The 70,482-nt window shown below is 42.0% G+C and overlaps 3 protein-coding genes across 3 annotated transcripts; all 3 read right to left on the bottom strand.

Annotated features, from left to right (window-relative positions):
- Nucleotides 1-11,459: 11,459 nt before the first annotated feature.
- On the bottom strand, nucleotides 11,460-12,615 carry LOC122925639 (nodal homolog 3-A-like). Its single transcript, XM_044276986.1, has 2 exons — nucleotides 12,372-12,615; nucleotides 11,460-12,121 (listed from the first exon to the last, which is right to left on the bottom strand). Exons 1-2 carry the CDS (start codon nucleotides 12,613-12,615, stop codon nucleotides 11,460-11,462), a joined length of 906 nt encoding a protein of 301 aa, XP_044132921.1.
- An 11,413-nt stretch (nucleotides 12,616-24,028) lies between these two features.
- LOC122925638 (nodal homolog) lies at nucleotides 24,029-26,118 on the bottom strand. Its single transcript, XM_044276985.1, has 3 exons — nucleotides 25,893-26,118; nucleotides 24,466-25,193; nucleotides 24,029-24,181 (listed from the first exon to the last, which is right to left on the bottom strand). The coding sequence occupies exons 1-3, from the start codon at nucleotides 26,116-26,118 to the stop codon at nucleotides 24,029-24,031; spliced, it is 1,107 nt and encodes a 368-aa protein (XP_044132920.1).
- A 1,578-nt stretch (nucleotides 26,119-27,696) lies between these two features.
- LOC122925637 (nodal homolog) lies at nucleotides 27,697-29,822 on the bottom strand. Its single transcript, XM_044276984.1, has 3 exons — nucleotides 29,597-29,822; nucleotides 28,167-28,894; nucleotides 27,697-27,849 (listed from the first exon to the last, which is right to left on the bottom strand). The coding sequence occupies exons 1-3, from the start codon at nucleotides 29,820-29,822 to the stop codon at nucleotides 27,697-27,699; spliced, it is 1,107 nt and encodes a 368-aa protein (XP_044132919.1).
- Nucleotides 29,823-70,482: the final 40,660 nt, after the last annotated feature.

Genomic DNA, 70,482 nt, shown 5'->3' with positions numbered 1-70,482 from the left:
TTCACTGGCCAGAGGCAGCTTAGCCTGCAGGGGTGTAACAGTTTACTCCCTCTTCTGTTAATCTAGGCTTGGTTTAGGCCTCCAACAACCAGCAGTATCATCTAGTACAGGCATCCTCCAGCTGTTGCAAAACTATAACTCCCAGCATGCCCGAACAGCCTACAGCAGGGTATTGTGGGAGTAGTAGTTTTACAACAGCTGGAGGGCCGCAGGTTGAGGATGCCTGATCTAGTAACTAGTTCATGAAGAGAAGGCCTAGCAGGATGCTCTTATGACGACCACTCTGGGAGGATTACCAGAGTAGATGAATCGTCGATCCTTGGCTTAATACTTTTCCTTTCTCTCTTAATAAACAGGCATCTTTTGCTTACTTTCACACTTGCGGCAGAGTGATCCGTCGCCGGAACTGCATGCAAAACGCATGCAAACTGATTGCATTTTAACACTGATCCGGATACTGATCCGTCTAAAAAATGCATTGCAGGAACGAATCCGTCTGTCTATTTGTCATACGGACAAACGGATTAGTTTCGTTTTTTTTTTTTTTTTTTACCAGTCTGCACATAAGGACGGATCCGGCATTCTGATATTTTAAATGCCGGCACTAATACATTCCTATGGAAAAAATGCCGGATCCGGCATTCACGTAAGTCTTCATTTTTTGGGGGCCGGAGATAAAACCGCAGCATTATCTCCGTCCTGATCAGTCAAAAAGACTGAACTGAAGACATTCTGATGCATCCTAAACGGATTGCTCTCCATTCAGAATGCATGGGGATAAAACGGAGCAAATCTTTTCCGGTATTAACCCCCTAGGACAGAACTCAGTACCGGAAAAGAAAAACGCTAGTGTGAAAGTACCCTTACTAGTTTAACTGTAGAAGGCTGCTTCTCATAATCATCCGTTGGAAAACCAAAATGTCAGTTATGTATTCCAGTGCCAGTTACTTGTCTCCTGCTCACTGCTCCAAGGAGAGCTGGGAAACGTAGTTCCGCTGCCTCCCCTAACAGATGTAGAGAATCGATAACCATTCACTGTAGCATTAATTGCTCTTATAAATCTCTTACAGGGGTTACATGTACAATACATTTAAAATGTAATTTGTACCAAATGGTGAATGTCATAAAGAAAAGAAAACTGGAATTCTTCACCCCACCAAAAAAATAACAAAAATGCTAATATACAGTATATGTATGCACCTACTGTATAAATGTGCCAATTAAAATTCCACTTGCCCTGGAAATAACAAGTGTCCATACAGCTAAGGTGCTTATGCACACAACCGCATGTATATTGCAGTCCGCAAAAAACTGATCCGGATGACATCTGTGTGAATTCCGTATTTTGCGGAACGGAACAGCTGGCCCCTAATAGAACAGTCCTATCCTTGTCCGTATTGCGGATGTTAATAGGGCATGTTCTATTTTTTTTTTTTTGCAGAATGGAAATACGGACATATGGAAACGGAATGCACACGGAGTAATTTCTTCTTTTTTTTTTTGCAGACCTATTGAAATGAATGGTTCCGCATACAGTCCGCAAAAAAGAAAAACGGAATGGACATGGAGAAAAAATATGTTTGTGTGCATAAGGCCTAAGACAATGGAAAAAATAAAAATGTTATGGTTGTTGCAATTTGCTAGTGCAAAAATGAAAACGTCCTTTACCCCTTCCAGGCTCAGCCATTTTCCGTATTTTTTTTTATTTTTTTTTATTCCATGCCATCCAGGAGCCATAACTTTTTTTTTGTTTTTCTGTTCACATAGGCAATTCAAAGCTTTTTTTTCTTGCAATTTAAGTTGTACTTTCTAATGACACTGCTTAGGCTACTTTCACACTAGCGTTCGGGCGGATCCGTTCTGAACGGATCCGCCCATAATAATGCAGACGGAGGCTCCGTTCAGAACGGATCCGTCTGCATTATATTAGCTAAAAAAAGCTAAGTGTGAAAATAGCCTGGGACAGATCCGTCCAGACTTTCAATGTAAAGTCAATGGGGGACGGATCCGCTTGAAGATTGAGCCACATTGTGGCATCTTCAAACGGATCCGTCCCCATTGACTTACATTGTAAGTCTGGACGGATCCGCACGCCTCCGCACGGCCAGGCGGACACCCGAACGCTGCAAGCAGCGTTCAGCTGTCCGCCTGTCCGTGCGGAGGCGAGCGGAGCGGAGGCTGAACGCCACCAGACTGATGCAGTCTGAGCGGATCCGCCTCCATTCAGACTGCATCAGGGCTGGACGGCTGCGTTCGGGTCCGCTCGTGAGCTCCTTCAAACGGAGCTCACGAACGGAAACCCGAACGCTAGTGTGAAAGCAGCCTTAAAGAGGACCTTTCACCGCTCCTGACATGCCTGTTTTAATAGCTACATACATTCCCCATGTAATAACAATTCTCTAGCATCTGTTCTTATGTCTGGAGGTTGTACCATTCCTCTATTATTTCTACTAGAAGTTATGAATGAATTACTAGCAGTCTGCAGTAAGGGTACAGAGGGGAGGTAACCAGTTGGGGGGGGTGTACTTGCACAGACTGACTCTATCCAATCAGTGCTGCCATTGTCAGACTGTGCAGGTACACACCCCTAATAGGTTACCTCCCCTCTGTACCCTTACTGAAGGCTAATAGCAATTCATTCATAACTTCTAGTAGAAATAATAAAGGAATGGCAGAACATAGAGCCATAAGAATAGATTTTCCAGAATAGTTATTACATGGGGGATGTATGTAGATATTAAAACAGGCGTGTCAGGAGCGGTGAAAGGTCCTCTTTAATATTCCATATGATTTAGTAAAATTCTAAATGGGGTGGAATTCTGCCAGTTTTTATAGGTTTTGTTTTTCCGGCATTCCCTACGCAGTAAAAAAAAAAAAACGGACATGTTAACTGCAGGTCAGCACAGTCCCATTGCAATTTTTTTTATAGTTTTTCTTGTATTGATACTTTTAATAGAATTAAAAATTTTGAAAAATAAATTCTTTGCATTGCCATGCCATGTGTACATTTTAATATTTCTGTCTGCAGAGCTATGTGACAAAACTGACTGAACTTGCTTGCAAAATGGTGTGAGTTTCACTGAAAGCACCCGGAGCCAATCCGTTACACTCGTGTGAAAGAGGCCTAAGGCTACATGCACAAGACCGTTGTGTGTTTTGCGGTCGTCAAATCTCGGATCCGCAAAACACGGATGGCGTCCGTGCGCGTTCTGCAATTTGTGGAACGGCACGGACAGCCTTTAAAATAACTGCCTATTCTTGCGGACAAGAATAGGACATGTTATATTTTTTTTGCGGAGCCACGGAACAGAGCAACGGATGCAGACAGCACACGGAAAGTAAATGGGTCCGCATCCAAGCCGCAAAAACTGCTGCTCGGATGCGGACCAAAACACCGGCCGTGTGCATGAGGCCTAATACGGACAATAATAGGACATGCTCTATTTTTTGCGGAATGGAAATACGAACATACGGAAACGGAATGCACGCGGAATAACTTCCTTTTTTGGGGGGGGGGGCGGACCCATTGAAATTAATGGTTCCGCATACGGTCCGCAAAAAAAATACGGAACGGACACGGTAAGAAAATAAGTTTGTGTGCATGAGCCGTAACATAAATGAGTGACATTTTGCATAACGCTCCAGCCCTTTGTCGAGACATGTGGTGCGGGCCAATCAGCAAAGTGAATTGGGGAATGGAAAAGTCCAAAACACAGGTTTTAGTATAAAAATGCCTGACCTCTCAACTAGACCAAGTCCTACTACAAGAGGTGGTGGCTAGTCATCTGACTATATGACAGCCCACACAGCCAGTCGGGGTACAGATGGGTGTCTCTGGTTTGGCTTATAGCCCAAGTCATGTTTAAAGACTCTTCAAAGGATCGGACATTGACTTACAGGGTTGGGGCACTAGAGAAAGAGCATTTCTTCCTCTGAAGGACTATTTACTATACTTTTCTTAGCGAGCATTAGGCCCCTTGCAGGCGAGTGTGTCCGGATAAGGTCCGGATGTGTTGCGGCAAACCCGCGCTAGTAGGTACGCAATTGCAGTTAGTTTTGAATGCGATTGCGTTCAGTTGTTCAGTTTTTATCGCGCGGGTGCAATGTGTTTGCACGCGCGTGATAAAAAACTGAATGTGGTACCCAGACCCGAACTTCTTCACAGAAGTTCAGGTTTGGGTTTAAGGTTGTGGAGATTGTATTATTTCCACTTATAACATGGTTATAAGGGAAAATAATAGCATTCTGAATACAGAAAGCATAGTACAATAGCGCTGGAGGGGTTAAAAAAAATTTAAAATAATTTAACTCGCCTTAATCCACTTGTTCGCGCAGCTGGCATCTCTTCTGTCTTCTTCTTTGCGGAATAGGACCTTTGATGACGTCACTGCGCTCATCACATGGTCCATCACATGATCTTTTTTTACCATGGTGATGGATCATGTGACGGACCATGTGATGAGTATAGTGACGTCATCAAAGGTCCTTTTCCCGTGCACAGCAAAGAAGAAGACAGAAGAGATGCCGGCTGCGCGAACAAGTGGATTAAGGTGAGTTAAATTATCTTTTATTTTTTTTAACCCCTCCAGCACTATTGTACTATGCATTCTGTATTAAGAATGCTATTATTTTCCCTTATAGCCATGTTATAAGGGAAAATAATAATGATCGGGTCCCCATCCCGATCGTCTCCTAGCAACCGTGCGTGAAAATCACACCGCATCCGCACTTGCTTGCGGATGCTTGCGATTTTCACGCAGCCCCATTCATTTCTATGTGGCCTGCGTTGCGTGAAAAACGCATAATATAGAGCATGCTGCGATTTTCACGCAACGCACAAGTGATGCGTGAAAATCACCGCTCGTGCACAGCCCCATAGAAATGAATAGGTCCGGATTCAGTTTGGGTGCAATGCGTTTACCTCACGCACTGCACCCGCGTGGAAATCTTGCCCGTGTGAAAGGGGCCTTACCCTAAATATGCCTTAATAGCAGGAGAGGACCTTTAGGCCCCTTGCAGACGAGTGTGTCCCTTATAACATGGTTATAAGGGAAAATAATAGCATTCTGAATACAGAATGCATAGTACAATAGGACTGGAGGGGTTAAAATAAATAAATAATTATTTAACTCGCCTTAATCCACTTGTTCGCGCAGCCGGCATCTCTTCTGTCTTTTTATTTGAGGAATAAAACCTTTGATGACGTCACTGCGTTCATCACATGGTCCATCACATGATCTTTTACCATGGTGATGGATCATGTGACGGACCATGTGATGAGCGCAGTGACGTCACCACAGGTTATTTTCCAGTGCACAGCAAAGATGAAGACAGAAGAGAAGCCGGGCTGCGCGTGCAAGTGGATTGAGGTGAGTTAAAGTTTTTATTTAATTTTTTTAACCCCTCCAGCACTATTGTACTATGCATTCTCTATTAGGAATGCTATTATTTTCCCTTATAACCATGTTATAACGAAAATAATAATGATCGGGTCCCCATCCCGATCGTTTCCTAGCAACCGTGCGTGAAAATTGCACCGCATCCGCACTTGCTTGCGGATGCTTGCGATTTTCATGCAGCCCCATTAACTTCTATGGGGCCTGCGTTGCGTAAAAAACGCACAATATAGAACATGCTGCGATTTTCACGCAACGCACAAGTGATGCGTGAAAATTACCGCTCATGTGCACAGCCCCATAGAAATGAATGGGTCCGGATTCAGTGCGGGTGCAATGCGTTCACCTCACGCATTGCACCGCTGCGGAAAACTCGCCCGTGTGAAAGGGGCCTTAGGGTATGTTCACATGGTTAAAAAATACCTTTCTAAGGGCTCATGCACACAACCGTATGTATCCTGCGGTCCGCAATACATGGATCCGCCAAAAATACGGATGATGTCCCTGTGCATTGAGGAATGAAACAGCTGGACCCTAATAGAACAGTCCTATCCTTGTCCATAATGCGACATGTTCTATTTTTTTGCGGAACGGACATACAGAAACGGAATGCACACGGAGTAACTTCCATTTTTGGGGACCCATTGAAATTAATGGTTCCACATACAGTCTGCAAAAAAAATGGGACGGACATAGAAAGAAAATATGTTCCTGTTCATGAGCCCTAACAAAGCTAGAACCAGCCCTGTACCTCCCATGGATCTAGAGATCTCCCCATTCATTGCTCTAATTGTTCTGCTGTATTCTTTATCCTGGTAGCTCAAGGAGCGCGTTCTTTCTGCTGCCGCTCTCTCCCTGTAACGGTCACAGGTTCTAGCAGAATAGAACATAAGGCTGGTGACAGTTGAAGATTTATGCTGAGCGTGTTCGACCAGCTCAGTGAGACGGACAAAAAAATAAGGAAAAGAACAAACAGCAGGTGGCGCTATACATATGCAGTACATTTTATTAAATAGCTCACTGGCTAGACTACATTACTAGTTACATGCAATTACAAAATTATTTAGATCCAGGGGCTGGTTTGAAAAATGTACAAATGGTACAAGAGTAAGTCTTCCTTCACATCTGCGTTTGACGTTCCATATTTCTGTCCTATGATAGGAACAAAATCATTGAATGCAAGCCAGATACAGATCTGTCACATGAAGGACACCAACAGTGCCCAACGGACCCCATTATAGTTTCTTTTACTGGTATCCATCATTTTACCGAACAAAATAGCACTTTCACCAACGTGGACATTTTTCTCCACTAAAAAAAGCTCTCCCAAACGGAAACCTAACCGGATTCCTATAAGGCCTCATGCACACGACCGTTGTGTGTATCCGTGGCCGCTGTGCCGTTTTCCGTTTTTTTTTGCGGACCCATTGACTTTCAATGGGTCCGTGGAAAAATCGGAAATTGCACCGTTTGGCAGCCGCATCCGTGATCCGTGTTTCCTGGCCGTGAAAAAAATAGGACCTGTCCTATTTTTTTCATGGCCAACTGTTCACGGACCCATTCAAGTCAATGGGTCCGTGAAAAATCACGGATGCACACAAGATTGTCATCCGCGTCCGTGATCCGTGTCCGTGATCCGTGTCTGTTTTTTCCTATCATTTCAATGGCAAACTTGACTTAGATTTTTTTTTTCATTTTTCATGTCCGTGGATCCTCCAAAAAAACGGTCACGGATCACGGACCTACGGACCCCGTTTTTGCGGACCTTAAAAAAAAACCGGTCGTGTGCATGAGGCCTAACAGAACAGAAGAATGGAAGAACATAGCGCTGATGTGGTAGTGCCCTAACGGATAACCTTTTTTTTTTTTTTAGCGATGTAGCAACGTTTGATAAATTCAGTGCAAATTAAGACACAGACACAACCAAAAGGACTTAAAAAATTCCCCTGATGCCAAATCTTTTCAAGGCCCTTGTAGAGCTGTAGTGACACCTGGTGGCAATCTTATGTAACAGTTTTAGATTCTTTGGAATTGGTCTGTACTAAAGAGTGTAAAGATGATCATTCAACGATAAGTAAAGCATTAGGCTAGATGCACACGACCGTTGTCTTGGTCCGTATCAGAGCAGCAGTTTTTGCGGCTCGGATGTGGACCCATTCACTGCAGTGGGGCCGCAAAAGATGCAGACAGCACTCCGTGTGCTGTCCCTATCCGTTGCTCCGTTCTGTGGTCCGCATAAAAAAATATAACCTGTCCTATTCTTGTCTGGACAAGAATAGGCAGTTATATTAATGGCTGTCCGTGCCGTTCCGCAAATTGCGGAATGCGCACGGACGCCATCCGTCTTTTGCGAATCCGTAATTTGCTGACTGCAAAACACACAACGGTCGTGTGGTTGTAGCCTTAGATGGAGAACATAGCTAGACCTGCAACCTGGATTCAGAGAAATGAAGAGCAAGCTATATTAAAGAGGTTCTCTGGGCATTCAGTAGTTGGTCCTCATCTGTGGAAGGAAGACCTTTTAGATAGGACTTAGCAGTTCCTCCCTCTACAGATGCCGCCGTCTCCACTGAACCGACACAGGCTGCAGCTGTGGTAAAAATACAACTCCTAAGATGCACACTTGCTTGGCTGTTTTATGAACTCCATACAAATGAATGGAGCATGCTGGGAGTCATAGTTTCACCACAGCTGGAGTGACGGAGATGAGCCATCACTGCCCTAGGAGGACTTGGATCTGTGATCCTGGCTCTTGGCTGCTTTAGCAAATGATTGGCACCCTTTGATTGTATCTTGGTGTTGTTGAATGGAGGACAGGGGGGCCTCTTCCATCGGTCTAACCCCTCAGATGCTGCAGTTGTGTATGGAGGGAGCACAACCCATCAACCTGCTCCATTCACTGCTTGCGCACCTCCAGCAGACAGTTATGCTCAGGTGTGCAAAGACGTATATGTTGATGATCATTTGGGAAAAGGAGCAAAGATTAAAACAGAAATTCCTTCTGTTGCTGGTTGACACCAACATACCTTTAACCAAATGAGACTGGGGGACTTAAAGAGGTTGTCTGGGTTCAGAGCAGAACCCAGACATATCCCCATTTTCACCCAGGCAGCCCCGATATAAGCATCAGAGCAAGGGCTTTTTTGTTTATATTTTTACACTGCTAGGCAGAGGCTTCCGCCTAGCAGTGTTTCTGGTGATGTCACCGACTCTAATGGGCGGGCTTTAGTGCTTCCCAAGCCCTTTTACAGGCTATGGCAGCGCTAAAGCCTGCCCATTAGTGCTGGGATCACTGCTAGATAGAAGCCTCCGCCAAGCTTTACCCATGGAGAGCCCCCGTAGGTCACTAGATCTAAAAAATAAAAAGCCTTTGCCCTGCGCGATTCAGCACAGGGCAAAGGAGAGCATCAGGGGGGCCGTCTGGATGAAAATGAAGATATGTCCGGACAACCCCTCAAATACTTGTTTTTCCTCCATCTCCTTTCTGTGATCCTTGAGTTGATCCTCCACACCCTAATGTTCCTCTTTTTTTTTTTTTTTTTATAGGAGAACCTTCTATACTGGTGGTCAGGCTACATTCTTGGCAGAATAAATCCAACCAGTGCTTTGTAAAAAAAAAACCCAGGCAACTTTGCAGGGAAAAAAAAGTCCTAATATTTTGTGCATACAGCTCCTATGCAGAGTTATGTGGTCCCATGCTTACAGTTTACAAACACACCCTATGTGTAGCTTTATCCCGCAGTCCTGTCCTTCTCCTTTGCATCTGCCCATAAATTGTGGATTTTTTTTTAACAATATAGACCAGTTACCACTTAGATGTACTGGAACGATAAACTTGGTTCTAGAACTGTGCTAGCTTTTAAATGGTCATCTGTATTTTATAAAAATTGACTGTAGCGGTCGTGTTATTGAAGTGATGTCCTTACTGCAGCCTAGTATACAGAGACTGGTGGGGGACTTAACAGGTGAGTAATGATTCTTTTTTTTACCCAAGTTTTTGTAGAGCTTGGACAACTACTTTAAAGGGGACAGGCAGGGGTTTTATATTGACCTATCCTTAGACACCCCCCGGCGATCAGCTATTTGAAGAGGAGGTGGTGCTGGAGTCACCACTGGTTTCTGCTCAGAATTACACTTTGCGTCGTCTCAGCGATTTAATTATAAGGCTTGTCCCATTCACTGCACTGGGACGAGCATTACAATTACACTGCACCACCGCCACAAGCGACCACACCGCCACAAGCGAGGTGACCCACAGTGTAATCTTGGAGAGGAAACAGGTCCCCTATGAGGGCCATCTCCTCTTCATACAGCCGATCCACAGGGGTGGTGGGACTTGGACCACCCCCGATCGGATATTGATGACCCATGCTGAGGATAGGTCATCAATATAAACCCCTGCACAACCCCTTTAAGGGAAAGTTGGATCTAAAATCAGGCATTGTTTTACTACCTGGTATGTCACTGTCCACACCAAGAGGGTTATTAAAACGTTACCACAACCCCATTACAGGTGGATGATAGACTCAACCTCTACCGCCTCTCAACAACCCAATCACACAAAAAGAAGCACAAAAGTATATCGTTTAGCCATGTGTTTATTGCATGTTTAGAATGTTTTATAAATCTATACATTGCATTAAGAGAATGCACCCAAATCTATCAAATCTCAACATGAGAAACTATCCACTGGCATTTTTATATTTGTGGTCAAGCTATAAATTAAAAATCTACCCATGTCATCTGCTATAAATAAGAAACTACACAAAATACAATGAAATAATTCAAGCATGAAAACACTTTTTTCCTGCCTTTGTAGTGGCTTACAGCACAGGCTTGATTGTCTACCCAAAAATCTACGCATGTCATCTGCTATAAATAAGAAACTAAACGAAATAAAATAATTCAAGCAAGAAAACACTTTTTCCTGTCTTCGTGGTGGCTTACAGTATGGTCTTGATTGTCTACCCAAAAATCTACGCATTTCATCTGCTATAAATAAGAAACTAAACAAAATAAAATAATTTAAGCATAAAAAAACTTTTTTTATGTCTTCGTGCTTACAGCACAGTCTTGATTTTCGATGAATGTATCATTTTATCTGATCACTTCAATCCTGAAACAAAACAGTGATACATGTGAGTACAAGTATTTTCACAGCATAATACGCAAAAATTTAAAATATCAAAATACGTAACAATTCTTTTAAAAATGTTTAACAAAGCTTGAAAATACGTAATGATAAAATGTGACAGCAAAAATATTTAATGATATATAGATATAAGTAGATAGGATGTAGATAGATATACAGATATGAGATAGATAGATAGATAGATAGATAGATAGATAGATAGATAGATAGATAGGAGATAGATAGATAGATAGATAGATAGATAGAAGATGAATAGATAGATGATAGATAGATAGATAGATAGATAGATAGATAGATAGATAGATAGATAAGAGATAGATAGATAGAATATAGATAGATAGACATTAGATAGATAGATAGATAGATAGATAGATAGATAGAAGAGATAGATAAATAAATATATAGATATGAGAGATAGATTGATAGATAGAAGAAAGATGAACAGATATATATATATTAGATAGGTAGATAGATAGATAGATAGATAGATAGATATGAGATATAGATAGAAAGATGAACAGATAGATATTAGATAGATAGATAGATAGATAGATAGATAGATAGATATGAGAGATAGGTTGATAGATAGATAGAAGAAAGATGAACAGATAGATACTAGATAGATATGAGATATAGATAGAAAGATGAACAGATATATATTAGATAGATAGATAGATATGAGAGATAGATAGATAGATAGATAGATAGATAGATAGATAGATATGAGATATAGATAGATAGGAGAAAGATGAACAGATAGATATGAGATAGATAGATATGAGATTTAGATAGATATCTTGAGATATAGATAAATGAGGTAGGACGTTTAAGAAAGTGTATATCAATAAAAATAGATTTTAAGTGTATGTGGTTGAGTACAACCATGTTTACCTTTTAGCTTGAGGTTTCCTTTAGTAGAGCAGAACAGGTCCCCTCAGACTAGAATGCCTTTTATACTTTGGGAAAATCTCCTTGTAGTCTTCCTCTCTGTCCATGGTTTTGTGTGAAGGTCTGTGCTCTTCCGCTGCATTGGGATAGCTGTTGCTTGGAGTGCTTTGTTGAGTTTCACTTCTGGTTCTTTTGTTTCTACGAAATGCAACCAACTTCATAGTGTTGACCGCCAGTTTGTGGATGAGGCTGGGAGCTTCAGATTCAGAAGATGGCTTATGCTTAGTATAGAACACGATGATCGCTAGGTCTTTGTCGACTTCATGGAGAGGAACATCTCGCTTGTTTATCTTTCTTGAGTGCTCGAGCTCAGACATGTCTACAGACTGCATATCACCTTCCTCATGGTTGGTCAGTTTATGTACCCACAGACTCTGCTCTATCATCTTAGTGACATTGAAGGTCGTCCAGGAAGAATTCGGTTCATTGGTAATATTTTTCATAACTGTTCCTAAGAAAAGTTTGTTTTCACCTCTGTTGGTGTGGTAGATGTCCGCTGTAACATTGCTGGATTTTGTAAAAGGTGGAAGATGAACCTGGAGTTCAACCATTCTTAGCTCATCATTTTTGGAGATTGAAGAAAGGTCAAAAGTTAAGGACAACCGATTATTTTCCACAGTGAACTCTGAAAAGGAAAGAAGTTAAAATAAGTTGAAAAGTTAATTTACTGTATCTACAATGTTATATTTTCCCCAAAAATAATTAGAGCACAATCTCTACCCAGTTACTATGACAACCTAAACCGCAAATCTATAGTTAAGTATAATAAATCACTTATATCATTAATTATGAAATGAAGCAAAGGTAGAAAGAATAACAAAGTATACCAACAAACAGTCAGAAGATACAGGGCAAAGTTACACTATGGTACTCACTCTTTGCTGCAAGACTCTGGACGGTATCTGATCCATCCAAGATCTGATTCTCTGGCCTGTGATTGTCCTTCTTATTTCTAATGAGGTTTTGATAAAGATTAATCATGAATAAAGGTATCTTAACTCGCTGGAGACGGTTGCCGGGTCTTGGAAGAGTTTTTGGTGGATTAAAATGTCTCCCTGATATCAAGGAGATGAGCATCCAGTATAAGATGATCTGCAGAGCCTTCTTAGAAGAAGACATCTTGGTCAGTTTAGCTCAGGTTAGCTTCTGATTGCTGAACTGGTCTAGGAAGACAAATACAATCTTCAGCAATCCTTGACTTTATATACAGAGCTAGAACGTTTGCATGGCCCCTTCATAAATATGAGTCCTTGAAGCTTTTGGACCCACACATCAAAAGCTTAATGAATTGAGATCAATCATTTTAACGATTATCATGCTAATTAGACTGGAAGTGCAATGATTGGTGTCTAGCTACACAACTGGTTTCTGTTACAGGAAGATTGGGAAGCTTTGATTATTTTTGGTTTCTGGGTGTAATGAATGAACATCTGTACAAAATGTATCTATCCATCTGTCTATTTATATATCTTTATATATCTCATATCCATCTATCAAATATCTATATTTATCTATCTATCTCATATCTATCTATCTATCTATCTATCTATCTATCTGTCTATCTATCTATTATCTATTATATATCTATCTATTCAAATATCTATATTTATCTATCTATCTATCTATCTATCCATCTCATATCTATCTATCTATCTATCTATCTATCTATCTCATATCTATCTATCTATCTATTATATATCTATCTATCTGTCTATCTATCTATTCAAATATCTATATTTATCCATCTATCTATCTATCTATCTATCTATCTATCTATCCATCCATCTCATATCTATCTATCTAATATCTATCTATCTTATATCTATCTATCTATCTATCTATCTATCTATCTATCTATCTATCTATCTCATATCTAGCTATCTCATATCTATCTATCTATCTCATATCTATCTATCTATCTATCTCATATCTAGCTATCTCATATCTATCTATTATCTATCTATCTATCTATCTATCTATCTATCGATCTGTCTATCTATCTATCTATCTCATATCTATCTATCTGTCTATCTATCTATCTATCTATCTCATATCTATCTATCTATCTATCTCATATCTATCTATCTATCTATCTATCTATCTATCTATCTATCTGTCCATCTATCTATCTAAATAACTCATATCTATGTATGTATCTGTCTACAGTATCTATATACCCATCATCATCTGTCATTTATCTATCATCTATATATCTATTTCATATCTATCTATTCATTTCATATCCGTCCATCTATCTATCTACCTACCTATCTATCTATTATCTCATATTTATCTGTCTGTCTTCTATCTATCTATCTATCTATCTATTGCTCTTATATCTATCTACCTACCGATTATCTATCTATCTATCTATCATCTCATATTTATCTGTCTATCTATCTATCTCATATCTATCCATCTATATCAATTTCATATCTCTCTATCTATTCAGTTCATATCTGTCTGTCCGTCTATCTATCTATAATCTTATATTTATCTGTCTGTCAATCTACCTATCTCATATTTATCTATCTGCCTATCTATCTACAGTATCTATATATCTACCATCATCTGTCATTTATCTATCTATATATCTATTTCATATCTATCTATTTATTTCATATCTGTCCATCTATCTATCTACCTACCTATCTATTATCTATCTATCATCTCATATTTATCTGTCTGTCTGTCATCTATCTATATATCTATCTTTCTATTATCTATCTCATATCTAGCTATCTATCTATCTATCTATCTATCGATCTGTCTATCTATCTATCTCATATCTATCTATCTGTCTATCTATCTATCTATCTATCTATCTATCTATCTATCTCATATCTATCTATCTATCTATCTATCTATCGATCTGTCTATCTATCTATCTATCTCATATCTATCTATCTATCTATCTGTCCATCTATCTCATATCTATCTATCTAAATAACTCATATCTATGTATGTATCTGTCTACAGTATCTATATACCCATCATCATCTGTCATTTATCTATCATCTATATATCTATTTCATATCTATCTATTCATTTCATATCCGTCCATCTATCTATCTACCTACCTATCTATCTATTATCTCATATTTATCTGTCTGTCTTCTATCTATCTATTGCTCTTATATCTATCTACCTACCGATTATCTATCTATCTATCTATCTATCTATCTATCTATCTATCATCTCATATTTATCTGTCTATCTATCTATCTCATATCTATCCATCTATATCAATTTCATATCTCTCTATCTATTCAGTTCATATCTGTCTGTCCGTCTATCTATCTATAATCTTATATTTATCTGTCTGTCAATCTACCTATCTCATATTTATCTATCTGCCTATCTATCTACAGTATCTATATATCTACCATCATCTGTCATTTATCTATCTATATATCTATTTCATATCTATCTATTTATTTCATATCTGTCCATCTATCTATCTACCTACCTATCTATTATCTATCTATCATCTCATATTTATCTGTCTGTCTGTCATCTATCTATATATCTATCTATCTATTATCTATCTCATATCTATCCATCTATCTATCTATCTATCTATCTATCTATCTATCTATCTATCTATCTCATATCTGTCTATCTATCTATATATCTATTGATCTCATATCTGTCTTGTATTCCTTATTATTGTTATTGTGACGTTTTGTATTTAATAAATCAGTTCAAGTTGCTATAAGTAGGGATTTATAGACTGTAAGCCCTCGCGGGCCGGGCCCTCTCTCCTTCTGTACCAGTCTGTAACTTGCCTTGTCCTTGCTTATTGTCTGTATTATGTATGTGCACCCCTTCTCATATGTACAGCGCTATGGAATGAATAGCACTTTAATAATAATAATAATAATGCAAAAAGTCTGCAGTGTTTGACTGGGATTCCTTAGGCCTTCCAGATGGAATGGTTCTGACTTCTACCCTCCATCTATACAGAACATGTCCACATCCACCTTTGATGATAATCTTCATTGTAGACACATCTCACCGGTAAGGTCTGCTAGGTTACTTGGTAATCATCCCACAAGAAACAGACCTTAGTAACTAACAATTGATACCAAATTGAACTTCAAGTGGTGTTGCATTCTGTTGGACCTTTGGAGCCCTTTATTGTAACAGAGCCTCTGCCTATTGGGTCTCACCAACCCTTGGTCATAAGTGTGACATTACTTATTTTGTAATATGTTCTTTTTGGTCTTAAAACCACAAGTTGTCCTCTTTTCTTTTAACCTTCTCTTTCATATACTAATGTGTTTTAGGTCTTCTAAGTCTGTGAAGTATATAAATATGAGGACTTTTGATATGCTTCTGGTTAGAGGAGTCAGAAATGGCTGTAGGTTTCTGGTTAGATAGCTTAGTGCTTTGAAATTGGACTGATTAGAAGTATGGTTGGGAGGTGAGGTCCAAATTTTGGATCTAGATCTGTAGACTTCTAGCTATGAAACGAGTTTTCCTTCTAGTTTTTGTAAGCAGTAGATTCTTTTGACATCCCATATATCTAATTAAACCTGTTCTCCTGCTGTGGAACCAGAGGGAGGCAAAAACAATCTTCTGGATCAACGTCGGACTCGAAACATGGCAGACTCAATCAATAACTATCTACCATAATCTACAAAGGCAAATATTTCCTTTTAAACACAAATTACAACCTCCTCTGGCAGAAAGTCCCACAGTCTTACAGTAATGAATCTCCTATGATGATCAGTCTCTGTACTGACCTTTCATATGTTTGTAGCTACTAATTACATCATGTCTAATCTATTCAGGAGTATTTTGCACACAGTACTCCATATGTGGTTTGGACTAGTGATTAATATGCATGAACTGTTCTTTTCATGTGCAAGGTTGGGTTTGATGCACCCAATTATATTACTTGCCTTGGTAGCAACTGTCTGGCATTGACTGCTAAAAGAAATTTAGCCATCCATCAAAATCCTTGTCTTTTTCCTGTCTGTTTTACCATTTGTAGAAAAGAAAATTAAAGGGGTTGTTCTATCTCGGACCTTAATGGCTGAGATGGGAATAAACCCAGTAAGCACTGGCGCTTCTTAGTTGAAGTTATGGAAATGGCCACATGGCCGACGCTCCGCTGTTCCCATCACTCAACAGACATATCATGTGTCTCCATTTCTCTTGAGTAGTCTGTTGAAATATCTATTGATTTTATTTCCAGGGCCGTTTCTTCAGGATTTAGCTAAAGGTGCATTCAAAAAGCTCATTCACCTTGAATATTAGCTTTTTTTTTTAATGGATGTCGTCCGTGTGCATTCCGTATTTTGGATGGATCAGCCGGCCCCTAATAGAACAGTCTTGTCCTTGTCCGTATTGCGGACATTAATAGGACATGTTCTATTTTTTTGCGGAAACAGAATGCACACGGAGTAACTTCCTTTTTTTTTGAGGACCCATTGAAATTAATTGTTCCGCATATGGTAACAAGAAAAAAAAAAAAAGGAACGGACACAGAAAGAAAATATGTTCATGTGCATGAGCCCTCACAGTGACTAAATAAGGCTGGTTTCACACCAAATGTGAATGATCTGCTTTTCTGTTATTTTTTTAAAATCAAAAGTAGGACTGGACCCCAGCATAAGGGTGTACTGACACGACTGTATCCATTTTGCGGTCTGCAAATCGCAGATCCATAAAATACGGATGTGATCCGTCTGCACTTTTTTCCGTGGGCCCCATTCTAAAAATGCCTATTCTTTTCTGCAAAACGGACAAGATAGGACATGTGCTATAATTCGTAGAGTGGCTGCACGGATGCGGACAGCACATGGATGACCTCGTACATAATACAACCGGATACGTTCATGACGGATGCATGCAGTTGTATTATTGTAACGGAAGCGTTTTTGCAGATCCATGACGGATCCGCAAAAAACGCTAGTGTGAAAGTAGCCTTAGGCCTCATGCACACAACCGTTTTTCGGGGACCCATTAACTTCAATGGGGCCGCAAAAGATGCGGACAGCACTCTGTGTGCTGTCCGCATCCGTGGCTCCGTTCCGTGGCCCCACAAAAAAAATATAGCCTGTCCTATTCTTGTCCGTTTTGAAGACAAGAATAGCCATTTCTACAATGGGCCCCCCGTTCCGTTCGGCAAATTGCGGAAGGCACACGGGCGGCTTCCATTTTTTGCGGATCTGCGGTTTGCGGACCGCAAAAAATGGAACGGTCGTGTGCATGTAGCCTTAGACAGAAGAAAAACACTGACCTAGATTCACTGTGCCTAGAATCTGTATGAAAGTGGTGCTTATTAATGCAATTTGGTGCATCACTAAAAAGGGGTGGCGTGCAGTGGGAGGGTTGTGGCCTAAAGATGTAACATTTTGCACCAAAATTCTGGCATAAAATTATATTTCAAAGTAAGCCAACCAATAGCCGGTACAGAGTCAGAGTGAAGTGCCTGTCCCTGCTCCACATGTATCATCCAGCCTGAGCCCCTGTGATAAATCTGCTGCAGGTCAAGACCGCCGCTCCAAGGTTACGCCATCTACAGGATTAGTGAATCTGCCCCATTGTGCTGGGATCTGTTCCTGTTTGTGATTTTAAAATTGATACAGGAGAACAGATCTTCTAAACATGGTATGACCTTGCACTGCCATACAAATGATGTCCACCACTAGGTGACTCACTGCATCTGACGCATTTCGCAAAAACTTTGTTTGAGGGGTGATCTGTGAATGTAGGTGCCAGATATCTATGTCCAATACTGTCCAACAGAGTAACTTATTTGGAGCTTGACAATTACCTTTGTCCTCACAGACCCTGTTCATGGTGAATGTAGCGTCATTATTAGTTTTTTCTGTGATATTTAGTTTATTATGTAGTATATGCTTGAGGGAGTGGCACCTTCAAGTGTGAATGCGCTCCTATTTTATCTTGGGTAGCATTCCTCTGCACTTTTGCCCTTCCCATCTCATAGAGCGCCTTGATTAGGTGGTACATATGGCTGTGCTTTCTCCTCCTCCCATTGGTTGCTTGATGCACATGGAGGTGACTAGGAGCAGCACACCATATGTGCGGCGTCTGCGCTCCTGAACATAGAAGCCCAATGGCTTAGGTAGGTTTAGTGTAGGACCCGCCTGACCTGAGATTACCTTGGCGGAGATAGGTGGGCACAGATGTGTTTTGATCAAAATATAAGGGCTTGGTCCATATAGAATGCTTGCATCTATTTTGTGCATTATTACCTTTTTTTCTGTGATTTTTTTGTGATGTAGCGTCATTGCCTAACTATGCTACTCAGGGGCGGACTGGGAACTTAAAGTGGCCCTGGAAAAAACCTTAAAGTGGCCCAATGTTGTTGGCAGGACTAAATTGATTGAAGACGGGGCAACATAAGTAAACAGGGCCAACATAAGTAAACATGGCCTGCACTACCATAGTGCAGCACAAAATACTGCTGCCCTCTCCAAAGTATTCAACTGTATCATTGTCCTGAGGATGGTAATACAGTTCAGTTCAGGAGGGCAACTGCGGCCATTGAGCATCAAATCATTATGTATCTGTCCTGCGGCCATCAGGAGAGCTCAGGTGGCCACTGGGCATCGTCCCACCAGGAAATATCCCTGTAGGGTCTATGGCCAATTGGCCCCTGATGCAACTTCATCACATGGAGCAACGGGAAGGTATCCTGTGCTTAGTATGAACAAGCACTTGTGGACAAAGTGACATCACTTGAGGAGTAGGATGTGATAGCATCATGCTCCATGGGATCTGAAGAAAACAGATAGAGGTACCATAGAGGTGAATGGAGCGGCAGTGTTCATGTTTGACCTGCCGATGCATTTATTTTGGGTGTACAGGCCCGCATGCTCTTAATATTGGGTGTCCCAGCGGTAAGACCCCCACAGATCTAATAGATATCCCCTATCCTGTGGATAGAGGATAACTTCATCTAACTGGAAAACCATTTTAACTGGTTAGTAGTAATGTGGTGGTCTAGGGTAGTGAAGGGATTAACTGCCAAAAGTTTCCTTGGCATTGTCTGGTTGATATCCAAATGAAAATGGTTGATGCAAGTTTTTTGGTGGTCATGATAGGGTTACAACATTTTCCTGGTGGTCAAGTGTTCCTAATAGTTCTGTGGTTGCTGAGCTTGTGCACCCACAAAAGACAGAACATTATATTTAGGTTGTACTTAGTAAATGCAGAATCAAAAAAACATTCTTTACATGTTCTGTGGAGATTTCTGCATGCTTCCTCCTCAACATGTAGCAGAGACCTGCAAACCCTAAAGGGCTGGCTACAAGAAGTTGGGATCCATTTTTGAAATTGGAAGCTTTGATTTCCTAAGTCACACCCTTTAAAAGGGTTGGCAATTCTATCAAAATGTTTCCAAAAAGTGCAGCAACAGGACTGCAAGTGATTTATTCCTGATGATATAACAACATCTGCCCCAATGTCCTAATATTGGAAGTTCTACCGATTGTACCGGGCTCCCGTCCCGTCAGTGGAGAGGGGCACGTGGCTAGACCAGTCTATCCACAGCTTCCATCGAATAACACTATATATTATCTATTAACAACCATCATAAATTAGGGAATCCATTTTTTTATAATTTATTTTATGGTTCAATAAGATTTTATTGATATAATTATCACTTGTACTCATAAAAGAATATAATTTATTTTAGTGTCAATTTGCAAATTTAAAAAATAAATAATTGTACTTAAAAAATTCTACACTTAACCCCAAATGAAACTATAATAGAAAAAAACATAATAGTACCCAGTCCTATGTGTCCTGAAAAAAAAGTTGCAAAAGTTTTTGGGTAGTCCAACAAATAGAAAAGTTTGGACCTGCCACATTCAGAATGGAATGGTGGTAAAATCACCATACACACAACTACAGAAGTATTACAATGCATAGTACAAGCAATTGAGCTATAGCATGTTCAAGTCCCCTAAGGGGACTTAAAATAAAATGAAAAAAAAAGGGGGTAAAAGTCTACATTTAAGAAAAACACAAATATAAAAAGATTAAAAAAGCCCATTCCCCAGGACTTAAAAAAGTTACCGTATAGAAAAAGTTTACATAAAACATATAACCCCCCCACCCCCCACCCCCCAATTCACAAACAACTAGCGGTCAGATGACCAAAAAATCCCTTTAGGGGTCCTAACTTATATTTATGTAAAACTACATCCTTTATTTTTTATATTTAAAACATTCACCATAGAAAAGAAAAACAAGTGTACTTAAAACTATCAGGACGTAGCAGGGGACAATTGTCAATATTCATTGATGATAGCAGCAATGGAATCAGTGCTTTATATTGTAACACTGTTATTAATAAACACTATTTTTGAGGTGGATTGTGTGGTGTTATTATTTCACTTCGTAACCTCCACCCATTGGCACTTTTATTATATTTTTATTTTCTTTTTGCACTGTTTTATCTTACAGCATATATTGACTTGTAATATAGTTTTCCTACCTATCAATAACAGTGCCCTATGGAGACGAGGAAGGAGATATAGCAATGCTCCTGATGCTGCGGTAATTACCGCCCTTCTGACCAATCCACTACTCGCATCGCTCTGTTCTAGATACAATGTGGCCGTAAATGTATCCACTCACGGAGCTAATCTCCTTTCACACACACACAATTCACTTCACCTATTAACACACTGTCACTATAAATCTTTCCCTGCAAAAGTATAGCTGGTATAGTCCCTCTGCTATTCCCTGCCTAAAATCACACAGCAAACACTACCCCTCCCGACATGTTTCACCGCGGCTTCGTCAGGGGAGTTTGAGTTAATAGCTATTACCCCAAACTCCTCTGACGAAGCCGACATGTCGGGAGGGGTAGTGTTTGCGGTGTGATTTTAGGCAGGGAATAGCAGAGGGACTATACCAGCTATATTTTTGCAGGGAAAGATTTATCCGGCATGCCGGCAAGTGTTCCGAAATTTTGGCCGGAGAAAATACTGCAGCATGCATCAGAATGCATTAGGATAAAACGGAAGCGTTTTTTCTAGTATTGAGCCCCTGTGACCGAACTCAATACCGAAAAACTTTAAACTAGTGTGAAAGTACCCTCATAAGATGCGCCAAAATTGAACTGAAACAAACGCACTCATCAAAAAAACCTCATATATGTACAGTGTTTCATAGTTCCCATAGACTTTTAGGTAACATCTGCCAAATAAAATGCACTTCAAATATGTGTAAAAAAAAAAGCATAAAAAAAAGCGCTGCAAAAATTCTATAAAAATATTGTGACTCATTTACAAGTGATGGCATATCCTCAGGATTGGTGATCACTATCTGATCAGTGGGGGTCTGACCTGGTGCACCGCTGATCATCAGCTGTTCTATAGTGGTACTGATGCAAGAACATGCTGCTGGAACTACAAATCTCTGTCCATAGGGCAGTGGACAGAGCTGGTTACTGCAGTTATCTCCATCCACTGCACAATGGACGCAGCTGTGTAGTTCCACCAGCAGAGTTAGGGTTCATGCACACGACCATATGTATTTTGCAGTTTGAAAAACATGGATCCACAAAAGAAAAAAACGGATGACATCCATGTTACATCCGTTTTTTGTTTTTTTTTGCAGATCTATTGTAACAATGCCTGTCCTTGTCCACAAAACAGACAAGAATAGGACATGTTACATTTTTTTGCAGAACAGACTTGTGGACATACAGATACGGAATGCACACAGAATCATTTCCGTTTTTTTTTGCAGCCCCATTGAAATGAATCGCATACGGGCCTCAAAAAAAGAAAAAAAATATGTTCGTGTGCATGAGCCCTATTTACACGGCCTGAGAATCAGGCAGATTATCAATCTGGTCATGTAAATGTGTCGCCGATCACCTGATGAACGAGCAGGCACCACCGATCGCGGCTTCTGTTCAGCAGGTTGTGCGGTCTAAACAGCGGTCTGCTGCTCACAAAGCATGATTCTGAGAAATCAGGATCCCTCGTTCTCATGATCGAGATCAAGGCATGTAAATACAACGGTCTCCTTCACTGAACGAGCAGCCGACTGTCGGGAAGGAATCCTTTCTTCCCGACAATCGGCCGCTCAGTCAGCCCCTCTAAATCCAGCTTTACTCTGAAACAGCTGATCGACAAGCTGTGGCCAATCAGATGGTCATAAGGATAGGCCATAAAATGTAAAAGTATGGACAATCCCTTTAATAATAGTACGTTTGTAGTTATGAGTTTGATCCTTAGGTTTGGACATTTTAGGTCTCATGCACTTGACAATCCACATATAAAGACTCATATGCAAATACATGGAGGGCAATATCTGTGGGCCCCCATGTGTTGCCTCTGTGAGATACACTAGTAGTGGGTAGGGTTGCACCAGGTATTGAATTATCGATATCCAATAGATATTTTTGTACCGGTATCGATTCGATACCAGGATTTGCCCTGTACCGATAGTAGCGCAGCCTAGTATCACAGAACATGGCACTCACTGCTCTAAGTGTGTTATTTTTTTGCGTGGTATCGAATGGAATCGAGTATCGCAATACTTTTTTTATGGTATTGAAATCGAATAAAGAGTTTGGTATCGTGACAACCCTAGTAGTGGGGTAGAATTACTAATGCTTTCTAGGTGAAAACTTAGACTAGACAGTCTAAAAATGAAGCAGATTTAATCCCAGTCGCAGATGCTGGATGATAAATCTGGTGCACCTTTAAATTATTCTAAAGCTGGATTTGCACGGCCCGATGTTTGGGGTGATTATCGGGAACTAACATTCCTTCAAATGTTCGTTCACGATAATCTGCCTGTCCAAATGTGCTAGAGATCACTTGAAAAACAAGCGAAACACTTGTTCATGTGAGTGAACTGATGGGAGGTGCGGACACCGCCAATATTTACCACCAACATGGTTTACTTTGGACCACAATCATTTGCCTGAATTTTGACGCATGTTTTCGGCACCAGGATTCTGGCAAATTTGCAATAGTCCTTCTACCCCATTGATAGGAGAGAATTACATTGTAACATATTATGTGTTGCAGCATGCCACAATCTTTTGTTCATGGATTCAGAAGAAATTTGATTCCATTTTTTAGTTATGGTCTACCATTTATCGATAAGTGACTTACAAAGGATATAAAATGTTGACCTCATCCTTTGTAATAAAAAATAGAAAACAACAGTTAAAAGTTTAAAATAGAAAAAGTTTATTTATGCAGAGTATACAAAAAAAAAATGGTGAAAGAACAATATTACCCCGATGTGGATCGAGGACAGTGGAGTTTTAAAAATAAAAAATAAAATAAAATGTACTAAATTCATGCAGCATTATAAATAATCGAAAGCGTTCATTACATAGCTAGACTGTTTCAGTAAATCCATACACTGTATTAGGAGAAAGCGTTATGCCTCAACATGAGGAAAAATCTGTATTATCTTTTGCAACATTCGTTTCTTTTATTCTAAATATAAATTAAGTTCTCTCTCTTTCAATTGTCCTAATTAAACATTTAAAAAAATGAATTCAATGTCCTTATGTTCAGTGAAACCCACACTCTTCAATGATCATGTCGTCATGGTGTCTGACAACCAGGTGTCTATCCTCATGAAACATCATGGACAGTGGCGCCATCTTGAGAGGAACACACGAGGAGCATTCTTTTCTCTCCGAATCCTTCAACTTGATAAAACTCTGCAAAAAAATTAAATAAAAAAATAAATTAAAATTTGTTTCAATGTGTACATTTATAATACATAAAAGGTTTATAATTTAAGAAAATTGACACTTGAGGGGGGGGAGGGGGGTATCAACCATACATTCTAATAACATAAATTAAAAACTAAAACAACATTATTGTTAAAATTAAGATATTGATAAATTTAAGACACCAAGTATAGAAATGATCAAGTAAATGTATTTCTATAAAACAAACAAAAGCAGGTAGTAGATATCTAACTGGACATTATTATTCTCACCTTTATGTAGTCATAGTTTGTTTTCTTTGAGGTTTCCTTTAGTGGTGAATGGCAGGTTCCTTCACACCGGTAAGCGTTATATTTTTTGGGGTACATAACCCAATTGTCCCATCCAAATTCTTTGAAATCTACCAACATGTCTACCCTTTTACACGGTGATGGTTTGTGGTGTTCTACCTCAATGGGGTCCAAGATGTTTGGATTTCCTTCCTGGCTTTCACCTTTGTTCCTTTTGTGTCGTCGAAAGGCAATCATCTTCATAGTCTTCACTGCCAATTTTTTGATGAAGCTTGAAGTATCGGTTTCGGAAAATGGCTTGTGCTTGGTAAAAAACACAATGATTGCTTGATCTGTGGTGATTTCAGGCAGAGAGACATCACGCTTCTTAAACTTTCTTGATTGCTCATTTTTATCAGACATATCTTCCGACTTCATATCTTCGTTTCCATGATTGATCAGTCTCTTTTCCCACAGACTATTTTCTATCATCTTCGTAACATCAAAGGTCGTCCAGGACGTATTTCCATTATCAGGTATATTTGCAACGACTGACCCAATGAAGTGTTTGTTTTGACCATTGTTGACATGGTAGATGTCTACTGTTACGTTCCTTGAGCTTGTAAAGGGTTGAAGATGAACCCGGAGTTCAGCCATTCTTAGTTCATCACTTCTTGAGACAGAAGAGAGGTCAAAAGTCAATGACCAACGATCATCTTCTACTGTTAAATCTGAAAATAAATGAGAGAGTTACTACCTCTAATCAGGAAGACCCATTTTGCTTCTTTTTTTTTTTACTTAAAGGGAACCTTTCACCAGGAAAATGCAGTTCAGTCTGCAAGCAGCATGTTATAGAGCTGGAGCAACTGAGCAGATTGATATATAGTTTTATGGGAAGAGATTCACTATAACTGGTCATTCTGTGCTTAAGGAGTGATGTGGCTGGTCCTTCTTCCTGGCTTACAGCTATCTCTGTCAATCACTGACTACAACCACCCATAAGACCCCTAAGCATAGAATGCAGAATTTTAATTGAAACGTTAAAAGTCTTACTGAATCTTTTCCTAAAAATATATATATACATCAATCTGCTCAGCTCCTCTTCTATACCATGCCTTATTTTCAAGGTGACAGGCTTCCTTTAAAGGGGTTCTCTGAGATTTTAATATTGATAGGCTATCCTTAAACAGCTGTTGAGAGTCAAACCCCAGTTGATTTAATATTGATGACCTATCCTGAGTATCCGAATATGAAAATTTCAGAGAACCCCTTTAAATATAGCTGTACATCAAATATCAATACAATTGTATTTATAAGATTGCATACGAGAAAAAGTAGTAAAAAGAAAATGAATAATAATAATAATAATAGTACTTAATATGCATAAAGAAGCCAACAGATAGAGGACTGTAATGGACTGTTGTACTCACCTTTTGCAGTAAGACTCTGGACAGTATCGGACTCCTCTAGAATGTTGTTAGCTGGTCTTTTAAGATCCTTATTATTAATCCCCATGAGACTCTGATAAAGATTCATCATATATGGTGGAATCTTGACTCCTCGAGCATGGCTGTTAGCTCTTGGAAGAGCTTTTAGTGGAGGAAAAGGCATTCCTGATACCAAGGAGATGAACAAAACATATAAGATGATCTTCATCTCTCCTACAATGTCTTGGTCTTGGAAGTATAACTAAAACTTTCAGCAGTCCCTGGCCTTATATAGTGGGTGAAGGCTGAGGTACCTGCTGGGATCTTCACACCTATGACTCTTTCAAGTCTTTTGACCCTACATCAAACGATTAATCACGTGATTGAGGTCAATCATCTTCATCTTTATCATGCTAATTAGACCGGTAGTACAATGATTGATGTGGATTAAACACAAATCTTCTTCAGTCATATTACATGAATATGAAATGAACTTGTAACTTAGTTTTGTTGTTGTTTTTTTTGCTTCTTCTTTTAAGTTGACAGTTTTTATATGTAATCATTATTTTTTTAAAGACTCATATGCAAATATATGGAGGGCAATATCTGTGGGCCCCTATGTGTTGCTTCTGTGAGATACACTAGTAGTGGGTAGGGTTGCACCAGGTATTGAATTATCGATATCCAATAGATATTTTTGTACCGGTATCGATTGGATACCGGGATTTGCCTTGTACCGATAGTAGCGCAGCCTAGTATCACAGAACATGGCACTCACTGCTCTAAGTGTGTTATTTTTTTTGCGTGGTATGGAATGGAATTGAGTATCGCAATACTTTTTTTATGGTATTGAAATCGAATAAAAAGTTTGATATCGTGACAACCCTAGTAGTGGGGTAGAATTACTAATGCTTTCTAGGTGAAAACTTAGACTAGACAGTCTAAAAATGAGGCAGATTTAATCCCAGTCGAAGATGCTGGAAGATAAATCTGGTGCACCTTTAAATTATTCTAAAGCTGGATTTGCACGGCACGATGTTTGGGGCGATTATCGGGAACTAACATTCCTTCAAATGTTCGTTCACGATAATCTGCCTGTCTAAAGGTGCCACAGATCACTTGAAAAACAAGCGAAACACTTGTTCATGTGGGTGAACTGATGGGAGGTGCGGACACCGCCAATATTTACCACCAACATGGTTTACTTTGGACCACAATAATTTGCCTGAATTTTGACGCATGTTTTCGGCACCAGAATTCTGTCAAATTTGCAATAGTCCTTCTACCCCATTGATAGGGGAGAATTACATTGTAATATATTATGTGTTGCAGCATGCCACAATCTTTTGTTCATGGATTCAGAAGAAATTTGATTCCATTTTTTAGTTATGGTCTACCATTTATCGATAAGTGACCTCATCCTTTGTAATAAAAAATAGAACACAAGAGTTAAAAGTTTAAAATAGAAAAAGTTTATTTATGCAGAGTATACAAAAAAAAAAAAAGGTGAAAGAACAATATTACCCCGATGTGGATCGAGGACAGTGGAGGTTTAAAAAAATAAAATAAAATAAAATGTACTAAATTCATGCAGCATTATAAATAATCAAAACTGTTCATTACATAGCTAGACTGTTTCAGTAAATCCATACACTGTATTAGGAGAAAGCGTTATGCCTCAACATGAGGAAATATCTATATTATCATTTGCAACATTCGTTTATTTTATTCTAAATATAAATTAAGTTCTATCTCTTTCAATTGTCCTAATTAAACATTTAAAAAAATGAATTCAATGTCCTTATGTTCAGTGAAACCCACACTCTTCAATGATCATGTCGTCATGGTGTCTGACAACCAGGTGTCTATCCTCATGAAACATCATGGACAGTGGCGCCATCTTGAGAGGAACACACGAGGAGCATTCTTTTCTCTCCGAATCCTTCAACTTGATAAAACTCTGCAAAAAGAGAGAAAAAAGAAATAAATTAAAATTTGTTTCAATGTGTACATTTATAATACATAAAGGTTTATAATTTAAGAAGATTGACACTTGGGGGGGTGGGGGTATCAACCATATGAGACAAACCCTTTGTCTGTAGTAGAAATGGTTTTAACATTCTAATAACATAAATTAAAAACTAAAACAACATTATTTTCAAAATTAAGATATTGATAAATTTAAGACACTGAGTATAGAAATGCTCAAGTAAATGTATTTCTATAAAACAAACAAAAGCAGGTAGTAGATATCTAACTGGACATTATTATTCTCACCTTTATGTAGTCATAGTTTGTTTTCTTTAAGGTTTCCTTTAGTGGTGAATGGCAGGTTCCTTCACACCGGTAAGCGTTATATTTTTTGGGGTACATAACCCAATTGTCCCATCCAAATTCTTTGAAATCTACCAACATGTCTACCCTTTTACATGGTGATGGTTTGTGGTGTTCTACCTCAATGGGGTCCAAGATGTTTGGATTTCCTTCCTGGCTTTCACCTTTGTTCCTTTTGTGTCGTCGAAAGGCAATCATCTTCATAGTCTTCACTGCCAATTTTTTGATGAAGCTTGAAGTATCGGTTTCGGAAAATGGCTTGTGCTTGGTAAAGAACACAATGATTGCTTGATCTGTGGTGATTTCAGGCAGAGAGACATCACGCTTCTTAAACTTTCTTGAGTGCTCTTTTTTATCAGACATATCTTCCGACTTCATATCTTCGTTTCCATGATTGATCAGTCTTTTTTCCCACAGACTATTTTCTATCATCTTCGTAACATCAAAGGTCGTCCAGGACGTATTTCCATTATCAGGTATATTTGCAACGACTGACCCAATGAAGTGTTTGTTTTGACCATTGTTGACATGGTAGATGTCTACTGTTACGTTCCTTGAGCTTGTAAAGGGTTGAAGATGAACCCGGAGTTCAGCCATTCTTAGTTCATCACTTCTTGAGACAGAAGAGAGGTCAAAAGTCAATGACCAACGATCATCTTCTACTGTTAAATCTGAAAATAAATGAGAGAGTTACTACCTCTAATCAAGAAGGTCCATTTTGCTTTTTTTTTTTCACTTAAAGGGAACCTATCACCAGGAAAATGCAGTTCAGTCTGCAAGCAGCATGTTATAGAGCTGGAGGAACTGAGCAGATTGATATATAGTTTTATGGGAAGAGATGCACTATAACTGGTCATTCTGTGCTTAAGGAGTAATGTGGGTGGTCCTTCTTACTGGCTTACAGCTATCTCTGTCAATCACTGACTACAACCACCCATAAGACCCCTAAGCATAGAATGCAGAATTTTAATTGAAACATTACAAGTCTTACTGAATCTTTTCCTAAAAAAAAAAATATATATATATATCTCAATCTGCTCAGCTCCTTCTCTTCTATACCATGCCTTATTTTCAAGGTGACAGGCTTCCTTTAAAGGAGTTCTCTGAGATTTTAATATTGATAGGCTATCCTTAAACAGCTGTTGAGAGTCAGACCCCAGTTGATGTAATATTGATGACCTATCCTGAGGATCCGAATATGAAAATTTCAGAGAACTCCTTTAAATATAGCTGTACATCAAATATCAATACAATTGTATTTATAAGATTGCATACGAGAAAAAGTAGTAAAAAGAAAATTAATAATAATAATAGTACTTAATATGCATAAAGAAGCCAACAGATAGAGGACTGTAATGGACTGTTGTACTCACCTTTTGCAGTAAGACTCTGGACAGTATCGGACTCCTCTAGAATGTTGTTAGCTGGTCTTCTAAGATCCTTATTATTAATCCCCATGAGACTCTGATAAAGAGTCATCATATATGGTGGAATCTTGACTCCTCGAGCATGGTTGTTAGCTCTTGGAAGAGCTTTTAGTGGAGGAAAAGGCATTCCTGATACCAAGGAGATGAACAAAACATATAAGATGATCTTCATCTCTCCTACAATGTCTTGGTCTTGGAAGTATAACTAAAACTTTCAGCAGTCCCTGGCCTTATATAGTGGGTGAAGGCTGAGGTACCTGCTGGGATCTTCACACCTATGACTCTTTCAAGTCTTTTGACCCTACATCAAACGATTAATCACGTGATTGAGGTCAATCATCTTCATCTTTATCATGCTAATTAGACCGGTAGTACAATGATTGATGTGGATTAAACACAAATCTTCTTCAGTCTTGTTACATGAATATGAAATGAACTTGTAACTTAGTTTTGTTGTTGTTTTTTTTTTTGCTTCTTCTTTTAAGTTGACAGTTTTATATGTAATCATTATTTTTTTAAAGTTTAGTGTTGACTCCATCTGGTTTTTGTGTCTAAGAATAATGGTAATTTAACCAACTAATGCTTTTCTTTTCTATTACTTAGAGGCTTAAATGATTAACCAAGAGAATAAAAATGATATAGAAAGAGAGAATTATAAAAAATAAAATATTGGTGGGTGTTACTAGTGTAAATAGGGGATTTTACTAATAATTGCGGACAATAATAGGACATGTTCTATATTTTTACGGAACAGACATACGGAAACGGAATGCACATGGAGTACCTTCCAGTTTTTTTGCGGACCCATTGAAATGAATGATTCCGTATACGGTCTGCAAAAAAAACGTAATGAAAATAAGTTCGTGTGCAAGAGGCCATATACTAAGCGTTTTTTTTTTGTTTGTTTTTTTGACAATTTTGTTTAATTTCAATTGGAGATTCAGTGAGGATTCAGTTCCAAGATAAGGCAAGACAGGTTGTCTATAATGTCTCTTGTATTTTTTATTTTATATGTTCTTTTAGAAATAGTCTGAATAGTTGAAATATCATCCACCACTGTTGTATGTAATATTTATTGTGAATACTGGTGTCTTGAGCGCCGACTGATTATTTATTGTCTGTATGACATGAGTTTTTTCTTTTGTCTTTTGCTCTTTTTGACACTCGACACAGTCTATAGTCCACAAATAGGGAGTGGTGAGACGCTGGATCTCTTTGTTTAAATACTATTTTTAAAATGTTGTTATAGAACAAATTAATAATAATTTCTACTAAACATTTTCTCATTCTTTTTCAAATGTATTATATGTTATGATATTGTTGATTCTACAGTATCTACCTATCGTCTATCTATGTCTATCAATCTCATATCTAACTATCTTATTTCTATCTATTTATCTATCTATCTCATATCTACTGTATCTATTTGTTTATTCACCAAACAGCAACGTTTCAGTACTCTTCCTGGGACCTATCACTGCTTGAGAAAGGTCCCAGGAATAGGACTGAAACGTTGCCGTTTGGTGAATAAACACACTTCTTTATTTTTGGAAGTGCCGTGGTAATATTTGGCTCTTTAGCTATTTATTTATTTATCTATCTATCTATCTATCTATCTCCTATCTATCTCATATTTATATATCTCCTATCTAATATCTATCCATCTATCTATCTCATATTTATCTATTATCTATCTATCATCTAATATCTATCGAATATCTATCTATCTCCTATCTATCTATCCATCTATCTATCTCATATTTATCTATCTATCTCCTATCTAATATCTCCAATCTATCTATCCATCTATCTATCTATCTAATATTTATCTATCTATCTATCTCCTATCTATCTATCTATCTATCTATCTATCCATCTATCTATCTCATATTTATCTATCTATCTCCTATCTAATATGTCCTATCCTTCTATCTAATATTTATCTATCTCATATTTATCTCATATTTATCTATCTATCATCTAATATCTATCGAATATCTATCTCCTATCTATCCATCTATCTCATATTTATCCATCTCCTATCTAATATTTATCTATCTCATATGTATCTGTCTATCTCCTATCTATCTATCTCCTATATAATATCTATCCATCTATCTCCTATCTATCTATCTATCTATCTATCTATCTATCCATCTATCCATCTCATATTTATCTATCTATCTATCTATCTATCTATCTATCTATCCATCTATCTAGCTCATATTTATCTATCTATCTCCTATCTAATATCTCCTATCTATCTAATATTTATCTATCTCATATGTATCTGTCTATCTCCTATCTATCTCCTATGTAATATCTATCCATCTATCTCCTATCTAATATCTCCTATCTATCTAATATGTATCTATCTATATCCTATCTATCTATCCATCTATCTCCTATCTAATATCTCCTATCTATCTAATATGTATCTATCTATATCCTATCTATCTATCTATCTCCTATCTATCTAACCCATATCTATCTATTTTTCAAACTATCAATATATCTATCTAGTGTCTACCTATCTCATATCTACTGTTATCTATTTCCATGGTTTACTTTGATCTAGTATTCTTTGGACTGTACTAGTATCACTTTACTTTAATCTGAATTCTAAAATGCTAAATAAGATTCAGCTTTTGCGCATTACTCTTTGATGTAATGATGTGTGATACTGGTTTGTGATTTGCTGTTTTATCAAAATCACTTGTACAAATGTAAATGTATAAGCCTCACCTTCTGATCTTAGATCTTAGAAATAGCCTAAAGTCGAAATGTTCTGTATGTAGATGGCTGCCATCTTTGTATCTACTATTTGTAACCTTGCAATGTAAGATATTCTTGATTAAACGTAATAACACACATATATATATACACACACATATATACACATACAAATGAACATATTAAATAGAAGATTGCAATTTTTTTCTAAAATAATAAATACCTTTAATTAAACAGTCCATTTATCCTTTCATATTAAAATGAATGATACGCAGTGTATTTCAGTGTTACACATGATGAAGAACAAATGAAGACATTTCTCTACAATGTTAATGCATCATTTTTAAATATATGTTTTATTTCGTATCATTAAAAATATGCATGATAATTAGCATAATATACTTTTCATGTTGTATTATCTGACATATGTATGTATAAAATATATTTTTTTTACAGTCCAAGAGTGTGGCATTATTCTGTTCTATGACTTTCTCATTCAGAAAACTCAATTTGTTTCAATTGTATTTTATTTTATTTAGAATATCATGTAAACCTACTTTTTATATTCTATGAACCTTTTAAAAGGGGTTGTCTCACTTCAGCAAATGTCATTAATCATGTAGAGGAAGTTAATACAAGGCACTTACTAATGTATTGCGATTCTCCATATTGCCTCCTTTGCTGGCTGGATTCATTTTTCCATCACATTATACACTGCTCGTTTCCAGAGGTTATAACCCCCTTACAGTGCAGATATGAGAGAGGCCGGTGCTCTTTCCTATAGTGTGCAAGCATGACCATCGTTGCTGGATGGCAGGGTGGTCGTAACCCCTGGATATTATCAGTGTATAATGTGATGGAAAAATGAATTCAGCCAGCAAAGGAGGCAATATGGACAATCACAATACATTGGTAAGTGCCTTATAGTAACTTTCTCTACATGATAAATGTCATTTGCTGAAGTGAAGCAACCCCTTTAAGTTGGAATGTTTAAATTCTGAAGATATTTAAAAGGAGTCGTCTGCGGCTCCCTGATATATTGATTTCCAGAGCACGTTGAGCTAATTAATAGAATCTACTCCTATTAGGTAAGGAAGCGTTCATGTATGGAGATATTGGGGATCCATGCAACCTCCGGAATATGTTTAAGGGGCCTTAATATACCTCTGAATGCCTTTGATTTCCCATTGAGCTCCATAAATATTTTTTTTCTTTTGGATTCATACAAGTAGAGATGAGTTCTGATACAAAAGTGCAATAGAAATAAAAGAGGTTTTTTTGGAACTATTGTATTTCTTTGAGATCAAATTGAAACTAAGTGCAGGCAGACTGGGTGGATTAGTGGTAATACATATCCCCTAGCATGGGTTTTGGTATACAAAGTAAATTCATGACCTTTCAAAGAGTTTCCTGTGACCAGCGGGGAAGCTTACAAAACAAATGTCTACCTAATGATCTGATACACACAACAGTTCTAGATGCATATCCAGTCGCAGATTGGTTTCACCAGAGGAAATTATTCTTAAGGCCCAATCATCGATAAAGTTTAATAGGTTTTGAATCAAAGAAATAAAACCTAATGACCCTAAGTAATTGACTCCAAAGGCAGCCCCCAAATTTTTTTTTTTCTCTCCTCGATCTTTGAAGCCCACTATGGTATCACAGCCTGGGCCTACTCACTGGAAGATCCTCTGGTACTCTGGTGGACCAGTCTGACCCTGTACATATTTATCACATGGTCATTCGCAACCAACTTCACCCCAATAGAACAGTTGAAATTATTCTGGGCTACACCTGAGATCTAGGGAGGACATCTGTATATAGACCCATGCACCTTTAATGGTATCATAATTATACACATATCACATATCATCAGTAATATCCAATAGATTTCCTTGGAAGCAGACATTAATGGAAACTTTAGAGCTACAAAGTCAGCTCTAAATGAGGTTCTCCACTCTTGGAGGTTTGATGCCCATCATTGTGGGCCCACCAGAGTCCTTGAGTACTCTGGAAGCCCAGTCCAACCCTGCATAAGACCATCCTTGACTGACTATTTCTGGTGGGATAAGCCACCATTGTAATATGTCTAGTGGGACAGCTTGACAGACATCGTAAGAAAGAAGGTTTAGACATGTTGGGTTTCAACATGAACAACCTTTTCATCTCCTGAGCAATTGGCAGCTGCCCAAGATGACTGGAAGCAGTTTACGGCTATATCTCACCACTTTATGAGATATATAAAATAATTAAGTGAGAAGTATTATTGACCCAAACTGCTGTTCCTCAAAATTATGTCTATTACCCGTTACAGAGAAATACACATAGGTTAGAGGAAGGGGACTTGTGGAAACAATCAGCTTCTCAGCTAGCAGGACCTGCCCAAATCAAACAGCATTCTTTCCAATCAACATTTTTGTAGCAGATCAAGTACTTTAGGAGGGACATATAACCTTTATCTAATCATGTCAATAGGTCTCATGCTTTGTTAAGATAAGTGTGCCTTCATCATGAATATGCACTTGAGTTCTGGTTAACAGTTTGTAAAAAGGTTTCCCTGGAGTTAAAAAAAAAAAGTACAAAGGAAGATAAAAATGTATAAGTGGCCCAGTTAACATGCATTTTGTCTTGATAATTAATAATGGCCATTACAAAAATACCGTGAAGACCTTTAACTTCATGGTCAACTCAAAAGATAATAGGGTGCTATCTCGGACTCGAGAACAAAGGATCAGTCTCCATGAGCAAAAATGCTTCTTCATTCTCTTAGGCCTCCTGCACACGAACGTGTGCGCTCCGTGGTCGTGCTGCGGTCCGCAAAATGCGGGCCGCAATGCACGAACACCGTCCGTGGGGCAGCCGCAGCGGATCGTGGACCCATTCACTTGAATAGGTCCGCGATCCAGCCGTTCCGCAAAAGGATAGAACATGTCCTATCTTTTTAGGGAACGGAAGTACGGGCCGAAACCCCACAAGAAGCACTCCGTAGGGTTCCGTTCTGTGCTTCCGTTCCGCACCATTCCGCATCTACGGAAGTGAATGAGTCCGCATTCGTGATGCGGAATGCACACGGAACGGTGCCCGCGTATTGCGGACCGCACACGTGTGCAATAAGCCTTAATTAGAGGAAGCACAATCCATAAACAAGAGGCCATTTTTTTACCTTAGGCCTCTTTCATATGAGCAATAGGGATTGTCTCAGGGTCTGTTCAGGGAAAAACTGATAGTGTTGAATGAGTTTTGTATGTGGTTGCATTCAGTGTTTTAGTTTTTTTCAAGTGGTTTTTCACACCTGTGAAGAAAAAATTAAGAACAACACTCAACATCTCCTGGCAACCAATGAAAAACACATTGCATCCAGATGCCTTCCATTTTTCACACAAGCCTCATTCCCTTCCATGGAGCTAGAGCTGCGTGGAAAACGCACAATATACAGTAGAACGTTCTGCAATTTCCCTAAATGCGGAAATGAGGTGTGAAAAACGAAGTTCATGTACACAGACCCATTAAAAGGAATGGGTCAGGATTCAGTCCGGATGCTGGGTTGTACAGGATTTTTTAAATTGATGATAATCAATATCAGATTGGTGAGGGTCCGACACCCGTCACACCCGCTGATCAGCTGTATGAGGAGACGGCGTACACATTGCTCACGTGCCAGTCTCCCTTCCTGTTCGCTGCTGCTGTTCCATAGACGTACAGCGGAGAGCAGGAAGAGGGACGGGAGACGGCGCGCGCAGTGTACAGCTGATTGGTGGGGGTGCCGAGTGTCGGACCCCCGCCAATCTCATATTGATGACCTATCCTGAGGATAGGTCATCAATAGAAAAAGCCTGGACAACTCCTTTAAGGGTACGGCTACACAGCTCATGTGGTGCGACAGCAAGTCACAGAAAAGTCTTGCAACACAAAAATACGTGCAACTTGCTGTTGTAGCTGTTTTAGAACTGTGATTTGGCTGTGAAAACACAGACAAGTCGCAGGCGAGTCGCATGTCGGGTGCAACTTCCATTAAAGACAATGGAGGAAAAGTTGCGCTTGACTTGCTACTTTTGACTCAAAATCCGTCATGTCTGGAATTTGTGCGACTGTTGCATTGCGACAAAATTGACAAACATTACATGAAATGTTACCCAACACCTGTCACCATGTAGCCATGCCCTTCATATGTCATAGAGGGTTCATTGGGCCCCATTAGGCTCCAGGGCCTCAGTGTGACTGCAACCTCTGTGGCCCCCCATAGTTATACCTCTGCCTTTTTCTGACATTGAGAGTAAGGCTTAGGCAATGTCTTGTAATATCACTGTAAATGCTGGCAAAGATAGAGAGAGGATGTCAATCTCAGGTATTAGGATTAGACGGCCAATTATTTAACGAGAATTTATAATCAGAAGATAACCTATTGTTTAAATCATGTTTTTATGTTAAACATATTTTTTAGATGGTTTGGGGATTTTTTTTATTTATTTCTATGTCACTGTCTATATTAAAAAAAAAAAAATCTAAAATCGTGCAGTTTTCGCACTGGCCACTAGACTTAGTAATATGTTGAGACATTCTGTTCTGTTAGGTAACTTTTCAGTAGCCATCTCATTAGCATCACAGGCATGATTACCATGACAGATATCACCTTTGCATAGATAACATCAGGATCCAGCATTCACATTGACCTCTGCACAAGTCTTAGAACATGACTAAAAATCTTCCATAGAAGTGAGTGAGGTCAGCTCCTGTCCATTGTATCTGTGGCCCATGTGGCTGCTCTCAAATAACAGGACGCCTTCACATATTTAGGCCTGAAAACTGCACAATTTTAGGATTAAAAAAAATATATATATAGGGACAAGGAAAAATAATAATCAACAAAAATTCTAAAATAACATATGTTTAACAACAATTTGATTCAAACAATAGGTCAGTTTTGGATGACACATTCCCCTTACCTGTACAAGAACATGTAACAAGGTGTATTCATAATAGTGGTTGTGTGCTGCGTGGGTTCCTTCCCAGTGGTCAGACTCCCACTGATTAACCCCTTCAGGACCCTTAAGGACCAGGCAATTTTTGCAAATCTGACATGTATCACTTTATGTGGCGATAACTTTAAAACGCTTTTACTTATCCAAGCCATTCTGAGAATGTTTTCTAATCACATATTGTACTTCATGACAGTGGCAAATTTGAGTCAAAATATTACATTTTTATTTATTAAAAAAATATTACCAAATTTACTAAAAATGTGAAAAAATTAGCAATTTTCAAAATGTCAATTTCTCTGCTTTAAAAAAAGATAGTGATACCTCCTAAAATAGTTATTACTTTACATTCCCCATATGTCTACTTCATGTTTGGATCATTTTGTAAATTACATTTTCTTTTTTTGGGACGTTAGAAGCAAATCTTGAAATTTCCAAAATCCAATTTTTAAAGGACCAGTTCAGGTATGAAGTCACTTTGTGGGGCTTACATAATAGAAACCACCCATAAATGGCCCCATTTTAGAAACTACACCCCTCAAGGTATTCAAAACTGATTTTACAAACTTTGTTAATCCTTTAGGTGTTCCACAAGAATTAACGGAAAATGTAGATGAAATGTCAGAATTTAAATTTTTTTGCCAATTTTCCATTTTAAGCAATTTTTTTCCGCTAACAAAGCAAGGGTTAACAGCGAAACAAAACTCAATATTTATTTCCCTGATTCTGTAGTTTACTGAAACACCCCATTCGTGATCGCAAACTGCTGTACAGGCACACAGCAGGGCACAGAACGAAAGGAACGCCATGTGTTTTTTGGAGGGCAGATTTCACTGGGATAATTTTAAGTTGTCATGTCACATTTGAAGACCTCCTGATGCACCCCTAGAGTAGAAACTCAAAAAAAGTGACCCCATTTTGGAAACTAAGGGATAAGGTGCCAGTTTTGTTGGTACTATTGTTACGGACGGGACAAGACCAAATATGACTACTTTTTTTGGTTGTTTGTTTCAGTTTTACATAATAAAGCATTTTTGAAAAAAAAGAAAGATTTTTTAGTGTCTCTATATTCTGAAAGCCATCAGTATGAGATGGTTTGCTTGGTACTATTTTAGGGTGCATATGACTTTTTGATCACTTGGTATTACACTTTTTGTGATGTATGGTGACAAAAAAATAGCTTTTTCTACACCGTTTTTTTTTTTACGGTGTTCACCTGAGGGATTAGATCATGTGATATTTTTATACAGCAGGTTGTTATGGATGCAGCAATACCTAATATGTATACTTTTTTATTTATTTAAGATTTACACAATAAATGCATTTTTGAAACAAAAAAATCATGTTTGTCTCCATATTCTGAGAGCCATAGTTTTTTTTTATGTTTTGCTAGTTTTATGTAGAGGCTCATTTTTTTTTTTGCAGGATGAGGTGACGGTTTGATTGGTACTATATTAGGGTGCATATGACTTTTTGATCCCTTGGTATTACACTTTTTGTGATGTAAGGTGACCCCAAAAATTTTTTGACACCGTTTTTATATTATATTTTTTACAGTGCTTACCTGAGGGGTTAGGTCATATGATATTTTAATAGACTTGGTTGTTATGAAGAAGGCGATACCTTATATGTCTACTTTTCAATTTTTTTCACTTTTAACACATTAAAAGCATTTTTTTTTTAACAGTGTGCATCTGAGGGGTTAGATCATGTGATATTTTTATACAGCAGATCATTACGGATGTGGGAATACCTAATACGTATAATCTTTTTACTTATTTAAGTTTTACACAATGAAAGCATTTAAAAAAGAAAAAAAAATCATCTTTTAGTGTCTCCATATTCTGAGAGCCATAACTTTTTAAAAAATTTTTGGGCTATTGTCTTAGGTAGGGGCTCATTTTTTGCGGGATGAGATGACGGTTTAATGGGTACTATTTTGGGGTGCGTATGACTTTCTGATCGCTTGGTATTACACTTTTTGTGATGTAAGGTGACAAAATAGACTTAAAAATTATTTTTTTTTACAATGTTTACAAGGGGTTAGGTCAGAATTTTTTAATAGACCTGGTTGTTTGGACATGGCGATACCTTATATGTCTACTTTTTATATATTTTTTTAACTTTAACACAATAAAAGCATTTTTGAAACAAAAAAAATCATGTTTAAGTTTCTCCATATTCTGAGAGCCATAGTTTTTTTTATTGTTTGCCCGATTGTTTTATGTAGGGACTCATTTTTTGGGGGGGTGAGGTGACGGTTTGATTGGTACTATTTTGGGGGGCATATGCCTTTTTGATCGCTTGGTGTTGAACTTTTTATGATGTAAGTTGACAAAAAAAAATGGTTGTTTTAGCACAGTTTTTATTTTTTCTACGGTGTTCAGGTGAAGGGGTGGATCATGTGATATTTTTATAGAGCCGGTCGTTACGAACATGCCAATAGCCAATATGTCTGTTGTTGTTTTTTTCGTTTTTTTACAATATTATGTGTTTTATTTTATGAATTTTATTTTTACTTAAAACTTTTTTTTTTAATTATGAAAAACACTTTTTTTTAAACTTTTTTTTATCCCACTCTGGGAATTCAACTTCTGGGGTCTGAAACCCTCTACAATGCATTACAATACATCCAGTATTGTAATGCAATGGCTGTCAGCTTTTATGCTGACAGCCTGCTTGTGAGACCCCAGCCTAAGGGGCTGGATCTCACAGGCTTCGATAGGAGGCAAGCCCCGATGCCTATGGAAGACATCGGGCTGCCTTCTCTGCCATCGGGTACCCGCCACTGCAGCATGGGGACCCGATGGAGATGCAGAGAGCACGCGTACCCTCTGCAAACCCTCTGCATGCCACGGTCAGCTTTGACCGTGGCATACAAGGGGTTAATACGCCGGCATCTGTGTTTTCACTGATGCTGACGTGTGCAGCAGGGGCCCAGCTGTCAGGGAATGCTGGGTCCGTGCCACTGATCGGGCTGGCGCAGCTCCTGCACCCACCCGGTCAGCCCTAAGTACATGTATGGCGCTGGTCCTTAAGTCACGTCCACCAGCGCTGTACATGTACCGTGTGGGTTCTTAAGGGGTTAAGTGATTACATATTTTAGGATATGCCATTAGCTTACAAGATGAGAATATGCCTTTAACTCTTACCACGACGTAACTGTATGTCGCTAATGTAGTGTAAATGTATGGACACGGCCAGTGCCAGCTCTGTAATACAGCTGCCACTTGGCCAGAATGACCGGGATGTGAGATAACTTTGATCTTGGTCATTTAACGCTTCAGATGCCATGGTTAATAGATACTTCGGCATGTCAGAGGTAAGACGGGGGGGGGGGGGAATCCCATTGTCCTCTGATAAGAGCCCCTGTGGCAAAAAATCATGGGGTTCCAATAGATTGCTAGGACAGCCTGGGGCCTTGTGTAGGCTCCGAAGCCTGTCATAGTAAGCTGTCTGTTAAGCTGTGCTTGCAGCGTGGCTTAATGAGAAACCTGTCGAAAATCTCATAGACTGCAATAATCTTCTATTGCAGCCTATGGTATAAGTGATCAGAGGATTGAATGCTCAAGTCCCCTAAGGGGACTAAAAAAGTATGGTGAATTAAAAAACAAACAAAAAAAAAACGATTCATGTCTGAAAATGTTCGAACTATTAAAATCTAAAAATATTTTTTCTGTGCTCCCCACACCATGATAGAAAATATTTAATTGCCCAATTTGCTGGTTACCCTGCCCTACAAATTTTTTTTTTAGAAAAAGTTATCAAAAAGTCACATGTACTCCAAAATGGTACCAGTAAAAACTTCAATTCACCACACCATAAAAAAGCTCAACAAAACTATTGCAGAATAGTTTTTTTTCCCAATATCACCTCATATACTGTAGATTTATTCTCCTGTTTTCCAATACAACATTTGTCCAGCAAAAAAAGCCTTCATATGGCAATGAAAACATAACAAAGTTATGGCTCTTGAAAGGCAGGGAGAAAAAATAAATAAAATAAAAATACAGAAAAAAAATATATAGGTTATGTCCTAAAAGGGTTAAAGTGAATTTAGGTCTAAAATTCTGTGTTAAAGGGGTATTCCAGTTATCCCTTATCCACAGAGTCCTACTGCTGGGACCACACTCATTATGAGAACGGGGACCTCGTCAAGCATGCTCACTGCCACTCCATTCATCTATATGGAAGTTTTCAGGACAGCCGAGTCTTCAAAACTATTTCTGGAACTCCCATAGAGATTAATGAAGGGGCAGTTCACAAATGCCGACCCGCCTCTCCGTTCATTTCAGGGTGCTCCAATGGGTACAAGATACCTGTTCTTGTGATTGGTGGGGGTCTTGGTGGTAGGACCCCCACCAATCTAATAGTTATTTTCTATCTTGTGAATAGGGGATAACTTTTAACAGCTGGAATACCCCTTTAAATAATTTTGTGATATATTAATTAAGATCGTAGCTCCAATCTCCAACTAAAAGTAAACCCGTCATATTAAACATGCAGTCTAATCTGCAAGTCTCATATAGAGCAGAAGGAGCTGCAGGAGGGCTTATGAGTCCAGTGGGCGGTGATCTAAATGTGCATCTAGAACTGACTGTCAATCACTGGTAAGACTGCCCATTGGACTCCTAAACCTAGCATGAGCGGAGGTTTCAATGAATACATTTTACTGAATCTTTTCCTACAAAACTATATATAAATCTGCTCAACTCCTCCTGCTCTATAACATGCTGCCTGCAGATCAGACACTATGGGGTAATATACTACAGGTGTGTAATTTACTATAGGTGTTTTCTGGCACAGATTGTGGCTCAAAGGTTATTTGCGCCACCATCTGCTGCTTTTCCCTGCTCACACCAGATCTAAAAAAGTGTGGCGGGGAAAAGGACAGGCTGGTAGGGTCCATCTCATTCATCATTCTCTACACCTGTTGTAGGTGAGAAAATGGTCTAAATGTAAGCCAGCAAGGAATCTGTCTTACATTTAGACTGGGGTTTGATCCGCAACCTCGGCTTATCTTTTGACCACTCTCTGTCTCACGTTTTTGGTACTGCATAGCCCGTCTGATTCTGAACCATTTCTAATGACTCTGGTATTACGTTCATCTGTCTGTGTGTGTTTGTCCGTCTCTGGCCTTTACTAGTGTAGGGACCATTGACCAGTTGCGGTATAGCCATTTAGGGCTTGTACTGCAAGTAGGTAGGGACAGTGGGTCGTTGCAGTTCAGGGCCTCTCTGTCCTTGTTTTTATCTACACTACTGATGTTACATTATCACTGGCCCAAAAAACAAGGTAAGGCTACTTAGCGTTTCTATTTTCCGGTATTGAGATCTGTCATAGGATCTCAATACCGGAAAAAACGCTTCAGTTTTGTCCCCATTTATTGGCAAGGGGGGCAAAACGTAACTGAACAGAACGGAATGCTCCAATATGCATTCTGTTCCGTTCTCATACTGAAGAGCAGCATGCTGTGGTTTGCTTTCCGTGCTGGGATGCGGAGCAAAACAATAGGATCCGTCCCCCATTGACTTTCAATGGAGTTCATGACGGATCCGTCTTGGCTATGTTAAAGATAATACAACCTGATCCGTTCATAACGGATGCAGATGGTTGTATTATTAGTAACGGAAGCGTTTTTGCTGAACCCTGCCGGATCCAGCAAAAACGCTAGTGTAAAAGTAGCCTTCTGCATTATTATGGATGCCATGGCAGCATTAGCCCCACAAATGTAGTTGGTGCAGGATGTAGCCAAGAGAGTCCACCAGCAGGAATCCTGCCAGACTAGCCCCCCCTGCTTCTGCAGTCTCATCACCAGTGGAGCCCAAGATTAAAGGGGTTATCCCATCTTAGACAATGGGGGCATATCGCTAGGATATGCCCCCATTGTCTGATAGGTGCGGGTCCCACCTCTGGGACCCGTACCAACAAGGAGAACGGAGCTGAGAAAGTTGAGGAGGGCGCACTGCGCATGCGCAGCCACCCTCCATTCATTTTTATGGAGCCGCCCCATAGAAATGAATGAGAGTGGTGGCCGCGCATGCGCGGTGCGCTCCCATTCACTTCAATGGGAGAGGCGGGGAGCTGCGCCTGGTGGTGGACGGACCCCGATAACCCGGGGTCCTCCAGCTACGACTCTCCCTGGCTCCGTTCTGCTTGTAGGTGCGGGTCCCAGAGGTGGGAACCACACCTATCAGACAATGGGGGCATATCCTAGCGATATGCCCCCATTGTCTAAGATGGGAATACCCCTTTAAGCTCCCTGATCACTTCTCTGGTGACCGTAAAGGTTTTGCAACTTTTCGGGAGAGTTGCAAACTCTATTTTCATTTGATACCTCACTCCTCGGGTACCGAGGCACAGAGAGTGGGCATTCTCACTTTTGCCTTAGGGTCCATTCACACGTCCGTAGTGTATTGCGGATCCAATTTAAGACCATGTGCTCTCTTTTCAAGGAAATTTTCCTCTGCAGAGAGGAATTAGGACATCAGCAATTATGAATTGTTAGCCATCAAATAGGCCTTTGAGAAATGGCGCAATTTCCTTGAGGCTGTTCAGCAAATTATTGTACTCACAGATCTTAAGAATATGACGTATCTTGATAGTGCTAAATGCTTGAATCCAAGACAAGCACGTTGGACCTTGTTTTTCACCCAGTTTAATTTTATTGTTACTTATCGGCTCTGGTAATGTGAAAGTGGATGCTTTATCACGTAGTTTTGATTCCTGTGATTCTAAGTTTCTAACCCTTTCTTCCACCGGATATTGTCATTGCAGCCATTAATCCTGATCTTGCCTCGGAAATACAAGGATGTCAGGATTTGGCTCCCAGTAATCGTCCTTCTGGTAAATTGTTTGTTCCTTTAAATCTTCGTCCACACGCCCGTAGAATGGGTCCGCTTCCGTTCCGCAAATTGCGGAATGGGTGCAGACCTATTCATTCTCTTTAGGGCAGGAATGGATGCGGACAGCGCTCCCCAATCTTCTGGTCCGCGGCTCCGGAAAAAAAGTAGAACATGTCCTATTCTTGTCCGCAATTGCGGACAAGAATACGCAGTTCTATGGGGGTGCCGGAGGGGTGTATTGCGGATCCGCAATACACTACGGACGTGTGAATGGACCCTTAGAGTTTTGGAGGAATCTCATTGTTCTGTAGTTGCTGGTCATCCGGGAGTTGGCAGTACTAAACATCTGGTTTCCAGAGGTTACTGGTGGCCTACTTGGTCACAAGATATGGTTGGCTTTGTCTCATGATGTGACGTTTGCGCAAGGGTCAAGGTACTCTGGAGACATCCTACGGGTCTACTTTGCCCCTTGCACAAAGACTTTGGACCCACATCCCTATTGATTTCATAACTGACCTTCCTTCCTCCCAGGGGAGGACAGTTGTCAGGGTGGTCATTGACAGGTTCTCAAAGATGTGTTATTTAATTCTGTTAAAAAAAAAAAATCCCTAAGAAATTAGCCACTTTGTTTATTAACAATATCCTCCAAATACAAGGTGATTCCAAGGTGAATTAGAGTTTAAGGTGGGTAAAATTCTTGACTCCCAGAGAGTTCAGGGCTTTCTTCAGTACCTTATCCATTGGATGTTCATGCTCCTCATTTAAAAAGGAAGTTTCATTTCAAGTTCCCATTGACACCTGCTCCTATGTTGAGGGTCCAGTGGCCCCTCGTAGGAGGGGTCTGTGTGTAATGTAATAAACTTACCTGTCCAGGTTCCAGCGGCGCTAACCTCAGTATGGCCACGCTGCTGAGCCACTCCCCCTGGTGATGTAACCGCATCCTTAGTACAGGATGCAATGCTCTGTTCCTCCCTGCAGAGAGCGCTGCTGAGGGAGATTAGCAGTGGGCTGATTGATAGATCAGCTGCTCTATTACTGTATTTCTGACTAATGGAGCGCCGACTCAATAGACCTATCAGGTTCTTATCCATGGACTCGGCCCGATATTTAAATCATTGCCAGTAATAGTCTTTGTTTGACTCACTAGCTAGATTCCTTGTTCCCTGTTTCTGCATTGCTGATTCATTCCTCTGTGTCTCTGACCCGGCTTGTCTCCTGACCACTCTGTCTCATGTTTTTGGTACTGTGTAGTCCGTCTGGTTCTTACCTCGGCTTGTCTTCTGACCACTCTCTGTCTCACGTTTTGGTATCTGGTTCTGACCCATTTCTGATAACTCTGGTATTGTGTTTATCTGTCTGTGTGTGTTTGTCCATCTCTGCACCTTAGTAGCATAGGTACCATCGACCAGTTGTGGTCTAGCCATTTCAGGCTTGTACTGCAAGTAGGTAGGGACAGTGGATCATTGCAGTTCGGGGCCTCACTGTCCTTGTCTGTATCTATACTACTGACGTTACAGTAAGTCATGGATTTTTGGCTACAGAGCTAAGCTGGTGTTGGCCCAACATTCCCTCGGTTGCTCCATCAAAAAACACTCTGTCAAAGTGAACGGTTTTAGCACCTTCACTATTTCTGTGTCGGTCTGAAATTTAACAATAAACAACGCCATTTACTAAAGACTCTAGGAGCCTACTTCTCCTTGTGCCACTCCGTCTCCCTCTGCTCCAAGATCATTAGATCCTTAAACTGGACCGTAACTCTAGATGCTACAGTAGATTACAACCATCGCTGCAACAAGCAACACTTGGTTAACAAGCAAATGAAGTACTGGCAAATGTTCTTTCCATCCCTCCCTGCCTCTTCCCATTAATGAAACAGATAAGTCATAGGGTGCAAAGGAATGTTCATACCCCAAATATCTTTGATCATTTGCTCAATCTGTGTCCATAAGTTCTGGGAAAGTGCACAAGTCCACAGTCTATGGAACAAATCTGTGTCAGATGTATGACATTTTGGGCAGCTGCTTAACCTCTCTGGTCTACTTGGGGCAGATGGCAATTAAAAGCATAACAAGCACTGTGCATGATCCTGAATTGTGTGTCACTCCATGTCTCATTGAGAACCAACCTCCTTACTGCCATCCACCCCTTCAAAATCCTATCCCCCACATCCTCATCATCCAAGAGCTTAACCCAGGGTTTAAAGCACTGAGGTGACCCATCTCCCAGCGCTTCTCTAACCTGGTAATACAAATAGATTGAGGTCCTGCATTTTTACAGTTTATTCTGAGCCACTTCCCTAGAAACATCAGCTAGGTGGTCATTCAGAAACTTCCATACCTGAGAATACTGAAAACAGTTTGGGCTATATTTATCTATTACCTCCTGGCAACTTAGCTATCTGCGTTCCAAAGTAGTCAACATATGCTGGGCAGTAAGAATCCCTTCATCCCTCCACTCTTGAAAGAGTTTGTTAGTCCTTCCCTGGTCAAATTCAGGATGCCACCTCAATGGGAGGTACTTAGAGACCAGCTGGGACACACGAAACATGCACCGTAAAGTATGAAGAAATGTACATGGGTCCCAAGGGGAACAGAGATCCTTTCACAGTCATTACTGGAGTAATGGATAGATTTACAAATCCAGTCAATAATGTGCCTTAATAAACAAGACAAATTATGCCTCCGAATGTCTGGGAGATTCTCTCCTCCATTTTGGCTGGTGGCCATAAGTTTTCTGATACCTATTTTTGGGCGCCTACATTCCATATAAAGTGGGTTATGGCGGTTTATAATCCAGAGACATCCACATGCTTAATCAGGAGGGGCAAGCTCTGGAGCGAATACAGTAGTCTGGAGAAACTCATCATCTTAACAAGATGTATGTTCCCTAAGAGCGACAATGGAAAGTTAAGCCACCTCTGTAGCTCTTGAGCCACCTTAAAGGGGTTATCTAACCCCTATAATGACCCCCCCCCCCCCCCCAATGCCTGAGCACATCATATAGGTTATACTTACCCCACTCCCCGACACCCGCGTTGCTCCTGATCCTTGCATGGCCACCGCACATCTCCGTTGTGCGGATCAATACATCCAGTGATGTTGGGGGGTGTCGATGGGGTAGCCAATAGCAGGCCACAACAGGGATGAGCTAGCTTCAGCCGCGATGACCGAGAAAAAACATAGAAATTCCGCAAATAACTTATTATGATGCAAAACCATCTGCAGATCTCTCCCAGGATTCTCCATGAAAAGCAAGACAACAGCCGTAAAAAGGGACACCTTCAACCTAGACCCGCCCAGAGCCAGCAGGACCTTCCGTATGTTCGTTACCGCAGATCTCCCTTTAACAAAACCTTCATGCAAAGGGCTAATGAGTTTCGAGAAGATCTTCAGATCCTGGTTGCTAAGTGAAATTGAATGGTATGAGGCTGGATCCTATAAGTGCCTACCCTCTTTCGGAAGCAATTTAATATAAGTCATGTTCAGCTGGAAAGTCAGGTCTGCGCCCTGCAAGACTGCATTAAACAAACATGTGAAAACTGGGGAGATCTGCAGATGTAAAGCCTTAGGCCCCTTTCACACGGGCGAGTATTCCGCGCGGGTGCAATGCGTGAAGTGAACGCATTGCACCCGCACTGAATCCTGACCCATTAATTTCTATGGGGCTGTGCACACGAGCGATGATTTTCACGCATCACTTGTGCGTTGCGTGAAAATCGCAGCATGTTCTATATTGTGCGTTTTCCACGCAACACAGGCCCCATAGAAGTGAATGGGGCTGCGTGAAAATCACAAGCAAGTGCGGATGCGGTGCGATTTTCACGCACGGTTGCTAGGAGACGATCGGGATGGGGACCCGATCATTATTATTTTCCCTTATAACATGGTTATAAGGGAAAATAATAGCATTCTGAATACAGAATACATAGTACAATAGGGCTGGAGGGGTTAAAAAAAAATAAAAATAATTTAACTCACCTTAATCCACTTGCTCGCGCAGCCGGCATCTCCTTCTGTCTTCTTTGCTGTGTGCAGAAAAAGGACCTGTGGTGACGTCACTCCGGTCATCACATGATCCATCACCATGGTAAAAGATCATGTGACAGACCATGTGATGGACCAGAGTGACGTCACCACAGGTCCTTTTCCTGCACACAGCAAAGAAGAAGACAGAAGAGAAGCCGGGCTGCGCGATCAAGTGGATTAAGGTGAGTTAATTTTATTTTATTTTTTTAACCCCTCCAGCGCTATTGTACTATGCATTCTGTATTCAGAATGTATTATTTTCCCTTATAACCATGTTATAAGGTAAAATAATACAATCTACAGAACACCTAACCCAAACCCGAACTTCTGTGAAGAAGTTCAGGTTTGGGTACCAAACATGCCGATCTTTCTCACGCACGTGCAAAACGCATTACGTTTTGCACTCGCGCGGAAAAATCGTGCATGTTTCCGCAACGCACCCGCACCTTTTCCCACAACGCCCGTGTGAAACCAGCCTTAGGCCTCCTGCACACGACGTTTTTCTTTACCGTTTACTGGCCGTTTTTTGCGTTCCGTATACGGAACCATTAATTTCAATGGTTCCGCAAAAAAAAAAGGAATGTACTCCGTATGCATTCCATTTCCGTATTTCCGTTCTGTTTAAAGATAAAACATGTCCTATTATTGCCCACAAATCACGTTCCGTGGCTCCATTCAAGTCAATTGGTCTGCAAAAAAACGGAACACATACGAAAATGCATCCGTATGTCTTCCGTTTCAGTTCCGTTTTTTGCAGAACTATCTATTGAAAATGGTATGCCCAGCCCAATTTTTTCTATGTAATTACTATATACTGTATATGCCATACGGAAAAACGGAACAGAAACGGAAACACAACGGTAACAAAAAAACGGAACAACGGATTCAGGAAAAACGGACTGCAAAACACTGAAAAAGCCATACGGTCGTGTGCAGGAGGCCTTATAAAAATCCTCAGGGTATCCATCAGGGCCTGGGGATTTACCACTAGGCATTTGGGCAATAGTCCTCTGAACCTGCTCGGCTGTGATGGGTTCATTGAGGGAGATCAAATGTTCTGCATCTAAAGTGAGTAAGTCGAGCCCTTCTAGGAAGTTTGTCTCTTTCGTCGTCGTCCCCCCACATGTTATAAATGTGTGTAATAATCACAGGAGGTAGCGGTAAATTCTTTGGAGTCCGCAAAGCTTCTGTAATCCACGTGAAAGCCAGATGTTTCTCTCCAGATTCCAGATCTCCATGACAACTCTTGGGTGGATATAAAACAAAGGAGCTCATTTTGCATAAGGAATTTTCTCAATCGCACAAGAATTCTGCATCTCATGTGCTTGAGTTCCAGTTGTCACTTATCACTGTCCATGATGGAAAACTAAACTTCGGGTGATGCCCACTTTCTGTTTGTGGCCGGCAAGAGGGTGGAAATCTGGATTTCTGAAAGACTGTAGCAGATCTTGCAAGGTAAGGAGTAGAGCACAGGTCTACAGATCTATTACCTCTGCACATATGAACCTTTAATTTCCAATATATTATTTTATTGGAGTAAATTCCTTAAGGGGTATAGTTTCCAAAATGAGATCACTTTTGGGGGGTTTCCAAGTTCCTTAGGGTCTCTTAAAATATGACATAGCGCTCCTATAAAAACCATTTAGCGCTTCTTCCAATTTGAGACCTGCTGTGTGCCCATACAACAGTTTACCACCGCATATGGGGTGTTTCAGTTAACTTCAGAATCAAGGTAATAAATACTGATGTTTGTTTTGCTGTTACCCCTTGCTGTTACAGGAAGAAAGGGATTAAAATCTAAAATCTCTAAAATTAGGTAATTTATGGGTGGTTTCTAGTATGTAAGCCCCCTCAAAGTCACTTCAGAACTTAATTGGTCTATAAAAAAGTTGGTTTTGGAAATTTTCTTGCTTCTAAAATTCTAAGCCTTCTAATGTCTGAAAAAAACATAAAATCAAATTTACAATATGATGCCAACATAAAGTAGACATAAGGGGAATGTTAATAAATAACAATTTTGTGAGGTATGACTATCTGTAATAGAAATTTTGTACATTTGTAAAATTATGTAAATTTAGTTTTTTTATACATAAAAGTCAAATATATTGCTCCAAATTTACCATTATCTCGAAGTATGATATTTCACAAAAAAAAAATTCAGAATCGTTTGAATAAGTAAAAGCATCCCAAAGTTATAATCACATAAAGTGACATGTCAGATTTGCAAAATTAGGCCTGGTCAGGAAGCTGAAAACTGACTCAGTCTGGAAGTGGTTAAAAGGGTTGTGCGGTGACTTGTCCGTTCTAACAGAAATCTTCTCCGTCAGAAATCTATCAGATCTTCCCCTCTAGTGATAGTCACCATTACTGCAGTGTGTAACGGGTATCACGACAGAAGGGCTCCGCAGGTTGTGCACTAAAGATTCAGGAAAACTGTGTAAATAGGGACTTTACAGATGTGTGTTTGGTGCAACTAATCTGACGATGTGACTCAGGCGCTGGTAAATGTCTGGATCGTAACACCAACAGGAGAACAGTGTAACCTGAAGATTTACTGATGTCTATGTGTTTGACACTGTGACCTGGACACTGGAAAATGCCTTGGCACCAATAGAATTGTCTATTTAGGTGCGGAGGGGATTAGATGGCGAGAAATGATCTCACTACTCATCTGGAAAAAAAAAAAAAAACATATGTGACAATCAGAGAGCAAGTATGATGTCACCAAAGGGGGGGATGATTACATGCACAGAAGTCCATGTTAGATTTAGCTCACATATGTATTGGAAGTTCCATCAGGAGCCTCCATGCAGGTTCTGTCTAAAACATGGGACAGGAGTGTGCAGCATGCTGTGTTTTTTTTTTTTTGGGGTCAGGTAAAGTGCCGGGTTTTCTAATGGAAACCAGATCCCGTTATAGTCGGTGTGGTCTATCAGGTGGCGGTTGTTATATAGTCAGTGAGGGCTGTCAGGTGGCAGTCATTTTATAGTTAGGACGGTCCTTCAGGTGATGTTCATTTCCATCATTTGATAAAGATTATTATTTTAAATGTTCTCCTCCTATAATGGACGGTTTTGTGATTGTCACTTATTTTGTGCCATTACATTTTTCTTGCAATTACTACAAAATAAAATGAATTAAAAAAAAAATGATAAAACAACAACCATACAGTGTTCTGGTATATAGATATAGATCTGCAGACACCAGTATATTGTATAAGGGAATACATTATGCATGGGAAGAATGCTACTGAGGTTTTTAGTCAGAGAAAATCCTCCTATTAATATCAGTGGGCTCCGTAGCTCGCTGCTTAGAGCCTCTGTCTGCCATATAGAAGGTCCTGGGTTTAAGAGTGAACAGTGACAATTTAACAGGATAGACAGAATAAAATTCATCATCATAGTACTGACTTCATACCTTCACTTTGATGTCCATCATACACTGGCACAAATACTGGCAAGGCTAGTGGCTTACTGGTCAGATGACCCCTAGTCACAGAACATGCCTAGAAAACTCTCCCATAGAAGTCTATGGGGGAGGGAGGAATTTATCGTTCCCCCCATAATAGTTTTCTGGCCAAAATAGAATAAAAAAAAAAAAAATCTATAATGAAAAAATAAAAACAGATTAAACAGATTTTTTTATTTTTAACTAATAAAGGATGTTTTAACTAATAAAAGATATAGGTGGCACATTCCTTTTAACTGAAACTTAGTTAAAAAAAAATATTGTGAATTCCTTATTATTTTAGGTGTATGCTCACTCATATCCAGCAGATGGCAGCATTTACTTCTGCAAAAAAGAAAAAACTCACAATAAAAACATAAAAAGAATCACAGTAAAATGTACATTTTGTAGACAAGCCCAACAAATATCACTGGGACACAGCAAACCCTATCACCATCAGTCCCATAGAAACTGAATGGAGTGGCAGGGCGCACGTGTGACCATCTCTCCATTCAAGTACCTCTGGAACAGGGGTCTTGGGGGGTCAAGTGAAAGATGGGGGTCCCAGCAGTCAGACCCCACTGATTGTACATTAATTAAAGGGTTTCTGTCACCCCCCCCCAAAACTCATTTTTCATTTTTGGGCATATTAAAATCCTTATTGGATGACTATTCCCTATAGGGCTCTTACCTTGTTCTGTGGCTTGGTTTCACAAAAAATCGATCTTTTAAAATATGCAAATGACTTCACTACCAGCAAGTAGGGCGGTTACTTGCTGGTAGCCGCCGCATCCTCCTTTAAAAAAAACGCCCCTCCTCCTGCTGATTGACAGGGCCAGCGAGCGCTCTCCTCCTCCGACTGGCCCTGTCTGCAATTCAAATCCCGCGCCTGCACCTCATTCGGCGCTCTGAGAGGAGGACGCTCGCTTCCTCAGTACTTCCCCAGTGCGCCTGCGCCGATGACGTCTTCTCTTTCGGGTTTAGAGGTGACGTCATCGGCGCAGGCGCACTGAGGTAGTGAGCGTCCTTCTCTCAGAGCGCCTGCGCCGAATGAGGTGCAGGCGCGAGATTTGAATTGCAGACAGGGCCAGTCGGAGGAGGAGAGCGCTCGCTGGCCCTGTCAATCAGCAGGAGAAGGGGGCGATTTTTTTAAAGGAGGATGCGGTGGCTACCAGCAAGTAACCGCCCTACTTGCTGGTAGTGAAGTCATTTGCATATTTTAAAAGATTGAATTTTTTTGTGAAACCAAGCCACAGAACAAGGTAAGAGCCCTATATAGGGAATAGTCATCCAATAAGGATTTTAATATGCCCAAAAATGAGTTTTGGGGGGTGACAGAAGCCCTTTAACTATCCTGTGGATAACCTGTGGATAGATGATATCTGTTGTGTAATTGCCCATTAAAGCTTTATTGGAATAAAACTGGAGGATCCCTTTAAGCTCAAAGCATTGCTATGTTTAGGGATAATTAAAAAAAATCTGCCAGATATGGGTCTCATGGGGGTTCTGCCTCTGGATGTAAGTCAGTCAGGCCGGACTGGAGCGCAGCGGTGGGGGAGGACGCGCATGAAGAGGCCTGGCGGTGAAGGACAGGTGGGGAAAGGGTTAGTTGGTGGTGGGGGCGGGATAGGACCAGAGGAGCAGAGGCGCGAGTTGCCAGGGCGGCGGGGGGCGTGGCCAGAGCGGGGACGGAGGAAGAAGGCGGAAGTCGGGACAGTGCGGCCAGGGGAGCGAAACGTGCAGGACGTACCTAACGATGTCGGCGCCAGGAATGTCGGTGGAGGAGTTGTTAGAGAGGTTGCGGCGTGAGGCGGAGGTGAGGGGGCCTGGCTGGCTGCAGGAACAGGTGGGCGCCTGCATGGTGTCGCCTGCTCCGGTGGCTACCCCCATTGCTAGGGCTGCCCGGCCGCGGCGGAGTATACCGCCGGTGCGCCTAAGCCCTGAAATCACCCCCCGGGCCCGGCGCCGAATAGGGAGCCCCCCTGTGGACACTCGGCGGCGGAGAGCGGCCGCTCAGCCTTCTGCGAGCCGCTCTCGCCGTGGGAGGAATCCCGATTCTCGGCGGGGCCCTGTGAGGAGCGGGACGCCCCTTCCCCCGTTCCCTGCTGCAGTGGACTTGGATGCAGGACCAGGCACGGTGGACCGGCCCAGTCCCTCCCCATGCGGGCGGTCCACTCGGTGTTCAGACAGTATCCAGGTTCCTCGGGCTGCTCTGGTGGGAGAAGAATGCCCAGAGAAGATTCCAGCAGTGTGGAGGAGGATTCCTTTGCGGTGGCGGGTGCTGCGGTATCGTCCAGGCATCCGGCTAGCGTGGTGCAGAGGGTCCAGGATGAGCAGCCGTCGACATCCGGGAGCTTTGACGGCGAAGTGTCGGTACGGCGGGAGTCAGGATCTACGGCAGCGGGAGTCACAGCGCCTGCGGTGCCTGGTGAGATTGGTTGGGGATCTGTTTTGGCGCAGGGTTTCCCGGGTGGGGGGGGTGGGACCATGGGCGAGTTTGGTAAGGGTTTGGGTCAGTTTTTGGGGGGACTGGCGGGTTGGTTGTCGGGTATGGGTGCGGATGCTGGGTCTCCGTTGCCGGGGTGGGGAGTGGTGCCGGGGTTAGGGGCAGGGTCGCAGATGGTTACGGCGGGGTCGGTGTCGGTGGAGACGCAAGCTGGGGGGGAGGAGGAAGTGCAGAGGTTGGATGATAGGGCCCGGGGTGAGGTGTATGTGTGCTTTGAGGGGCCGCTGGGGGCTCATTTAAAGCAGGAGGTGAGGGAAAAGATTTGGAAGGGAGAATATGTGGAGATATTCTCGCTGCTCCCATTGGAAAGGTTCAATTTGGATAGGGGCAAGAAGGATGAGGGAAAGAAGGAGGATGAGGATAAGCGTCGGCATCGATTGATTCCACGTACGTTTGCTAATTGGCTACAGGCGTTTGCCATATTAGCGAGTTTCATTGGGGAACGGGCGCCGGAATGCTGTTCGGCGCTGTTTTGCTACTAAGACGCTATTGGGGAGGCTTATAGGGTGTATGGGGGTGTGGGCTGGCTCCGTTATGACGAGCAGTTCCGGCAGCGTAAGGCGGTGAGGCCTGATATCAGGTGGGATCATAAGGATATTGGGTTGTGGTTGAGGGTGACGGCGCCTCCTAGGGCTGGGCAGTCCTTTCGGGGGGAGTCCGGGGGGTCATCCCCTGGTGCGTTGGCAGCGGCGTCGGCAAAAGGGCTGTGCTTCCTTTTTAATGAAGGAAATTGCAGATTTGGTGCCAAGTGCAAATTTAAGCATGAGTGCACAGGGTGTGGGGGAGCACATGGAGCTAACCGTTGCTTCAAAGGGGGAAGGAATAGGGGGGGTGATGGGGCTGGAAAAGGGACGGACGCCGGTGCGGGTGGAAGAGATGCAGGTCTTCCTCGATAGATACCCGGATCGGGTTGCGGCCGGGTTGTTGGGGGATGGTTTTAGGTTTGGCTTTCGTATTCCATCAGTGGCTACGGCGGGGCCTACGGTTCTGAAGAATCTTAGGTCCGCGCTTGTTCATGCGGATGTTGTGGCGGAAAAGTTGAAAAAGGAGGTGGAGTTGGGGCGGATGGCGGGCCCATTCAAGGTGCCGCCGGTGCGGAGATTGCGGGTTTCCCCGTTAGGTGTGGTGCCAAAAAAGGAGCCAAACAAGTTTCGGTTCATTCATCATTTGTCTTACCCAAAGGGGGCGTCGGTCAATGATGGTATAGACCCTGAACTTTGTTCGGTGGTGTATACCTCATTTGATGCGGCTGTGAGGTGGGTGAGGCGTTTGGGGCAGGGGACGTTGATGGCTAAGGTGGATGTGGAGGCGGCTTTTCGGTTGCTTCCGGTTCACGTGGAGAGCATGGGGTTGTTGGGGTGTTTTTGGGAGGGGGAATACTTTGTGGATAGGTGTTTGCCAATGGGGTGCTCTCTGTCGTGTGCATACTTTGAGACCTTTAGTTCTTTTTTGGAATGGGTAGTGGTGGACGTTTCTGGTTGTTTCTCAGTTATCCATTATTTAGATGATTTTTTGTGTTTAGGGCCGGCGAATTCGCGGGTGTGTTCGTTGTTACTGCACACGGTGCAGTCTGTTTTTGCGCGTTTTGGGGTACCGTTGGCGCGGGAAAAGACGTTGGGGCCGGTGACAGAGTTGTGTTTTTTGGGGATTGTTATAGATACTGAGCGGATGGAGTGCAGGCTTCCGCAGGATAAGTTGGTGGATTTGTGTTTGGAGATTGGCAGGGCCTTGGACAAGGAGAAGATTAGGTTGAGGGAGTTGCAGTCCTTGCTGGGTAAATTGAATTTTGCTTGTCAAATTATGCCAATGGGGAGAATTTTTTGTAGACGGTTGGCTGCGGCTACGGCGGGGGTGGCAGCACCGTATCATTTTATCAGGTTACGCAAAGAGTTAAAAGGGGATTTAAAGGTGTGGGCGGAATTTTTGGGTCGTTATAATGGCAGGTCTTTAATGATGGCGGAGTTGTGTGATAGTGTGGAGTTCGAGTTGTATACCGATGCGTCGGGGGGAGTGGGTTTTGGGGCTTATTGCCAGGGTCAGTGGGCGCGGGAGTATGGCCGGATTCGTGGGTAAGTCGGGGTTGGGTGAGGAACATGGCGTTGTTGGAGCTTTTTCCCATTGTAATGGCGGTTGTGTTGTGGGGGGAGAAATTTGAAAACAGGAAGGTGCGGTTTCATTGTGACAATTTGGGGGTGGTTCAGGCTATCAACAGTTTGTCCGCATCTTCTCCGCCGGTGGTTAGGCTGTTACAGTTTTTGGTACTACGTTGTTTGTCGATTAACATGTGGTTGGTGGCGGAACATGTGGCTGGAGTTTCTAATTCAGTGGCGGATTCTCTTTCTCGTCTACAGTGGGAGCGGTTTCGGCTTCTTGCGCCAGAAGCGGAGCTGGAGGGTCTGGAGTGTCCGCCGTGGCTGTGGGGGATCCTCGAGGAGCGGTGATGGGGATGCTGAGGGATTCGTTGAGCCCGGGTACTTGGAGGGAGTATGGTAAGGCGTGGGCGACCTGGGAAACTTGGAACGGAGCCTGGGGTGCTGGGGTGGGTGATGAGGATGTGAGGTTGCTGATGTTGTTAGGACAGTTGAAGGGCGAGGGGTGGTCGGTGTCGAAGGTGAATCATTTTATTGCGGGGGTTGCGTTTGGTCTTAAGTTGCGGGGGTTGCCGGATTGGACTAAGGGTTTTTTGGTGAGGCAAGTGTTGAAAGGGTGGCGTAGGGGTTCAGGTAAGGTGCCGGATTGTCGGAGGCCGGTGTCCTTTGAGTTGTTGGTGCAAATGGGCGATAAGTTGAGTGGGGTTTGCAGTTCCGGGTGGGAGTTAGTGCTGTTCAGGGCGGCATTTGCTTTGGCGTTTTTCAGTGCTTTTCGCTTGGTGGAGTTGGTGTGTGACAGTGTGAGTAGAGCGGGGGGACTCAGAAGTGAAGATGTTGAGTTGGCAGGGGATAGGTTATATGTCCGGATTCAGAGGTCAAAGACTGATCAGGAGGGCAGGGGTCAGCGGTTTACGTTGTTCACGGTACCAGGTTGTAGTATGTGTCCGGTGCGGTGTGCAGGTTCTTATGGGGCGGGGTTACCACATAATGAGTTTCCTTTTCTTAGGCATGAGGATGGCTCCTTTTTGTCTAGGTTTCAGTTTTTGGCGGTCTTTAGGAAATGTTTAAAGCTCTTGGGTGTGCCGGTAAAAGATTATTCTGGTCATTCGTTCAGAATTGGCGCGGCGACTGAGGCAGCAAGGTGGGGCGCCAGTGAGGAGGTGATTAGGAAGATTGGGCGGTGGGAGTCGGTGCATTTCAAATCATATGTTAGGCCTGCATTATTGTAGTTGTACGGTGGGTGATAGGTGGGTTTTAATTTGTTCCTTTTTGTGTTCGCAGGTTTGGCGGCGACAGCTTTGGTATGGATTCTGGGGCACTCCTATGTGTTCTGGGGTGCGGTCAGAGCAGATGTGAGGCCAAGTGGGCGTCAGTTGGGTTTTAGTCCGGAGTGTGCTACGGTCAGGTGGTTAGGTGTGAGAGGTATGTTGTGGGGTGGAGTTTTGCGGGAGGTGCATCATTTTGTGCGATTGGATCGGCCTCCGGATGTGTTAGTTTTACATGTGGGGGGGAACGATTTGGGCAGGCGTCCTTTTAGGGAGTTGATTCGAGACGTCAAGTTTGATTTGCTCAGGATCTGGGCGTTGTTTCCAGGTATAATAACGGTTTGGTCGGACATTGTGCCGCGGAAGGCGTGGAGGGGTGCGAGGTCGGTGGAGAGCCTTAACAAGACTCGGATTAAGGTAAACAGAGCGGTGGGCCGGTTTATGGCAAGGAATGGCGGTGTGGTGGTGCGGCATGAGGTGTTGGAGAAAGGTGAGGGTGCATTTTGGAGGGCAGATGGGGTGCACCTGAATGCGGTGGGTACGGATTTGTGGGCTCTGGGGCTCCAGAGTGGTGTGGAAATTGCTTTGCGTATGTGGAGGGACACGCAGGGTTGAGGTGGTCAAGCTGCGCGTTCTTGGAGGCGGGGGAGGTCCTTGAAGTGGAGGAATATGGTGGTACCTGAGGATGGGAGGGCCCCGCGGGAGGGGCTGGACTCTCATTGAGGAGCTGGTAGGAACTAATTACGCGTCCATCAGTTGCTGCCTCCGAGCTGGGTTCAACGGCTGGGGGCAAGATGGAGACGCAGGTGTTCCAGTGTTTATAAAGTTATTGGGGCTTCTAGGACCTCCCTCGTCAGGGGTTAATTTATTGTTATATATTTTGTATTTATTCAATAAACGGCTGCTGTGGCCGATTAAATCCAAGCAGTGGTGTGGTGTGTTTATTTCCTGGGTTAGGGTGTGGGGTTGGGGGTAAGATGTTGGTTGAGTTAGTGGGACTGAACAAATAGCCAGTGCCCTCTTCATGAATGTTCCTAATCACTGACATAAAGCAGAGATTTTGAAAATGGAAATAAGAAGAAGTTGAAACATAAAATAGCAGAAGATTTTATTATATGATGTTTAATCTGTATTTATATAAAACTCCTTTAAAGAAGAAGTATTCTAGCATTAGGCCTTTATTTTTTTTTGTTTGGACATCCACAAGATACCTGATGGGTATGTTTTCCACCTCTGAGACCCTCACCTGTGGAGAGAATGATTCTTGGCCACCGCAGTTTACATAATTTTAAAGGGGTTTTCCAAGATGTTTAACTGATAATCTATCCACTGGATAATTCAGTATTTGATCAGTGGGGTCCCCCGCCAATCAGCTGTTTGAGAAGGCACCGGTGCTCACAGTAGCGTCTCACAGTTTTGCCTAGGCCATGTGACGTCAAGCTTATTGGTGACATGACCTAGGTGCTGCTCAACCCCATTGAAGTGAATGGGGCTGAACTGCAATACCAAACAGAGCCACTGGACAATGTATGGCGCTGTGCTTGGTGAGCTCAGAGAAGGCAGGAGTCCTGGGTGTCGGACCCCCACCAATCAGATACTGATGACCTATCCAGAGGATAGGTCATTAGTAGGGTTGAGCGAACCCGAACTGCAAAGTTCGGGTTCGTACCGAACTTGGCAGTTCAGGTACCTGGAATTCGGGTTCGGTGTTCGGGTGATTTTATTACATTCCATTACAACATGGTTATAACGGAAAATAATAGCATTTTTAAGATAGAATGATAAATAAAAAAATAAAAAAACACACCTCATCCACTTGATCGCGCAACCGGTATCCTCTTCTTTCTTCAGGACCTGCGATGACATCACTGCGCTCACCATGTGGTGACATCATCGCAGGTCCTGCAGAAAGAAGAGGATACCGGTTGCGCGATCAAGTGGATGAGGTGAGTTTTTTTTAATTATTTTTAACCCCTCAATGGCCACTTTATTTAGCATTCTAACCATGTTATAACGGAAAATAATCAAGTGAATTTTGGGTCCCCATTGACCTTGGTGTTCGGGTCAAGTTCGGGTCCCGAACCTGAACTTTGACCTGGAGTTTGGCCGAACCTGAACTTCGCCAGATTCACTCATTCCTAGTCATTAGTGAAAAGAAAATCTTGGAAATCCCCTTAAATGATGAGGTGGCCGTGCTTGCTGGGAGTGCGGTGTGGCGGACCCCCACTGATCGGATATTGATAGACCATCAATATTAAAATCCTAGAATACCCCTTTAAGATTGGAATACCCCGTTAAGCATGATCACTACTGTTAACTAAAGTTTTTTTTTAATTCTTAACCAGAAGTTTGTGAAGTTGCTTAGTTTAGGTGGAATTGCTAAGCAGAACCTTGCACACGGTACAGGTGTGTGACAGCGGACGGTGCACCTGAGGGAGGCTAGGTGCTCCAGGGGTTAAGCTCCCAGGTTAGGACAGGCAGTCCTGTCATTGGTGGATGACTATAGCTGTCAGCAGCGTCTGCTCACCCTCCCTGCAATGCAGCGACATCCTCACTGCAGCTCACAGCTCCTACAGGAGAACTCCAGGGAATTACAGCCTGGGAAGACCCCTTAACATCACCATGGGGGGAGCACTGTCCCAAAGGAAGAAGGCTCAGCCTGAGACGCCCCAGGCATCCAAGACCTGCAGCGGGTGAGTAGGAGCCTCCTCTACGTCCTCCTACATCATAAACTGTCTGCTACATGCAGAGTCATGGACTGGCATACAGTAGTTGTGGTGTCTCTAGTCATATCAGAATGGGTGGAACTACAACTCCTAGCGTGCACACTTGCTCAGCTGTTCTTGGAGCTCCCATGGAAGGGAAATGCTGTGTTAGAGCATATGTATAGTTTCAGTCCTTTACAGAAAGCTTATTGACATTGGTTACTACACAGTGGACCAAGCGGGTAACTAGAACTAGAATTTTTGTTTGTAGAAAGAAGAAGTTGGAGTTGGTGCAGATGACACCATGGTGGGAATATTCCACCCAATTACTTAAATCCGACTTCTAATAAAAGTGTGATCGGTGGGCAGGCGAGTAGTGGTCACACAAGACCTCCAGATCTATGGACTGTAGAGCCCTATGATGATCTAAGGTGGGTTTAATAGATCCACAAATGGTCGAGGTCTAGAGACAACTACAACTATATCATAAATACAGTAGATGCTTGTCAGTGCAGGAGGTCACACACATGCTAAACCAATGTAGCAGAGCTGAATTTATTTCATATATATCTAATACATTTCCTCATATTTTAAGGCTAGAGGGTCGGCTGCCTTTATAGTTTGCATTAATTTTATTATTTAACAGATTTTTTCCGGTCACAATGATAACTCGTGGAGCTGACGATAACGGAGGAAGTTCACCTACCAGCCTAGCACAGCTCTTCATGCTAAATGACAAACTCGGCTATGCTGCATGTGTATATGCATCATTTTTAAATACTTGTAACCATACAGTACAAACATGTACAGCGGTGCGTGAAAGTTTGTGAACCCTTCAGAATTTTCTATATTTCTGTCTAAATTTTAACTAAAACTCCTAAAAGTAGATAAAAAAAAGTAGATAAAGATAACAACATGAAACAAAGGAGTCACAAATATTAGGCAATCACTATAACACAATATCACTACATACTTTTGCTACTCATAGACATGTGATATTGGATCATTTTCTTCCAGAAGTAAAAGACCAAGTCAGCAGGATCAACCCTATTAAACAAGGCATACTGCCTGGTTGGACTGATATCATCTCCAAAATCTGTTGCACTGTTTCAGAGTTCTGTTGGCCTTAATCAAGATGTTAATTAGGACTTGAGTGCCCTAGCTCTTCCGTGCACTGGAGCTCCTCCACGTGATTGACAGGGCCAGGCGAGATGACTGTGCCAGAACCTGGTCCTTTCAATCAAGAAAGGGAGGAAGTGGCTAGTAGAGGAAGTAGGAGGAGCAAGAGTGCACCGAGTAACTTTTCCCTGCCCTCGGTGCACTCAACAGCTCATTTGCATGTGGATTAAAAGTACTTTTTCTCAGTAATGAATCGCTAAGTGAAAGGCATCATTACATTCAGCTGAGCTAGACTTACAAGGCACTGTGCCTGGTTTACAAATTAATTTCCTGGTGACAGAATCCCTTTGAAAGGACACTTCTATCAGAAAGGGGTATTTAAAAAACAACAACACAATATTCATAGAAAACATTTTTAGGATTTTTGGCTATTCTTGAAGGCTAAATACAAAATATTGTCTTGCTGCTATGAAGGGAACATGTTATCTGAAGGGTAATCCTCATGATAATAGTACCTGTAGAACTGTGATGACAAGGCTTGGACTGGTCCACAGGGGAACAGGTTAACTATAGGCCCCTGAGCAGAGAGGGCCACTTATCCCCCACCTTCTGCACAGGTGGCACATGGCATAATAGACTGTCTGCACTACGTATAGATAGGCAATGTTCAGCATCGCAACCAGCCCTTGTTCATATAAAAAAATATTTAAAGGGGTATTCCCATCTGAAACAATGGGGATATATCGCTAGGATATGTCCCCGTTGTCTGATAGGTGCAGTTCCCACTGCTGGGACCTGCACCTATATCGGTAACGGAGGGGAGTGGTGGTCGTGGTAGCTGGAGGACCCCGGCTTTCCCCAGGTCCGGGCACCACCAAGCTCTCTCCCCATAGAAGTGAATGGGAGCGCACCATGCATCTGTGGCCACCGCTCCGAATAACTTCTATGGGCCCAATGGAAATAGCCAAGCAAGGGCTCAGCTATTTTTGACGACCATTCCACCATATTCAGGGCTCCGGTACTCGGTGTGGGTCCCAGAGGTGGGAACCGTACCTATCAGACAATGGAGGTATATCCTAGACATGCCCCTATTGTCTGAGATGGGAAAACCCCTTTGAAAGACTACTCAATTTATTCTTATAGATCAGGGATCAGCAACCTCTGGCACTCCAGGTGTTGTGAAACTACATCTCCCATCATGCAGACTTGCTTGGCTGTTCTCTGAACTCCCGCAGAAGTGAAAGAAGCATGCTGGGAGTTGTAGTTTTACAGCAGCTGGAGTGTTGAAGGTTGCTGATCCCTGTTATAGATGCATTGGGTGGTGGAGAAGACTTCTAGGTACAGAGGCAGGTCCAGCAGAAGACAACCCCATGTAGAGGTGACTTGTCACTGGGGTCTACTGCTTCTAGGATGATCACCTCTAACCCATCAGATCTTACTGATGATATATCCTGTGTGCACAATGCTATTAACAAAGATTAGGAAGCAGGTAAATATGGACATCACATGTTCTGTGTAGATACTTACCAACTTTGTATTTGGTAAATTCGGGTTATGTAAAGCCCCAGAATGCCCACTAACCCACTTATGGCCAGGATTTACATAAACCCTGCCCAATTTCCACCTGGGACAGATTGAAATTGCTGGACATGTCTATGAAAATGATGGACTGTTGGCAGCTATGTGTTTGGATGGAAGGTGGGGGTTCAGTGAAGAACAGACTGTGCTGATGGTGGGACATCTATTTTGATTAAAAAAACATGAACTTTACGGAAGTTTTTTTCACAATTTTAGGATTAGGAATACATTTTAGCTCTTACATGGCTCCTTGGGCCCTGTGCGTTATCTGCAACAGGGACTCCCAACTATCACACATCTCACTGGAATGAGTCTTCACATAATGAAGAGGCACCTGCTGGGCCCCTCGGGTTCCAGGTCCAAGCTCAGCATCTGCAATACTTATAGATGCACATGTCTTGACTGCATGAAATTTTAGTGAGCATGGGACATAATAATAGATCAAGAAAGAGTGGCATTCAGCGAGGCACGAGGTGCACAGTACCTCACCCCTCAGCAATGTCTCTTAAATATGTTATATACAAAACACTATCTGGTTGGAAAAGGTGCAAAGTTGGGGTATCTGACCCCACATTCGGGATATTTTTCACTCCCTTTTCCATGACAATTATATACAAGGATGGAGTCACTTCTTGAAGTGTAAGGAGTGTGGCAGGAATGTGATACAATCAGATGAAGAGGCTTTTTTCCGTCACAAGTTATGCATAAGGGTTACTTTGTGATCTGTAGCCGTCCTTCAGGTCGCACAATGGGGCATTATAAGCTGCCATAGTAATCTAATGAACGGCACAATCCCCTCTCTTATAAGGGTCCTCCATGGTCACCCCGTCTTGTGCCCTGTTCCCTTAGGCGAGTTCTCCAGTCATTGCACCATCACAGGCTGTTCTCAGGCCGTTCCAATCTTCACATCGGAAAAAACAGAAGTGGCCTTTGTTTTGGCCCTTTTGGATTTTGATGATGAAGTGAATGGAATAAGAGTGACAACTGAAGACAACTTAGTATTATCGCTAATGAGCAACCTCTGAGTTAGGGCTCATGCCCACGACCGTGAACGTATTGCGGTCCGCAAACAGCTGGTCTGCAATATACGGGCCCCGGACGTTTGTGCAATCCGGAAGGTGCGGAACGGAAATACAGGTTTTAATGAATCTCTACCCATAAACCCATATATCAATCTGCTCAGCTCCTCCTGCTCTATGACATGCCGCCTGAAGATTGAACTGCATTTTCATGCTGACAGGTTCCCTTTAAGTAATAGAAGACATAGGGATATATCTGTCACGGTGGGGAGTGGGGAAAAAACCCCACCCTACGACAATTGGGGGATAAGGAAAGCAACTAGGCCTGAACACAAGGATAAGGGAGCAGGTCACCTCCTAATGCGCCCCTATACCTAGCCCTAACTCCTCACCATATGAGCGGACCTGGATGGTAGGACGGCTCATACCCTGGATACCTGAGGCCCTGAGAATCCCTCCCAAAGGAGCGGAAGGCGCCCTGTTCTTCCCGGACACGGATGAACAGGAGTCTCAAAAGGCCTAGAAGCAGGGAAAGGAAAAGACCATATGCAGCAAGAGAATCGGCAGGTAAAGAAAACAATACAACACACTTACCTGCCGCTGCCACCACGACTGGAACCCGTGAATACGTACCAGAGCCCTAACACCAAACAAGCAACTCACACAGAAATCCAGCACACCAGACTCCGCCAGGACCCCCATGCCGCAAGGTGCAAGCAGGCCCAGGCGGCACTGCATACAGGCTTGTGGTTCAACAACAACACACCAAATCATAACTCCACACCAAAAATACAACACATGTAAGAGAGGGAAGACATTGCTGGAGACCTTGATGTCCCACTAGGAGGCCCTCACTCTGGGAGATGGAAACATGAAGACCAGGAGCATAACTCCAACACACACCATGGCTGGAGTACCACTGACTCCTGGCCTCTAGCCATAGGTAAGATGAAGCACCTAGTGACCACGCCAACAAGGTGGTTAACCCCTCCAGCACCGGACAGAGGAGGAAACAACTCAAAGGGGAAGTGCACACACCAGCATAAAAAGCTACACATTGCCGCAGGCAACAACCTGCAAGGCAACCATGTCACGGCACATACCACAAAGGCCATGACACTGCCCCCGCATGCTGAAACAGCAACACGTTGCCACAGGCAACAGCAAGCGTGGCATAAGTGTCACAGCGCACACCAAAGGCCGTGTTAATATCACTAAATAATTAAAGGGATTGTCCAGTTTTGTTTTCAATCTTCCCCAGCTATCAGTACCTATGGAGAAATCCATACTTATCTACTCTCTGCCACTCCCATGCTCTTTGCACTGGACTTCCGGTTCCTATTCGGTTCACTGGACTTCCGGAAGCTGCACATGGCTGCTGGATCATGTTCCGCTTGAGGACACATCATCTCGAGGGTAGTCATTGGCTGCATTGGCACAGATGACCCCATCCATACCCCAGCAAAAAATAGACTGGCCGAACCGGAGCGATGGGGAATGGGCGAGTATGAGATTTTCAACAGATACCACACGTTTTGGGGCCTAGGATGGATTTTCCCTGGATTCTGCATTAGAATCTGTTGTGGATTTCACAGTTTAAAAAAAAATTCTCTGCTTACTGCCGGATGGGGCAGATGTTCTGCAAGCAATTCCGTTATGGGAAAATCTGCCGTATTTACGCCATGTGTGGCTGCGCCCTTACACAAATCTCATCCGTACACAATGCGTAAAAAATCCACAGCAGAAACTATTCTGCATCGCGAATTTTAAATCTGCGGCATGCCTATTTAATACGTTGCACTGCATAGGGTTAAATATGTTGCAAATCTGCAGTAAAATCCGCCCTGTGTATCCGTACCCTTATGGTGGAAATTTGCTTAATCGAGAAATTTAGCTGCCGGAAGAGATTACGCTGAACTGTAGAGAATAGATCGAGAGGCAACCTGCGCGGTCAGCAGCATGGAAAGTGCAATTAAGGCGCAGCTTATCAACTCAAGTATAAGGCTAGGTCTACACAACGACATTTTGTCGCACCAATGTCGCGCAACAATTTATATAATCATAGTCTATGGTGTCGCACTGCGACATGCGACATGCTGCGACTACGACAGTCACAAAAAATCCATTCGAAATGAATTTTTCTGCTACTGTCGCAGTATGTCGCATGTCGCAGAGCGATACCATAGACTATCATTATAAAATTGTTGTGCGACATTGGTGCGACATCAATGTTGAAGTGTAGTTGTGCCCTATGTGTCGCGGAACACATGTCATCGTGTAGACCTAGCCTTACTGACAGGTAATCAGGGCCACATTATAGTAGAGAAATGAGGCACGTTTCCTGAGGCCTTCACCACCCTGGGGATCTAGTAGGCCTCCACCATCCTACTAATGGCCAAATGGTGATCCTACCCAGGGTTGGTCACACATGCACATGCCTCTCTTATTTTGAGTTGCTTGCTCAGATGCCTCCATACCTCCCACACACCTCAGTGCAGAGAACTATGTACATACGAAGCCACATCTGATATATGTGGCCACCATAAGGGGGTCAGGTGGGGTCTTGGTGAAAGAGCTATGATGGGGACCCCCGACTCCTCAAAATTTTTCCCACAGCGGTCAAAGAACCTTAGTATAGCCTTGTTTGTAGCTAGATCCTGAGGAGCTTTGTGGAGGCCTCAAAGCATTTACAGCTCTCTCTAAAATGAGGCCTTGAACTTGGCTGAGAGACAGTCATGGTAGCCATGGATGAAGTTAATGGAACACACCTTTATTTTGGCTTTGATTATTTATTCATCTGCTTTGTTATGGGGCTACAATTAAACTTCATTGAATGTCCGTATTGTACAGGAAGGGTATTGCCAAAGGGGAACAGGGAACTTAATATATTATGAGCCAGAGGAAGAAGTTCCTTCCCTAAACCAGACAAGGCCTTATTATCTCCATATATCATATTGACCTTGTTAAAGAGAACCCATCAGCTGGAAATCTATGCATAAATGGATATGTTGGTGTTTCCATTCGCCTTGTCAGCATGGTGTGTCTCTACACCGTCTGGCGCTGTCAGCACTGACTCGACAATGTCAAAATGTGTACAGAAAAATAGGTTCTATGCCGAATTCTGAGCAGCTCGCATATTAAAGTGTCTGTGTGTGATGAGAAATCCCCTTTGAGACTGAACAGCCCCTTTAAGGGCTCATGCACACGACTCTATGTATTTTGCGGTCCTCAAAAAAAACAGATCTGTAAAAAATACAGATGATGTCCGTGTGTATTTCATATTTTGTGGAACGGCCCCTAATAGAACAGTACTATCCTTGTCAGTAATGCGGACAATGATAGGACGTGTTGTATTTTTTTTTTGCGGAACGGATATACGGAAAAGGAATGCACACGGAGTAACTTCTTTATTTTTTTTTTGCGGACCCATTGAAATGAATGGTTCAGTATACGGTCCGCGAAAAAAAAACAATAAGGGACATGGAAAGAAAATACGTTAATGTGCATGAGCCTTAGTGCTCGTCACACGAATGTGTGAAGCCCGTGCTGTGGACCGCAAATTGCGGTCCGCAATGCACGGGCACCCTCCGTGGGGCAGGCTCATGGGGATCGCAGACTCATTCACTTGAATGGGTCTACGATACTTCCATTCTGCAAAAAGATAGAGCAAGTTCTATCCTTTTGCGGTATGGAAGCACGGACGGAACCCCAGAAAGCACTCCGTAGTGCTTCCGTAGTGTTCCGTTCCACATCTCCGGATTTGCGGACCCATTGAAATGAATGGTCCAGCATCCGTGATGCGGAATGGCCATGGAACGGTGCCCTGTGTATTGTGGATCCGAAAATGCGGTCCGCAATGCGGCAATGGGCATCACACGTTCGTGTGAACGAGCCCTTAAGACTGAATTCTTACATGTAGTTTTTGTGCATTTTTTATTGTTTTGCAGTTTTTGATAAAAACACAAGAAGTAAAAGCCTAGAAATAAAAAACACAACTTTGACATAACCACATTAGAACACAGCCTAGCACTCATACAAACAGGGCCGGTGCAAGGATTTTTGCTAACACAAGCGAAGCTACATTTTGGCGCCCTACCCCCCCCCCCCCCCCCACACTTCTCCTCTCTGTGGTCCTGGTATCTTCTCTCTGCTTCAGACAATGGCTGGCTTAAGGACCATATTTTTCGACCTCTAAGGCTACTTTCACACTAGCGTTCGGGGCTCCGCTTGTGAGTTCCGTTTAGGCTGCTTTCACACTAGCGTTCGTCGGTCCGCTCGTGAGCTCCGTTTGAAGGGGCTCACGAGCGGACCCGAACGCCTCTGTCCAGCCCTGATGCAGTCTGCTTGCAGCGTTCGGGTATCCGCCTGGCCGTGCGGAGGCGTGCGGATCCGTCCAGACTTACAATGTAAGTCAATGGGGACGGATCCGTTTGAAGATGCCACAATATGGCTCAATCTTCAAGCGGATCCGTCCCCCATTGACTTTACATTGAAAGTCTGGACGGATCCGTACGAGGCTATTTTCACACTTAGCTTTTTTTTGCCATTTTAATGCAGACGGATCCGATCGAACGCTAGTGTGAAAGTAGCCTTAGGCTGTGTTCTACGTCCACGATGTCTCACTAGAGTTTCTCTATTCGCAGAATGTGTTCTATATTGATGATGTCACAGCAGTCTTTATCTTTGTCTTCTACTGTGATGAAGTAACAGTATGAGGTCATAAAAAATTTTTATTGTGACAATATCACAATAACCTATCTTTATTTTTAAGCTGTTTTCTATTGTGGTGACATCAGAACAGTCTTTGATGTATCTGAAGGCAGATTCTGGTGACACAGTAGCATTTGTCCTCAGTTCCTTTACTGATGATGTCACAATATTGTTTGTATGCAGAGCCGGTGCTACCATTACCCTGGGTTCACACCTGAGCGTTGCGCAAACGCGCGTTTTACGCGCGTTTTTTTGTCGCGCGTTCTTATGCGCGTTTTTTGTAATAGTAACGCGCGTTTGTGTCATTGACTGCAGTGTCCTATGGCCACAAACGCGCGTCAAAACGCCCCAAAGAAGCTCAAGTACTTGTTTGAGCGTCGGGCGTTTTACAGCGCGTTCGTACGCGCTGTAAAACGCCCAGGTGTGAACCATTCCCATAGGGAAGCATTGGATTTCATGTCTTGAGCGTTTTACAGCGCGTTTGAACGCGCTGTAAAACGCTCAGGTGTGAACCCAGGGTAAGGCAGACCAAGCGGCCGCCTTAGGGCGCACCCTGGGGGAGGGCGGAAAAATGTGACATGGGGGTCTGATCTGAGGTCTGATTAACATTGGGGGTCTGATTGCTGGTCTGACCTGAGGTGTAATGGAAAATATTTTTTTCTTATTATCCTTCTCTAAAACCTAGGTGTGTCTTAGGCTACTTTCACACTTGCGTTCGGAGCGGATCCGTCTGGTATCTGCACAGACGGATCCGCACCTATAATGCAAACGCTTAGATCCGTTCAGAACGGATCCGTTTGCATTAGGCTGCTTTCACACTAGCGTTCGTTGGTCCGCTCGTGAGCTCCGTTTGAAGGGGCTCACGAGCGGACCCGTACGCCTCCGTCCAGCCCTGATGCAGTCTGAATGGATGCGGATCCGCTCAGACTGCATCAGTCTGGCGGCGTTCAGCCTCCGCTCCGCTCGCCTCCGCACGGACAGGCGGACAGCTGAACGCTGCTTGCAGCGTTCGGGTGTCCGCCTGGCCGTGCGGAGGCGTGCGGATCCGTTCAGACTTACAATGTAAGTCAATGGGAACGGATCCGCTTGAAGATGTCACAATATGGCTCAATCTTCAAGCGGATCCGTCCCCCATTGACTTTACATTGAAAGTCTGAACGGATCCGCGCAGGCTACTTGCGCACTTGCGAAATTTTTTAAAGTTATTAATGCAGACGGATCCGTACTGAACGGAGCCTCCGTCTGCATTAATATGATCGGATCCGTTCAGAACGGATCCGATCAAGCGCAAGTGTGAAAGTAGCCTAAGGCCTTATTCACATGGTCAGAGTTTGGTCAGTGTTTGTACCAGTGATTGTGAGCCAAAACCAGTAGTGGAACCCACATGGCATAAGCTATAATGGAACGATTTCTGTGTTTTTGACTCACGCCTGGTTTTGGCTCACCTTCACTGATGCAAAACACTGACCAAACACTGACTGTGTGAATAAGGAAACTAATGAAACAAACGTTTGTGACATCACCAACATAAAACACACTCTGCGAAACAAAGACAAACTAGTGTGACATCATCACAATAGAAAGTGTTCACACAGCTTAGGAGTAATGACCCTTGTGATCTCAGGACAACAGAACACAAACTCTATTGTGACATCATCTAAATAGAGTAGACCACAGCCTAGAAATCAAGACAATGTGACAATTACTATTGTGACATCAGGACCATAATCCACATTAGATTATTATTTTATTAATTTATTATATGTTACAATCCATTTGGAAAGTCTTCAGACCCTTTCAGCTTTTCCAATAGA

Source organism: Bufo gargarizans, chromosome 2 (assembly GCF_014858855.1).
Source record: "Bufo gargarizans isolate SCDJY-AF-19 chromosome 2, ASM1485885v1, whole genome shotgun sequence".
NCBI lineage: Eukaryota > Metazoa > Chordata > Amphibia > Anura > Bufonidae > Bufo > Bufo gargarizans.
The sequence above is the reverse complement of the archived record's forward strand: the minus strand, read 5'-3'. Positions and strand labels throughout refer to the sequence as shown.

What these genes read in the sequence shown, in the direction of transcription:
- LOC122925639 (XM_044276986.1), bottom strand. Translation starts at nt 12,615, where the DNA reads ATGTCTTCTTCTAAGAAGGCTCTGCAGATCATCTTATACTGGATGCTC. An exon ending in CCAGAGTCTTGCAGCAAAGA is followed by an intron (nt 12,122 to 12,371) that starts GTGAGTACCATA and finishes TTTCCTTTTCAG; the next exon opens with AGTTCACTGTGGAAAATAAT.
- LOC122925638 (XM_044276985.1), bottom strand. Translation starts at nt 26,118, where the DNA reads ATGAAGATCATCTTATATGTTTTGTTCATCTCCTTGGTATCAGGAATG. An exon ending in CCAGAGTCTTACTGCAAAAG is followed by an intron (nt 25,194 to 25,892) that starts GTGAGTACAACA and finishes ATTTATTTTCAG; the next exon opens with ATTTAACAGTAGAAGATGAT. An exon ending in CAAACTATGACTACATAAAG is followed by an intron (nt 24,182 to 24,465) that starts GTGAGAATAATA and finishes ATTTTTTTGCAG; the next exon opens with AGTTTTATCAAGTTGAAGGA.
- LOC122925637 (XM_044276984.1), bottom strand. Translation starts at nt 29,822, where the DNA reads ATGAAGATCATCTTATATGTTTTGTTCATCTCCTTGGTATCAGGAATG. An exon ending in CCAGAGTCTTACTGCAAAAG is followed by an intron (nt 28,895 to 29,596) that starts GTGAGTACAACA and finishes ATTTATTTTCAG; the next exon opens with ATTTAACAGTAGAAGATGAT. An exon ending in CAAACTATGACTACATAAAG is followed by an intron (nt 27,850 to 28,166) that starts GTGAGAATAATA and finishes CTCTTTTTGCAG; the next exon opens with AGTTTTATCAAGTTGAAGGA.